General features: G+C 44.4%; 3 protein-coding genes across 4 annotated transcripts in view; 1 reads left to right on the forward strand and 2 right to left on the reverse strand.

The window, feature by feature from the left end:
- Window positions 1-327: 327 nt before the first annotated feature.
- Rbp4 (retinol binding protein 4) lies at window positions 328-8,177 on the forward strand. Its single transcript, XM_035441421.1, has 6 exons — window positions 328-435; window positions 755-883; window positions 975-1,111; window positions 1,263-1,369; window positions 6,434-6,646; window positions 8,140-8,177. The coding sequence occupies exons 2-6, from the start codon at window positions 773-775 to the stop codon at window positions 8,175-8,177; spliced, it is 606 nt and encodes a 201-aa protein (XP_035297312.1). The 5' UTR covers window positions 328-435; window positions 755-772.
- Window positions 8,178-11,029: 2,852 nt separating this feature from the next.
- On the reverse strand, window positions 11,030-29,168 carry Ffar4 (free fatty acid receptor 4). Its single transcript, XM_027407441.2, has 3 exons — window positions 28,602-29,168; window positions 17,921-18,049; window positions 11,030-11,419 (listed from the first exon to the last, which is right to left on the reverse strand). The coding sequence occupies exons 1-3, from the start codon at window positions 29,166-29,168 to the stop codon at window positions 11,030-11,032; spliced, it is 1,086 nt and encodes a 361-aa protein (XP_027263242.1).
- Window positions 29,169-54,200: 25,032 nt separating this feature from the next.
- The window catches only part of Cep55 (centrosomal protein 55), a 19,163-nt gene continuing 1,801 nt past the window's right edge, over window positions 54,201-71,562 (reverse strand). For both annotated transcript variants that reach the window (XM_027407443.2, XM_027407442.2), the window contains exons 2-9: window positions 71,304-71,498; window positions 69,156-69,431; window positions 67,041-67,109; window positions 61,248-61,398; window positions 59,602-59,912; window positions 58,425-58,496; window positions 56,623-56,748; window positions 54,201-55,323 (exon numbers count right to left, since the gene is read on the reverse strand). In XM_027407443.2, coding sequence (XP_027263244.1) covers window positions 55,123-55,323; window positions 56,623-56,748; window positions 58,425-58,496; window positions 59,602-59,912; window positions 61,248-61,398; window positions 67,041-67,109; window positions 69,156-69,431; window positions 71,304-71,486 — 1,389 coding nt within the window. In that variant the 5' untranslated portion in view covers window positions 71,487-71,498 and the 3' untranslated portion in view covers window positions 54,201-55,122. The remainder of the gene's footprint in view (window positions 55,324-56,622; window positions 56,749-58,424; window positions 58,497-59,601; window positions 59,913-61,247; window positions 61,399-67,040; window positions 67,110-69,155; window positions 69,432-71,303; window positions 71,499-71,562) is intronic.

Here is a 71,562-nt window from a genome sequence, read left to right on the forward strand (position 1 = left end):
ACCACAGCTCCTCAAAGAGTGAAACATGCTCCCTTTCAAAGAGGAAAAAAAAAATCTCAGCCAAAATATGCAAAACAAAAAACAACAACAACAACAACAACAAAAAACCCAACTCCGCACAACAGGTTCTCAAAAGAAACAGGGGCCCTTGGGGAAAGCCAGGGCCTGAACACAGGCTGCATCACAGGTTCCTTTCTAGTCCGATGAGGCCATCATCACCACACCATGGCCACATAGGCCTCCAGCCAGGGCACCAAAGTCTGGAGGCCACTCCAGATCGCAGCTGGCTGCCGCTTGGTCCCTGAGCCAGCTCTTGGCCCCGTGGATCGTCTGGGCTGGAGAGTTTGGCTCCACCGAGACCACCCTGCGCGGACCTGTGAGCAAAGGCGACACCGAGCGGTGAGGCTGGCGGAGGGGCTCAGAGTGCGTTCGGTGGTGAGTCAGGGAGCATTATGCAAGCCCGGCCACCCCCGGCCGCCGTCCCCCCCTCGCCCGCCCCCGGCACCTCCCCGCGGTCTTTCACCCCGCGTGGTTACGAAAGCGCGACCCCCTCCCCCCGGAGCTATAAAGCTGGGACAGCCGCTCGCCTCCCGGGCTCCTCGCGCGCGCGAACGCGGCGGCCAGGCTTGCACGTGGCTCCTGCTGGTGAGTGGTAGCGCGCTGCCCCGGGGGGCTGCGGGGCGGGGTGGGGCAGAATGGAGCAGCGGGCGGCGCGGTCCTCCTGCCCCGCGGTCACCCAGCGCTTGTCCCTCAGGGCGGACTCCTGTGCGAAATGGAGTGGGTGTGGGCGCTCGTGTTACTGGCAGTGCTGGGAGGCAGCAGCGCCGAGCGCGATTGCAGGGTGAGCAGCTTCCGAGTCAAGGAGAACTTCGACAAGGCTCGTGTAGGTATCAGTATCCCCCACCATCCCCGATTCTTGCGGGTCGGCGGTGAACCCCGAACTTCAGTCCCCGGCTCTCTCATTTCTTTCTCAGTTCTCTGGGATCTGGTACGCCATCGCCAAAAAAGACCCCGAGGGTCTCTTTTTGCAAGACAACATCATCGCCGAGTTTTCCGTGGACGAGAAGGGTCATATGAGCGCCACAGCTAAGGGCCGAGTCCGTATTCTGAGGTCAGTGGCCTCTAAGTGGGCTGTGTGTGCTTTCCAAGGTCCCTCCCGTCCCTGGCCGGGAGCCCAACCTTCGATGGAAAGGGAAAGGGGCACCTTGGATGGGGTAGGAGCCCTTTCCAGGCTTGGCTCAGGATTCTCTTGGCTTTTGCAGCAACTGGGAAGTATGCGCAGACATGGTGGGCACTTTCACAGACACTGAAGATCCTGCCAAGTTCAAGATGAAGTACTGGGGTGTAGCCTCCTTTCTCCAGCGAGGAAGTGAGTAGTGGGGCATGCATGGCCAAGTCAGTGCGTCTCTATTCTGTGGCACCATTGGGAAGGGCTGCAAGAGGCAGAACCCTCAGCCCTGTCTGAATTTAAGGGGCGTGGGATTACAAGTGGCTGGATTCCCAGCCTAAAATACCTGGTCCAACTTCAGAAGGACCTTTGGGCTTGTCGGGTGACATTTCACCGGTCACCCCACTGTAACCTGCTCCGTAATGCCTCCCCACATCACTACTCCACTGTATCTTTGGGTGGAGCCCCTGATTCCAATGTGGCAATCTGGGACATCAGGAGAGGTAGAGACCTATATCCAAAATGAAGGGGCAGTTGTGTATAGAATTGGGTCACAGCCCAGTGCCCTTCTTGTGGATTACTAGCCAGGCAGTGTTATGGATGCAATAGTGTCTCCTTTTCTGAAATACTAAAATGTATATGCAAGGCAGGATTTTGAGGAGTCCCAACAAGGCTCCCTAAAGCTTAGGGTACTTTGCAGAACACACAGTCTACATGTTCTTTAAAGCCCGCCCCACCTGTTTCACTGGGACTATAAATCTGAAAGCTACTTGATAACTAAGGAATGATTTGGGGCAGGAAGAAATACCGTGAGATCTCAGAGAGGGAGAATTAACCCTAGTGTAGCAGTTCTCCACCTGTGGGTCGAAACCTTTTGCGGGGTCAAATGACCTTTTCACAGGGGTCACCTGAGACCATTGGAAAACACGGGTATTTACATTATGATTCGTAACAATAGCAAAATTACAGTTATGAAGTAGCAACAAAAATAATTTTAAGGTTGGGTGTCCCCACAACATGAGGGACTGTAGTAAAGGGTTGCAGCATTAAGAGGGTTGAGAACCACTGCCCTAGGGGGAAGGTGGCTGTCCAGAATAAATTCCTCCTTAATTTGCCTTCCCAAAAAGAAGCTTTGCAGTGTAATGGTTAAGTGTGTCCCTCAGGGGTGGAGTTATAGTTCAGTGCTAGAGCAACTGATTAACACACACAAGGTTCTGGATTATACACACATTACACACACACACACACACACACACACACACACACACACACACTTGCTGAGTTCAAATCCTAATTAAGCTATCACTGGTGGAACCCAGAGTTGTAACTTAACTTTTCTGTGCCTCAGTTTCCCCCTGTGCAAAGTAGAAGAAATCACAGTACCTACATCATGGTGTTGTGAAATACAGTGTATGGGAATGCAGAAAGTACTTGGAAGAATGTCTGAGCGATAAATTCTATGTTTGATATTTTTGCTTCTTAGTTACCTTTTAAGCCAGGAAATCATAGCTTTATATTCGGGTCTGGAGTGGGAGAACCCACAGACACTTTCAAGTTCAAGTTCATTTTTTTACAAGTGAAGGAATAAGTGTTCCGGGGCACACACATACATTTAACTGCTGGGACCTAGTGAAACCTTCACTCCTGTTTTCTGAGTGTCTACAGACTCACTTGAAGTGTTCGCCTCTCACTGTCTTATGTGCTTCTCTGGGGACCTTCTTCACAAACTCAGTACTTATTCCTTGTGCTAATTTCCTTCTTCCTTGATCTTGCATTAAGCATGAATTTGAACAGATTTGAAGGCTTCTTAGAGAAGCCCAAATTCTGTTTTTTACCTTGTAAAATTCTACATCTTACCAAATGGATATATTTGTAACAAGGCAGACTAGTTGAAAATAATTCAAGGCAAATTCAATATAATAAACCTCTTAATTGCTGCTGGAGTTCCGGGAAAAATGGCTGCCATTCTGAATCCCCGTTGTAGATGAAAGAGCTAAAGGCACAGTGGCTTACGGTGAGTTTGTCAGCTGAATGAAATCAGGGGCAGACTCCTTGCTACTTTTCTGAGCCTGGGAATCAAACATGCTAGGCAAGAGCTCCGCTGCTGAGTTACATTCTTCAATGCAAGCAGACCAGTCTGGTCTGCTGCCCCTTCCCTTGGGCGTGCTCTGGATTGCTCTCTTTCTCTCCTCCTGGTTCTTCCAGCACAGAGTGAGACATCTCACGAGTGAAAGATGTTGGCATCATCTATATTGGCTGAATATAGACTAGATTCTCTAAAATTTTATTTCCTTTATGATCAAATTGAGTTAAGGAACAGTTCCTATTTAATAAGATTGTTAGCAGAACTACTCATGGTAATGCATGAAAGTGTTTAGATTGCTGCATAATAGGGGCTTATTAAATGTTAGCTATGATCCTTATTTTGTTGTGCCCTCCCAGAAAAACATGGATTAAGACTTCTTTCTTCCTTGTTCCAAATAAAGTTTGCTACTCTCTTGGCAAAGGGGTCCTTATAAATGTGAGGGACAACTCAGGCTTGAAGTCTACATCAGTGTTTCTCAAAGTCACTGTCCCCAGGCCAACTTTAGCTAAATCAGCTGCAGTATTTTTTTTTCTAAGTGTAGATTTCAGACTTACTAAATCAGAAACTCTTCCTGAGGAGAGGAGGGGAGCCTTGTATCTCTGTTTCCAAAAGGCTCCTTTAGTGAATTCCTTCTGCACAATGCAGTTTGAGAATCAGTGGACTAGATAACTCACACCATGGAGATCTCAGACACCATTCCCTTACCCAGACTGTTGGGTTGTTGGGATATTTAGTTGGAAATAGGCTAGACTCTGCCCCCCACACACACACACACTGGTTTAGTTGGATCCTTAGGCCTGAGAATCATGGGGAACTTCTTATGTGGGGGACACAGGACTAGGGAGCCAAGCCAACATTTTCTAGGGCCATGGCAGTGAGAGCAGTGAGTGGCAGGTCTTTAAAGAAAGCCAACCACCAAGACAGTTCCCTCTGTTAAGCATTTGAAACCAGGAAAGTCTAAGTTCTCAACTTATCTGTTCAGTACAGTGTAGACACAGCCATAGCGTGATGTTTATTCTGGGGTCTTGGAGGGAAGTCAGGGGCTGTCAGCCATAGTCTTTGCCTCAGGCACTCTCTCCACAGTCTAGATGATGTCTGGAAAGACAAGGGGTGTCTTTTTCTCAGAGAAACCCTACCCAGCTGCAGGAGAGAAGGCTGGAGGGCTGAGTCCATTCTTTCAAGCTGTGCCCTGGCATAGCCCTAGCAGATCCTCTTAGGAGGGAGTATCTGGCGAAGGCTTAGGATGCTTCATGACTGAACTATTCTGCTAAAAAGAACCTGGAGGTAAACCAAACCAACTCATGCCTTCTTCTAGTCAAAAGCAGCAGCCAAGGGCACTAAAGTCAGGCATTGAAAGTTATCTCTTATGTCATATTTTACATCCTGGCAACAATTTGGGGGTAAAATTATTAAGCTGCAGGTGTGCTGGGCTGCTAGCTGCCTGGACCATGAGTTGAGGTACTACTTGAAGCATGGGCGCCTTTGTGTCTGAGGCAGGCTCCAGATGCCCCTTCATGACACATTGATCCCATGACTTGATCCAGAGGTGGGAAGACTGCCAGGATTCTCAAGAGCCTGGGGAGAGTGGAGCCTGGGGAGGGTGGAGCCTGGGATGAGGGGGTGGCCCAGCAGCAGCCACGTGGCTTCTGTTCATGTCCCATCTACTGAGGAACTTCATGGTCACTGCCTAGCTGATCAGTTGTGGGCCAGGGACACTTCTGAGCTAGGGCTCTGAAAGCCTGGAAGATACAGGAGTGGCTCGTTCCTCTTCTGTCTGGTAGGGGGAGAGGAGAAGGAGGGCTCACCCTCTCCTGTGCAGTGCTCCTATGGGTCTGGGTTTGAGCTGAGCCAGATCCTAGGCTGGTATCTCAAGGGTTCCTAAAGAGGCACGGCCACTGGTGACGTATGATGGGGACTTGCGTGGCCTCACATCCTGTGATGTTTGGACATCTGGGCCTCTCTGCCTTCCTCCAACATGAAGCCAAACCTGGGCTGATGATGCCTTGCTTTAAGACCTGGGTGTGAGAGATAAAACGCCTGCTTGTCCTTGTCCCTTCTACCCCCAATTTACCTAGTGTCTGGTGGAGGTTAGGTGTGCAGACTCTGGCAATGTGCCCTGTGTCTGATCCTGCTGGAATTATTTCTATTTTTCTGTGCCTCTGTCTCCCCATCTGTAATATGGAGTAATGGTGTATAATTTTGGATAAATGCAAGAAATACCTCCCTGAATACGGAAATATCCATGAAGTAACTGGTTCTAGCCTTGGTTAAAAGTCAGAAAGACGGTTAAACTGAAATACAGCCCTCTTACCTGTACATAGGGTTTTTTGACAAACACATTTCTGTTCTTTCTCTGGGCCACTCACACATACATATTCTCCCTAACTGATTTCCCGTTCTGCCTTGGTTGATCTTTGTATCACTTGCTTCATGGTGCCTCTGCACTACTTAGACCCCAGCCTTGCAGAATGAATATGATCTGCATTTTTCAAGGGTTCTGCTCTGCCAGGCAAGTCATGAAAAGTAATTCCCCCACCCCCTTTGTGTGTCCACATGCACTGTATACACATGAGTCAGTGGGTGCATGAACCAGACTATATTTGAAACTGGATAGTGAGCATCCCCACTTGTCAACCTGGAGAAGCGAATAGGGCTCCTAAGTATGAATAAGGGTAGAACATGAAAGACCATTACCATCAGATTGGCATCCTCTTTCCCATTGAAGGGAGAGCACTGGGGCCAAGTGAGATGCTAGGAGGTAGATTCTGCAGGGCCCCGAAAAGCTCATGGCCTGTAGCTGGGGATGACATCAGTTGAGGGCCATCAGACACCAGACAGAGACACATGTTACCGGAGGGTAGGCAGTGAAGACGGCAGCTCATCTTCAGTGGTCCCTTAGAAAACGGTTGTACTACCTGTTACTAAGGAGTCGTTGACACGAACAAGGTGTCCTCCATACCAGGGCGAGATCTGTGTCTTCTCTTATCACTGACATGAATGAGGTGCCCTCTGTGCCAAGACTCATTTCTGTAAAGGAGAGAAAGATCCTTTCTCATCTGCCCAGTTGTACAAAAGCTGTCAGGAATCTCCGCTCACTGAGGAAAGGCAGCCGCTCCCACGGAGTCAGTGGTAACAAGTTGGCCGGGCCTCCGGGCCCTCTGTGGTTCTCTGACATACAGATGACGACCACTGGATCATCGATACGGACTACGACACCTTCGCTTTGCAGTACTCCTGTCGCCTGCAGAATCTGGACGGCACCTGTGCGGACAGCTACTCCTTCGTGTTCTCTCGTGACCCCAATGGCCTGACCCCAGAGACACGGCGGCTTGTGAGACAGCGGCAGGAGGAGCTGTGCCTAGAAAGGCAGTACCGCTGGATCGAGCACAATGGTGAGTAGCTCCTCCTGAGGGGCGTGGCTGGGCCGGGCCAATAGGAGGGCGCGACATCTGTGTAAGAGGGTGATCTGAGGAGCCGCCTTTGGGCCAAGTCTTCGCCATTCTTGACTAAATCTTTCCCAGAACTTTGTCACCAGCCACATGGAGAAGGGACCAAAGGGCTCTTTTCTCCAAACCCTGGCGCTTCCAATAAGCAAGGCCTCAGTCTGCTTTCTTCTCCTTATATTTTGCTACCGATGCCATAACCCTTAGAAACTGTTCTGCAGGAATTAGATGAAGTATCCCCAGTAAAGAACTGGATGGGACATACAGCCATTTTATACAAAACCATAAACAAAAGCATCAGTGTATCAAGTCCCGAAAAGACTGGTGCCTGCAATATTCTTTTTTTTTTTTTTTTTTTTTTCAAGAGAGGGTTTCTCTGTGTAGCTTTGGAGCCTATCCTGGCACTCACTCTGGAGACCAGGCTGGCCTCGAACTCACAGAGATCCCGCTGCCTCTGCCTCCCGAGTGCTGGGATTAAAGGCGTGCGCCACCAATGCCCGGCTGCCTGCAATATTCTTTATTCTTTACAAAAACCAAGCATCACTTGGCTCCACTTGAGTTTCTTGGGGAAAGCCTCTAGAATAATAGTAGGATAGTTTAGTAGCTACTGCCCTTAACTGATCGGAATTTAAAACAGAAGCGTGGTGAAGAAGTATGCTGTCTATTTTGAGCTGACATGCATTCACTTCTATGGAGAACTGGGCTTCAAAATCCAAAAAGGGTCACACTGAAGTGTAGAAAAAGAACATTTTTTTTCTTGGGCAATGCAATGCCCAAGTATACCAACAATGTGAGGTCAGATATACATAGATATAAGAGTGCCACCCTGGGGTACTGGGGAGTCTGAACATGGGGCTAGTGAAGGATCACATCACCTCCAGGCACCACATTGAGCCTTTCTCCTAAGTCACCTAAGTTAACCCTTAGACACACTTTATAAAGGAGGAGCATCAGCTATACATATTCTACCAGTGAGAAAAACAAAGGCTAAGAAAAGCTAAGTACATTGCCTAAGATCTCCAGTGGATAGCTCAGTTGGATACAAACTCAGATTTTTGTCACTCTCAAGTCCCTTGTGGTACCTCCTGGTGACACAGGACAGGGACATCATGAAGACAATGAATGTACAACAGCGATGCTGCTCTCAGCTGGCGTGCCTTCATGTCCCAAGGTAGGGGGATGGGCCTCAAGGCACTTGGTGACGTGGAGAGGTAGGGTTAAGTGGAAACAGATTCACATAGCAGCTCCTACGCCCCCAGTGCTGCTGTTCCCTGGAGAATTCAAGGAACTTTGATATCAACTGTGAGAGGATTTGTGAAGTACAATCACACAGAAGCATGTGAATGGCCGCTTGCTCTAAGGCCGCCTGGGTGTTCATTTATACACAGAAACACTGTCCATCCCTCAGTCATTCATTAGTGGTTCTATTTTCTGTATTTCAGGCTACTGTCAAAGCAGACCCTCAAGGAACAGTTTATAGCAACATCAAGGACGGGAAGTTTCACTTGACAACTTCTGATTAACTCTCATTCCATCTTCATCTCTATTTATCTTAGAAGTTTAGTTTCCCACCTCTCCTTACCATCTCCAGGTGGACATTAAACTGTCATGGGGAGGATAAAATATGCATGGGAATGACTGAATCTGTTCACACAAATGTATATCTTACTGAAGTTCCCAGTGAGACCATTTGAGGCTTGGGATTCTAAACTCAATTTATTAAACATATAGTAACCGTCTTCCTATGAGTTGAAGACTTATTTGTGTTCCAGTTGCACTTTTAGACCCCAAGACATTCTCTCTTCCCACTCTCTGTGACTTTTGACCTGACCTAGACATCCCTGATCTCCATATTAGAGATTGGTTCTTAACTTCCTGAGAAAGGTTTCCTTATTAATCCAGGAAGGCTTTAACAACAGCACTACCAAGAGACTGAAACCCAAAGAGGAAGTAAGTATGACCAGGCCATCAAACCCAAGACTGTCAGCCCAGGGCCCACAGGTGAGCAGGATAGAAGGCTCACCTCTATCCAGAGCTGGGTGGCTGAGAAACAAGGGTCAGAGTGAACTCTAGGAAGCCTGCTCTTCACTGCTTCTAGCAAGATTCACTTTGTGTTTCAGATGGGGGCAAAACTGAATAACAGACAGCCTTGGTAGCAAAGGATCTTGGTTTTAAGTCTAATCCAGTTCAGAGCTGTGAGATTTGGGGCTGATTATGTGGTTTCTCTCAGTAAACTTGGGGAAAACGTCAATCCCTGCCTTGTAGGATAGAGTAAGAGTCAATACAGTGTCTGTGAACATGCAGAGGACCTGTGACAGCTCTGTCCAGACTGGAGGACATCTGGGAAGTGTATTGAGGATGGGGGTGCTGATATTTCCAAGGACCATGAGGAGCTCACACCAAATGTCCATGTGCCTGTTCTCTAGCAAAGACAGAGGAAACAAATGACCATGCACGAGGAAAGCCCAGCTCTTTATTCCCGTAGAACAAGCTAACAGAGAGGCCCCTCAGCTTCAGTTTAATGCCACAGGCCTAACATACTCACATATCCCTTCAAAAGAGGCATCAATGTATCAAATCTACTGACCAAATAGGAACAAAGACATGTCCTTAATGTCATGGTCACCATAAATCTTATCTCAGATCTACATGTTGGCATATCCTGGGGCTCAGTCTTTGACTCTGGTTTCTTTCCTTTCTTCATCTTCTCAGAGACTATTTCAGAAAACCATGGGTCCCTAAACGCCGTCTGTATTTCCCAACAACATTGCATCAACAGGCCCCATTCTGTGTCTCTTCATCCTGTGGCCTCTTCTATGGCTGTCTCACTGGGATTTCAAGCATATGCTCTCAATGAAACTCCATTTGCTTCCCAGTCTTCCTCACTTTTGTTGCCTGCCCCACTGTCTAAGCAGTCCCAAGCTTAAAGTCCAGGAGGCACCTAGAATGCTGTCTTCCCTCATCTTCACTCTCCATAAGTAAACTGTTTGTCCCACCTTCCCAAGCATAGCCCAAGATAATTTCACACAATCATTCACAAATGTCACGTACCTTCAAGGTCCCACCAACTTTTTTTCTCCTTCAAGCAGCCACACACCCAGTCTCCACTTTTATTCTTGCTCCTTAAAGCCTGTGCCTTACAGAGTAGCCAGAATAAAAGTGCTCATTGTTCAGGTCTCCCATTACAAACCTCCAGTGCTGCCCACTGAACCCTGGGTGAACTTCTTATGCTGGCCTGCCAGGCCCTCCCTGTCCTAGCCCTGGAACCTCATTGGCATCCACTGATGGGCTCCGAGGGAGCACCTCTCTCTCTCCTAGCATCAAGTACAAAGAAGGCTCAGTCAACAGTTTGCAATTCTTGGACCACATGACTCCCCAGCCTCTCTCTTCCTGCAAAGGTCCTTCCTCTGGATCCACATGAGAGCTTCTTTCTTGCCTTTCAACTCAACTGTTATTTCTCGGTTACCCCATGTGAATAACCATCACCCCCACAATACCCTGTCCTACTTTTCCCATGGTGCTTATTCACTCTAGGGTGCTCCGTCACTCATTGACTTCTGTCTAGCATTTGTGGTCCCCCACCCCCATGAGAAGGTGAGCTCCCTGAGAATGGAGCCAGGGATATGGGCTTCACCACTGGGTGGATTCCTAGCACACACACAAAAAAATTGCACAGCGATAGCAGGTGTTTCAAAGGCCTCTTATGGATGGAGTGCAAAAGCAACCACTTCTGACCACCCTCTCCAGCGTCAGGGTCCATCCTCTTTGAGTCTGTGGTGTTGTTTACACTTTTGTTTCTTTTTAATATACCGGGGATTGAACCCAGGGCCACACGCTTGCTAGGCAAGCATACTACCTTTGAGTCATGTCTCCTGCCCAGTTTTAATACATGAAAAAAAAAAAAAAAAGGTCAGGTCTAATTGTTCCTTGGAAATTCCGTAAGCAGTCTCAACATGAATGAATAAATGAGCTCAAGACCTTATATGTGCCCAAGGTGGGAACTTACGGTGGCCATGACCTTTTACTGAGAAATCTGAGCCCTGAATCAGCTCCAAGGTTTGTGTCAGCAACCACAAAGCACAGCTTTATATGTAGGAACAGTTATAAATAAAAATTTATTAACTCAATCATATTACAAACACACACTAAAAAAGTTCATAAAAAAAGGAATCCATAGAAAGTTTTTTTTAAGGAAAAATATTTTTATACAGTGATCATTCCCTGTACATGTGTGCTGTTGGAAGTTGGAGCTTCTTAAAGCAGGGTGCCTGGTGATATTTCCAGAAGGTGACTCCCTTTCCATGCACACAGCAGTTTGCCTGGCTCCCCTAGTTAGCTGGAAATAACAGACAAGTCATTTCGTCTGACAGACGTGTCTGTAAAAATGGCTCCCTTCTCTGGGAAAAAGAAGCAGCAAAAAATCTTCCTCCACTCGTTCTTGAACAGTGACATGTTGTACAGAATGGGGTTTAGGGCGGAGTTGGCGAACGTGAAGGCCATCACCCAAAAGAAGAGGGACGGCCAGATGACCAGGTCCTGCCTGAAGTTCTGGATCAACAGCAGAAGGATGGTGACGATGATGGGGCTCCACATGATGAAGAAGGAGACCATGAGCAGAAAGAGCGTGCGGAAGAGCCGGAAGTCCTGCTGGGACACGCGCAGCTGGTGGCTCTCAGAGTACGCCAGGCTCAACGTGAGCCTCTTCCTCGAGGCTTTTGTAATCTGCAGGGAACACAGAGAACCGGAGCTACAGGGTCACTGTGGACGTCAGCAGGGGCCTCCTGTTGGCTGGTTTTTATTTTGTGGGACTGAGGATTGGAGCCCAGGTGGGTTGAGATGAGGCTAGAAATGATGGATTATGGTCTGGCCGGGCACCTCTAACCTGGAACGTGAAGGACACTGTGTCTATTGGCCTCGTATGCCAGTCTGTTTCCTCTGTCCTGAAGGAAGAGAGCCACCGGATATACGTCTTACCCATGTTAGTAGTCCTTACTAACTCCAGTTGCTGACGATGGCCCAGGCCCTGTCTCTCTTAGCCACTTTGCCAGTTCTGTATGGGGGTGGGATGGGATGTGGGGGCCTGTTCTCCTAAAATCCCTGTATCTTGAGAGAAGAAGTAATTTTAAAGTCATTAGCATCATTCACAATTTGGGCAAGTTTAACTCATCAAAATGCCTTAAAATGTTCTCCTAACAGTCCTTTAAATTCCCTAATTGAAGGATAGATGCTTAACTATGGCATGATTACATGATTGCTTCTCACTCTGCGGGGTGTTTGGAGCCACCTGTTTGCGAGTGAGACAAGGACAGCAGGTGCCCAGTGAACTCACTGGAACCCTCTCAACGTGCCTGACAACGAGAACACCAGGATGCGAGCAATCAGGACGGCTGCGCTTTCCTGTTGGCTCCCTGCCACAAGCTAGGCATTTATTTCATCAGTTGTCACCTTTAATCTTCACATATCCTCTGTGCGTTCACACCACTGTTGTTCTTGCAAATTGATTCGCAGGAAATGTACCTTACTGGCTGAAAGTCATCTATCTGCTACTAAATACTAACAGCCCCCACCTGTGAAAATGGAGATCCCTGGGGGTTCCCATACTACTCAGGGTCCAACCACTTTGCTGTGCAGGTGGGGGTGGCTCAGCAGACAATTGCAGCTCCGTGGGGCCCAGGGCTCTTGCAGGTGCCTGACAATGGCTGTGATAAACAAATCGGTTGACTCATAGCCAAGCATGTAAGAGATTTTTTTAAAAAAATAACAGCTGCTACTTTTCATCCTAATACCACAGTCCCCACAATTTGTACAATCAGGAAGAAAATGAGGCATTGTCATAAGTTGTGAGTCCTTCCTTGCGCTCCATCCCACATCAGACAGCCAGGCTAGCCAGCATCTAGCCAGGTTTTCAATTCTCTCTGGTTTTGGTGGAATGCCTCCTGTGCCCTTATGAAGTGCTCCCCTGCCTTCTGGGGATTAACTCTCACCCTCAAAGCAAGCCTGGGGGTTGAGGGAGAAGTCCTGAAGTTCTTCCACTTTGGGAGCCCCACACAGAGATGCCCACACTCTTCTTCACCCTGGCATATTGCCAGTTGGAAGGGAGCCAGTGCTCATGAGAATGTGTTCTGTGACCACTGGGAACTTGGTAAAACACAAAATGTCTGTGAACAGAAGTTCCTGGAAGGAACTACCCCTGATGCTAACTAACCCTGCTACAAGGCTGATAACCAGCTAGAATGGCAGTGATAGCAGAGAGATTGGGATGCTGCAGATCCAGAGCCCATTTATAATTTATCTTTGGCTGCTTTGAGCCATCTTAACAGCTATTCCCCACCTACCTCCGTGTCTGGCCTAACATCCTTGGGACCAACAGGTGCAACCATTTGTAACGTGTTTACTCAACAGACCAGTAGCTTCCACCAACCAGAAGGTTTAAGCATGCCACCAGGTGACATCTGAGGTCTACCCCAGAGGCGTTCCTTGTTCAGCTGTAACTCACCCGCCTGATGATCCCACCAATGTACTTGAAACCATCTTGATTTGTGACTTACTTTTTTTTTTCTGTCACCATAAAAAGAACTTCAGAAATAGTTACCACATTAGAACATGGAATTTGAGGTAGATTGAATCTGTGTTCCTGGGCCGTGGCCACTCATATTTGGCTCCAGAACAAATGGTGTCTTATTATCTGCTTGTTGAGCTGAGAGTTGTGTTTGTTACATGTCCTATGGGCCCCACTTTGAGACACTTGGATTCAGTGAGGAGATCCAGGGATGCACACTTCTCTTGAACTGTCAAGGTGACTTGGGCTCTCTAGGGCATAGGAACTGCTAATCCCACACAGCTGCTTGGCTTGGACATTTTCTCTCTTTAATAAAGACCTTTAATAAAGGCCATTTTTAAAACAGCCCTTTCATGACTCACTGGAGCCACATGAGCCTCTGAAGGCCGGGAGGGAACCCTATTTCCACCCAACACCCATGCCAGGCCACACCAGCTGGAGGCTGGCAGGAAGGGGATTCCCACTAACAGAAGCTGGGGCCTTGGGGGTTTGGCCTCCTTTGTGGAGATCACTAGCTAGTCAGGAGTGTCCTGATTAGGGCCATCAGACAGGAGGCCCACCTTCCTAGAGGTCTACCTGCAAAGAAACACGACTAGAGGAGGAGAGCAAGGACTGGGGAGAGTAGCATCAAGAGTAACATGTTAAAGAAGCCAGATGGCAGAGGACTGGAAATGCCTATCAACCCCAATGCAACAACAACTCATGTTCAAGAAAAGGCCTGCATGCCATATATATATGCAACCGAAGGAACAGCAAGTGCTATGTAAATTACCCACAAAGGGCTGTCACACTAGAGCCAGCTCAGTTTGTTTGTTTGTTTGTTTCTTTCTTTCTTTCTTTTAAAGTGGAAGCCTTCTTCCCCGACCCCGACCCCACGGCCCATTACATTGGGTCACTTCCATTCTCCGGAATGACTTTCTCTTAATAATCGATTCCTATTTCTATTATTAATTATGTGTCCCTGATGCAACCTGGAAACTTCAGCAGGTACCTTCAGAACTCAGGACCCAAATCTAAGCGTATAACATGACTACAGCCCCCAGTGGTAGACAGTGAGGGCCAGGCTTTGTGTTCTGTTGAAGTAGACTTTTTGTTTCTCAGCTAAACTCTACAATGGGCAGAGGGATTTCCATCTGCAGGCCATAGAACCACTGTTTCATTAAACAAATATTTACCAAACACATATTTGCCAAGACCCTGTTATATGCTAAGCTCTCTTAAAGAGGCCGGACCCAAGAGTAAGAAGCAAGGGAGTCCTGCCCTTGCTACTACACTCCCACACCCTATATATGTGGCCAGTGGGAGGGAGAACAAGAAACACAATTACAGTGGCAGAGACATCACAGCCTATCATCCTTATGGTTGCTGGATGAACTTGTAAACCTTGAAAGCTGTCAGCCTTGACAGCCTGATCCAAGGCACTGAGGAATTACTGAGAAGCTAGTCCCTTCGGAAAACTGTCAATAGGAACAGTAACACTGAAAATGTATGGCATGACTGAGTCACAAGGAAAGAGGAAGCAGAGAGGGCAGAGGGCAAAACAGTCCCCGCCCAGCACACCAAACAATTCCTGCAGGACTATTAGCAGGGGAAGAGGCAGTTAGATGCCCACTCTGAGCCATAGCCCAGCTCAGAAGAAGGAAAGGTTAGAACAGGATGAACTCCCATTGGGAGAGATGCTCTGTATGCAGAAACAGGTTCTGTGATCAGATTTAGCACTACCACCTGGTTAATTCCTGTGCTGGGGATGTCCAAAGTGTATTAGCACAAAAAGGCTCTCAAGTCCCACGGCAGAGAATTCCATGCAATGTCTTAGTTTTGTTTGCACGACTCTTTCTATACCTATCATCCCACAGGGCTCTGGAGAACAGCCTGGAAGATGCCGCTCTGCAGTTAAGGAATGCGGTAATATGAGAAAGAGTACCTTTCAAGCCCAGAGATGGAGCCCAAGTTAGAGGCGGCAGAGATGGAGAGGAGAGACTGGTGGGGAAGGGTGGGGGGATAGAGCTGCATCCAGTGAATGTGGCTAATTGAATATTGATGTTCAGTGGAGTCTACAGCCATGCTCCTGGCAGAAAGGGCTTGGGCAGGAGGGCCAGTTTAGTGTGCCTGGGCTGTGCACCTTCTTGGGGAGGAGATGCCAACTCTGAGGCCCTGTCCATCCTCTGACACACTTCCCAGCTTTAGCTTGGCATTTCACTTTCCCTTGTGCTGTGGCGTTCGTTGCTTTAGATCTCAGCATCACTGCCCAGCTGCCTCTTTATCAAAGGTCCTTCTAGGCAGATTATAGCTTGCACACTCCTGAACCACACCACTCCCTGCCAACATTCTGAACATAGTACTCTTAACAAACCTCTGTTGGACGGGACTCCGGGGCTGGTCTGCTTGGGTTTAAATACTGAAGCTGATACCTCTAAGCCCCGTGACCTTGTATAAATTGCACAACATCTCTGAATTGCCTCATCTGAAAGTCTTGTTAGGGTAAGATGAGTTAATGCTTGCTATATGTTAAACCCTACTGTGGTGATATATTGCTTATTATTTATTAAAGTTTGCCTGGGGGTACAGAAAGCAAAGCTAGGCACAAGCCACAGAGCCAGGCAGTGTTGATACACACCTTTAATCCCAGAAGCCATATAGCTAGCCATAGAGCCAGGCAGTGGTAGCATGCACCTTATAATCCCAGGACTCAGAAGGCAGGAAGATGGATCTCTGTTAGTTCAAGGCCATACTGAGCTATGCAAAATTGATCCAGTCCTAAAGAGAAACAGCTCACACAAAGGTGATCTCAGCACTTGGGATCACATGCATTTAATCCCAGCACTAGAGAGGTATAAAAAGAAGAAGCAAAGTCAGTAATAGGCAATTATTCTCCAGCCACACTGAGGAGAAGACAGCCCTTTCAGCCTGAGGTAGAGGTAAGAGCTAGTGGCTAACTGCTTTGCTTCTCTGATCTTCAGCTAGTTTCTTGGGAGGTAAAGACAGAAGGATCAATGCAAGTTCCAGGCCAGTCTAGTCCACTTAGGGAATTACAAGCTTGCCAGAACTATAGAGTAAGACCCTGCTTCAACAAAACCAAAACAATACAAACATTTAAAAATGTGTTCTATAGGGCTGGAGAGATGGCTCAGGGGTTAAGAGCATTGACTGTTTTTTCCAGAGGTCCTGAGTTCAATTCCCAGCAACCACATGGTGGCTCACAACCATCTGTAATGGGATCTGGTGCCCTCTTCTGGCCTGCACTGTATACATGATAAATAAATGTGTTTTTTTTTTTAAATGTATTCTATTTTAGTCTGTCCTCTTTCTTTTCTTTTATTGTGATTTTATGATACAAATTAATTCTTTTATAACATTAAAATATGGCAAGTCATCCATTGCAAGTGCTTTTCAGGGCTCCCCACCCTGGAATTTGCCTTACGTATTAGAATAAGCCTAAGCTTTGGAGAGTCATCTGGTGGGATGAGTCTGACCAGAGAGTTAAGCACCATCTCCCACAGACACAGAGACAGGCAACCTTAGGTGAGGTTGGCCTGGGGTGGGTTCTGTTTGTAAAAAGGCTACAAATCCACAGCCATAAAGAGTCATAAAAGTGGCCAGAAGGAGATCAGGGCCTTTTCAACACACCTATTTATCAGGACCCTCACAAAAGATGCTATAAAACCAAGATTTAACCACTGTACACCTCCAAGGGGGCTCAAAAGCTTTGAGATAAACCTTACAAGTGGGCATTAATATACATGCTTGTGTTTATTGGGTGGCATCTTCCATGCAAGTATGATCTCTTTAGAGCCAGGAAGCAGAGGCTGGCCCATGTTTTATATGTCTATGTACATACATTTACTTTTCTAGGAGACATCATTTATTTCCTGTGCCATACACACTTGAAGTAGACATTCCCAAGGATAAGATCACTGACCCACGGGGACAGGAAGGGCCAAGTTCTATTCTCCATCAGGAGCCACTTTATGAGAGTGTTCAATTTGTGAGCAGAATACGTAAGCTGGGTGTGATTTTATATTAGTATATGATACTTCCAATAAAACAAAATCTTACAAAGTAGACCTTGTCGATCACTGCTGTGTTTGTAGGAAAACAGTGGACACAACTCCAAAGTCCACCAAATGATTATATCATGCCTATATGACGAAGGCTGTGTAACTCTTAACCAACAACAAGATAAGATACAGGAACTGATATAGACCGATGTCCTGATACAGTGTTGAGTGGGGGGGGGGGGGAAAGGACGTTATCAAGCAGTAGCATCTCCCATCTGAAAAGAACAGTGAACAGTGCCAATAGCCATCTGACCATTTGAACCTACACTTCAGAGACACAGTAGGGTCATTAAGTTAAGAAGAGAATAGATTTTCAACTTCTGTGTTACACAGTTCTGCGCCTGTTTTCAACTGAATGTTTTTATAAACCAGTAGTATTTTAATGATGAAAAGATGTACAAGAACATAACTGATTTAGAAAATAAAAACCAAAATAAATATACAAACTCTTGTCCCTCACTGTTCCAGGGGGTAGCAGAGAATCTGCCCAGCAAATCAGGATTGGACTGTTAGAACCTCCAAGATACCTCTGACTCTGAAGTTCTAAGATTCTACTGGGAATGCCCAGAGGGAGTGAAATTCAGAACAGCAAAGAAACAAACATACCTGTAAAATTTTGGAGTAACTGATCACAATAACCAGTCCTGGCACCAGGAAGTTCAAAGTCACAAAAAACACATCCCATGAGATTTCTCCTATGCGGTTGGGCCAATCCAATGTACAAATCGGAATTTCCTGTTTTCAAAAGAAAAAAAAAAAAACAATATCACCTAAATGCTGGCTTCTTCCTTATCCTTTAACCCAGTCCTAGTTTGGGGCTGTGGTACACTGGTACTCTGTGTGTTACACCGCTGCTGTGACAGTGAGCCCTGGAATCCACTCCTCTTCTGCCCATGGCATTGCCTCTTATAATGCCCCAGGTGGGTAGGGTTACCTAATTATAATTTTCCTTCTCCAGGAAGGCACCTGAACCTCAGGGTCATAGGGAGGTAAGAGCTGGAGACATTTCCCAGGACTGGTCTTTCCACTTCTCCAGGCTGGCATGCCAAGGGTGTTTGAGCCTTCTCTTAGAAGCTTTGCTCTTTAAAGGTGAGAAACTTGACCTCAGAAAGTCCACATAGACTGGAAGTAACATGCCACACACAAGCGTTTGGAGACAGGATTGAGGGTCCAGTGCAGTGACACTTTGCTGAAGCAACAGGGACTGGGCTAAGGTATTGTTTTCTTGCCGGTGTTCAATTGCCTAAATGTGTTAAAGTCAGGTACACACATATAGTCCAGATATTCTGACCAAGGCAAGAAGATGGCAAGAAGCAAGCAGTTTGAGTCAAGCGCATGCAACATGAGACCCTGTCTCAAGTAATACACGTACATACATACATACACACACATACACACACACACACACACACACAGAGAGAGAGAGAGAGAGAGAGAGAGAGAGAGAGAGAGAGAGAGAGAGAGAGAGAGAGAGAGAATGGAGACTGAAGAGATGACTCCATGATTAAGAGAACTTGCCACTCTTGCAGAGGATCAGGGTTCAGTTCCTAGCACCCACATGGCAACTCACAATTATCATTAACTCCATTCTGGGGTATTCGATGCCCTCTTCTGGCCTCCACAAACATCAGGCATGCACTGGGTGCACAGACATACACGAAGGCCAAACACTCACATGTACATAAAATAAAGATTAACAAATCTTTAAAAAGCAGAAACATGAAACTCCAAAACAATAACAATAAACAACACAAACACACACACACACACACACACAAACCTACTGTGTCAGTCTGCCTCAAAGAATAGACCATCTCTCTTCAAGAAAATGTAGGGTTCCCAGATTTTGGGGCCCTATTCCTCCCTGGGAATAGGACAGAGCCCCAAGGCAAACAGCTGGAATGCTTGAAAGGCATGGAGGCTTATGGCTGTACTGTGTTGAACTCAGAAGTTTGATACTAACTACAAAGCCGAGGTGTGAGGGGCGTACTGAACATTAAGAAATCTATTACTGTAACAATTCTTTCTATTAAGTTAATATATCAGTAGAAATGGAGTATGAATATAAATGTATTTTCCCACACCTGAACTTCTTGTGCCTACTTGACCATAAGAACAAAGATATTTAGAAAACAAGTTACCCCAAACATCAGAACACATATTTAAGAGCATATACAATGTAAAAGGTCATATCAATAATTTTTGATATTATATCAAAACCACAGGCATTTGTTCATTAATTTCAGAAATTATTTATTTATGTATTTTTTTAAAGTATCAGTGCTCTGTCTGCATGTATGCCTACATGCCAGAAGAGGGTATCAGATCTCATTACAGATAGTTGTGAGCCACCTTGTGGTTGCTGGGAATTGAACTCAGGACCTCTGGATGAGCAGCCAGTGCTCTTAACCTCTGAGCCATCTCTCCAGCCCCCAATTTCAGCAATAATTATTGAATACTAAATACACAAGGGAAAAACAAATAATTTTAACATTTGCCAATGTGAATCATAATTGAGCAAACTCAAATGTTGTCAAACAGTTTCATACCCAGTATTAGCAGGAAACAGAAGCATTTCATATTTATTGAACATTTACCATGCATCAAGAACTGCTTCCTACCTTGTAATAACACGTAGGAATATTGTTGTACTTACAACAACCTTATTGAAATGCACATTATTAGTTTTCCTGTTTCACAGAAGAGGACACTAAAACTAGAAACGTCCTTCAAAAACAACAGCCTAAAACACTACCGGTTGTTTTCCCTGACAACAAATTGCTCCAAAAAGTATAGAGGTAAAGAAACATCAAGAGAGCTATCAATAAAACTTTCCAGGGCAGAAAAGTAAGGTAGAATGTTTTAGCCATGCCAGATGTGGCACTATGTGCCTGTCATCTCAGCCTTTACAAGGATGAAGTGTGACAACTGTCATCCTTGCCTACATTGTGAGACCCTGTCTCAAAACAACAAAATAAGAGGTTTTGGCAATATCCATTCATTGAAAGCGGAGGTGAGGATGTTGCTTCCCTTTCCAGCTTTGTTATAAATGGGCTGGATATTCTAAACTTGCTCCTACTCTCACCATCCCCAGCTAATGAGAGAGGGCTTGTTCAATTGCTCCTCACTTTAGTGAGTGAATAAAGACCTATGTCTACTGATAATCCTGAGTACTGGCAGCTGTGTTACCTCTGCTCCTGGAACAATCTATGCGGCCTCCAATTTGTAGTCATATCTCTCCACACTATGCCACCCTCATTTAGCACACTGACGACCACAGGTGTGGACAAGTGTGCTGAAACCCCAGTCAGGAAAAAGAGCTCCAGCCCTAAATGGGATTTGGTCTCTAATCCTTATATTTGTGAAAGAAAAAAAGTATCAAAGAGTAGGAAAACATGACTTCAGAACTATTTCTTAAAGTTCCTAAGATCTCTACCAGAAAGCCTCCTTCTGCGCAGGGGCCAATCCCTCCTGGCTTTATAAGATTTTATAAGAAAATGCGTATGATAGAGTAAGGTATTCTCCCTACATGAGTGGCCAAAACACAGGTCCTGAGGCCACACACCTGCCTGGTAGTTATGAGAACCATATGGAACTGTGTGTATCGATCCTAATATAAATAAAGGAATGAGTAAATAAGTCGAGACCGAAGATTTTGAAGAAAGGGATCCCGATCATAAAGATTCTACAAGAGCCACGACTACTCTGGGTAATCTTGGCTGTCTACTTGATCTGCCTGAGAAGATCAAAGGAGATTAGGAAATAGTAACATCTCTGGATGTATCTGGGAGAGGGTTTCCAGAGAGGATTAACAAGGGGAGAAAGACACCCTTCATCCAACCCCTCCCCCCATAGGCTGGGAGCCAAGATGGAATAGGAGGGAAAAATGCTCTTGGTAGAGGCACTTGGGAGAGCGTTATTCTCTCTGCTTTCTGGCTCTACGATGTGAGCAGCTCTGCTCTACCACCTGCTCCCCACCATGGCAGACTCAAACCTTTGAAGCTTTGAGCCAAATGAACCTTCCTTCCCTAAACTGTGACTTTTGGTCACAATGATACAAAGTAGCTAACTCTACCCAACCTTACACATTCACAAATAATTCAGGAAGGATATCAGCCTAGCAACCGTCTCTGTCCAGTCCCAGATACCCCTGTTGTGAACCCTTGTAGGCAAGGCTTATTATTTCAAAATAATTTACATACCCCTCATTTTACCTTTATAGCCCTCCCCTGACTCAATTACCTGATTTTCATTAATTCTGTTGGTTTATCTCATTCCCCTCCCTCCCTCCTCCCCTTCCTCTCCCATTCTCCCTCCTTCATTAATTCAGGGTCTCATGTAACCCATACTGGCCTATGCTATACAGTATTTGCTATAGAGTAAGAATGATCTTAAACTTCTGAGTCTTCTGCCTCTTTCTCCCAGGTGCTGGGATTACAGATCTACACAAGGACACCTGGTTTATGAAGGGCCAGGAGTTGAACTTGGGGCTTCAGGAATGTTAGGCAAATGCTCTACCAACTAAGCCACATCTCCAACCCCAGAATTTATCAGTACTTTTGGTTAACATACAAAGGAATGATTTCACTCTGACATTTCCATCTATCTTATTACTAGATTTTATTCTTTTTTTAAGATTTTATTTATTTATTTATTTATTATGTATACAGCTGTCTGCCTGCATGCCAACAGAAGGCACTAGATCTCATTCAAGGTGGTTGTGAGCCACCATGTGGTTGCCGGGAATTGAACTCAGGACCTCTAGAAAAACAGTCACTTCTCTTAATCACTGAGCCATCTCTCCAGCCCTAGATTTTATTCTTATTCATCTCTCCAGTGCCCTACTCCCCACCCACTCCTCCTTTTGCTGATCCTTTCCTTCCCCTGCAAATATGGCATATATTTCCTCTCCCATATTCCATTACCCTCTGTTGCTCCCCTTCCCTCTTCCTTTAGTTGGCTATATTTTCTAATTGTTGCTATGTGGCTTCCTTTTTTTTGTTGTTGTTGTTTTTCTAATGAGAGAAAAAGAGAGCTTGCTTTTAGGAGAAAGTGGTTATCAGATATCAGCTTCTCATCAGAGTTGAGTAAACATGACCATCGGAGACAATGTACTTATCCCAGGGAGTTTCCCAAATTCTACTCATGAAGATACCTTTTGACTTCTGATTTGTGGTTCTCACTACAGACAGAAGTGTGACAAGACAGTAAAGGAGGAACTGTTCACAGTCCTTCTGAGCTAGTGGGACTGGCCTAAGTGACAGATTTATATACACTTCAGAAGGCATTGTATAACACCGGTGATTAAGTATAATGTGTATGCTTATTTAAAACAACAGCTAGGCCAGTAAGATGGCTTGGTTTGGTGGGTGAAGGCATTTGCTGCCAAGCCTGACTTCCTGAGTTTGATCCCTTGGACTCTCATGATGAAAGGAGAGAACTAACTCCTGTAATTTGTCCTCTTACCTCCACACATGTTCTGTGGCTCATGCAAACACACACACACACACACACACACACACTCATTCGTTGTAAATAAATGTTTTAAATGTAAAGCTTAATTATTAAAACAACAACAACAACAAAGGTATCATAGCACCATCAGAGATCTGAGCTGGTGTCATAACTTTATTTCTATGGAAACTCCACCTGACAAGTCACATTGATTCCACTCTTCTCTGACAGACAGTGATTTATAGAGGAATTGGGCAGAGCCTGACACTAGAGAGTAGGCACACAGTGTTATCATAGCCTCTGAACTTTTTATGTACATCTGAAATATTTCCTGGTTTTATAAAAGAAATTTGGGAACCAAAACTGCTCAGCCTGACTGGTTTACTGAGATTTGAACTTGGAATTGGCAACAGCAACAACGGTGTTTCAATGCTATCTGTTCATTCATCACCAGACAGGGTTTGAGCCAGTGTGAGGCCACAGTCTGCCGAGCAAGGCCTCCCCCTGGCCCTGCCCTAGGAAGTTCAGGTGCTTACAAGAGCCAAAAGGGAGATGTATCTAGCTGTACCTGGAAGGGAATGGGGCCTGGTGCTCAGGTGTTGGGACCAGGCAGGATAAAGATGGAAGCTGAGTGTGGCCACCATCCCCACCCCCTCCCGTGTTCTGCTCCTTCCAATCTCCAGCTCTCCCTGGATGACTCTTCTATTTCCATAGCGTTTTATTTGTTTATTTTTAGTTCTAGGGATTAAACATACACTTAGCAGGCACTCCACCACCAATCTCTATCCTCAACCCTCCTAGTTACTTTTGTCAGATGATCCATTCCAGTTTTCTGCTCAGCGTTCTCCCCAACCCCAGTCTCACTCTCAAAGGACACCCTGCAGGAGGTTTCACAGACCTACACAGTTCTGAGCACCCCTCCCCCAAATGACTCTACCTCCTGCTTTACCACAATGGGACACGAAGCAGCCCTTCTCTGGGTGTCCAGAACCTTCATGCCTCCTGCTTCCCACCAGCTATGAGGCCATTCTGAGGTCCTAGCAGCTACCCCGGTCTACTCACTCTCATTCTCTCTGGCCTCCCTCTCCCAGATGTCCGTCTCACTTTCACCAGGACATCCCAGGCATCATAAGGGTGTCTCTGGCTCTCCTGCTCTCCCTGTCGGTGCAACTAGTCCCTCCTCTGCCCACTGCTACCCAGAAGAGCCCTTTTCAACATCCTTCTGAACTTGTGTAGTCGTCAGCTCACTTCCCATAGGGCCCCCACCAAAGCACGCTGCAATGGGGGAGAACCAAGCCCATCTTATTTGAGGCACATGACGCCTGACACACATTAGGGACTCAACACAAAATGCAGAGTGAAAGGTCTCCTGAGATCCTGTGGATGGGCACACCATCTACAGACTGCTCAAGTGCCGACCCTTCCTCACTTTGGGGATTTATTTAAGTGTTGTCAGAGTCTGGCTCTATATATCTCAATTTCTCCAAGGATTCTCACTGCATCACTCCAGAGAGCCCCAGGCAAACCATCTTCCCTGTCCCAGTGCTTCAACCAGAATGGAAGGTCCCAAAGGAGTGAGGACTCCCCACTGGTGATCTGCTCTTTTATCAACTTTATCTATTCATTCATTCATTCTTTTGAGATAGGCTCTTACATAGTTCAGGCTGGCCTCTAACTTACTATATAGGCAACGATGACCTTGAACTTCTGAACCTCTTTCATCCACTTCCCTAGTGCAGAATTCCAGGTGTGGATCATGGTGCCTGGTTTAAGTGGTTCTGGGGATGAAACCAGGGCCTTGTACATGCTAAGCAAGCATGACACCAATGGAGCTACACACACACACACACACACACACACACACACACACACACACACACACACACACCTCAGATCTTTTCTTGAGACAGAATCTCACTAAATTTCTCAGACTGTCCATGACTTTATGATCCCCCTGCCTCAGTGTCAGAGTACTGGAACTGTAGGAATGTGTTCTAACATGTGCTAACAAAGGAAAGCTAATTATGGTCTCCTCGGACAATCCACACTAAACAAAGAGACAGAATAGCTCACTGGCCTTGCATTATAACTGGGAAGGGTAGAGTGATGGGTCCATGGGGCTTTAAGACTCGTGAGTTCAGAGGCTCTGATACCCAGAGGAATCAGAGCTAGGCTAGGTTCTGGGACTATTTTTGTCTGACTTTGGTTATTTCTTCTTTCATAAAATAATAATGGGAACCCTACTTGTGGGGTTACTAAACCACAGTCCTCACCAGACTACAGACTTGGGCAGTATCTGGGCCCATGTGCACACTTAGTAAAAACACCTCCTGATGTGTGTTTTTGTGGCTTGTGGTGGAGTGGGCAGAGAAGGGTGCTCAGCAAATGTTTGTGGAATGAATGGACAGTGTATTCTAGCCAAAGTGGACAGTCTTCCCCACCCACAAGTGTGGGTCACCACCGGGCCAGGGCCACGGCACACACAGGCAGGCATCCCATTGGAGCAGACAGAGCTAACCTAGCTGACAAGTTAGTGTTGCTAAGAAGGGCCCACCTTCCTGAAATGGCAGCTGCTTAGAGCAATCAGAAGAATTATGCTGTTTGAAGGATGTTTAAATGCTGATGCCCCAAGATAAGGAAGCTTATAGTAGCTAGTAATTCTTGAGCACTTAACTATATATGCACCAGGTGTTGATCCATTTATCAAACACAAGTCCCCATGGCAATCTCATGTAGTTGATCCATGAGAACCATACTTCAAACAAGAACACTGTGGACAGAGGAGGAAAGGCTTGCCCTCTGTGGAGAAGGAAAACTGTTCCAGAATGTGGGCTTCAAAGTGCACACTCAAATACCAAATCGATTAGAATTACTAGCATGGCTATCGACCCCCCTGGATGGCAAAGCACTCCAAGGGTCTCATGACAGCAGAGACTCTGGGTAGGTGGGTGGGTGGGTCGGGGGAGCTGTCTGTGCTCTCGGTTAGAGAAAAGGAAATAATTCTTCATCCAAAAACCTCCATTTGTAGCATCCCACTGGGAAAGGCAAAACAAGAGCCACGAATAGGGAGCTGTCAATCTAAGGACTGGAAAAATAGACATATGTTATTTGTATTTATTTGCTTATTTATTCATGTATTTATTTAGAGACTCGGCTTCACTGTGTAGCCTTGTCAACCTCAAACTTAAGGCAGTCCTCCTACCTCAACCCTCTTAAGTGCTGTGATTACAGAGGTGAGTTTCTACTGCTGGATCTTCTAATTTTAAATGTGAAACTTGCCTCAGTCTAGACCAGATCCTTCTCTGCCATTTTCATTCTTAAATGGCTACACATCCTCGCTTTCCTTGTGCTCACCCTACCTCCTCCTATTCTTATTTTTTCAACTGCTGAGTTTATAAAAATGGAATGCTTCCCACAAAGCCAGGCCACAGTCTTTGAGGAACTGGGGCATTTTTCCATGTTGGAATCCTTTGGCATGGATACAGAAAATATGGAATGTACAGCTCCTCTTATTCTTAAGGGGGACATGTTCTAGAACACCCTAGAAGATATTGGAAACCACAGGTACACTGACCCCTGTATGCACTGTTTTTCTACACATACACCCTTAGGCTAAATTTTAAGTTATGAGTATGACACAGTAAGAGATTAGCCAGAAATCAACAAATTATAACCATAGACTGAAATAAAAGTTATTTAAAATTTAGGATTATTTTTCTGGAATTTCCACCTAATATTTTCTGATCTCAGTTGTCAATGGGTAACTGAAGCCACAGTAGCTAAAATGGTGGGAAATAAAGCCTCAAAGAAGTGGGGACAGCTCCATTCTATAAGAGAGGGGATAGTTAACTGGGCATGATGGCCCATGCTTTGAATCCCAGCACCCTGAGGCAAAGGCAGGAGGATCTCTGCCCATTCAAGGCCTACCTGGTCTACTTAGAAAGTTCCAGGGCAGTTAGAGATATACAACAGAGACAGTGTTTCCAAAATAAAATGAGGGAAAAAAGAGGAAAAAAAGAAAAGAGAAAAAATGAGAGTGAGAGAGGAAAGGAGGGAGAGAGAGGGAGGGAGGGAGAGAGGAAGAGAAAGAGTATAATTCAGAGAGAGAGAGAGAGAGAGAGAGAGAGAGAGAGAGAGAGAGAGATGGGAAGAGGGAGAGAGACAGTCAGGAAGAGGAGATGACAAGAAAGACAGGGAGCCAGAACACTGTCCCATTTTTTCTTTTTTTTCATTACAAGTTTCCCCATGCCAACCCTACTACTTTCAATAACTAGCCTCCTGTCACCTAGCCCCTAAAACAACAGCAGCTCATTCTACTCTAGTGGCTTTGCCCAAATGCCCCTCCAAAGACCCTTGAAATCCAACAGGTGCTTTTTCACTAAAACAAGAGGTTTCTAACCATGATCTCCACAGAAGAACCTGCAGTAATATTCTGGAAGTGCTGTAGGTGTCTCGGTCACACACATTCCCTCCCAGCAGGATGAATACACACTGAACAACACAAGCAAGGACCTCATGGCTCCAGCCCCAGTGACCACAGTAGTGCACAGTTTCAGCCTGGGGTTTGGCTGGGAGGAGATGAGACCTTCTCCTCCTCCTCTTTCTTCTTCGTGTTATTTGCCAGCTAAATAGGATTGCACCTGGATGAATTTTAAAAGGGACAGTGCATCTGAAAATTTGAGATATCTTATTTGGTCTTAATTCTTGAAACTGAAATCTTTCTGTGTTAAGAACAAGAAATCCTTTAAATTCTATGAAAAATAAAGCAATGTTGTTGTAATTCAGTGAACAAACAGCTTAAACAGATAACTGACGGCAGAGCCTTGCTCTTATTGGGGTGTCCAACATTTTGAGACTGTGGCACGGCATTGTCATCTGTGTCCAGTCATCTTCATAGCTATCTACATAATATTGACATGTGGTCTGTTGGATACAGGTTGGACATGCCTGTGACCTACCTGACCCTTTGATGTGGAGTTAGGCCTGAGTGTTCACTTATTCCAGAAGCATCTATGTGTAGTCTGCCCTGATGCCCAAGCCTATCTGGGCTGAGAACAACCCCGGGGTGAGATAGAGAACCTATGTCTCTTCCAGGCCAGCAGTATCATCAACTCAACTAACCCTATCTCCTGTACCCACCCTGGGAGACTTGGTCACAGGCTTGCATGTTCTTTAAGGAAGTGCCACAGACCTGATGAGTTCCTGCTCATTAGCCATTCAAAGTCATTGTCAAACAAACATCTCCCTCCACAGTTCTCCACACAAGAAACAAACTTCTAAGAACAGGGTTTCAAGGGTTCCGGTGGGGTCACACAGCCAATGTTTCTGGTCAGAGTAAGTTTAACTCTGCAGCAGGAACCCTTCCCCACTATAAGCCTTCTCTTTGGGACAGCACTTTTAAGTACTAGCCCAGGTCTAAGGGAGACAGACGGTGAGTGCCCCAGCTTCTGTAAAATACATGTGATAGTAACAGTAGCGTGGCATCTGAAAAGAAAGTAGCAACTCCACAAGGAGCCACCTTAGACCCTGCTGTCCCATCTGGGCGTAAGCTCACGTTGCTTAATTTGCCTTATAATAGTCGCTTCATTTTGCAAAAGTCCCGGAGAGTCCCTTTAACAGCATTCGGGAGGATTTACTTACCCACTTGGCACTAGACGGAAACTGATGAAATTAAACTTCAGCAAGTCTGCCAGAAAGGATTCAGTTCCACAAACGACCCATTACTGTTACTAATCACCATCATCCTAGCTCACCACTTCGGTCCGATCCCCCCACCCCCACCCTATCCCAGCCGCCCGGGACACCTGATGCGTTGCACGCAGCCAGGGCTCACCTGATCTCCTCCGGGAAGGCGCTGCGGAACCACGCGGAACAAGATGCAGAGGGGTAGTGCGGCGAGCGCTGAGTAACCCCAGATGAAAGCCAGCAGCGCTGCCTGCGCCCGCCGCCCCGGGCCGCTCAAGCCGCGCTGCAGGCGTACGATGCACACCATGCGCTCCAGGCTGACCGCCGCCAGCGTGAGGATCGTGACGCTGCCGCTCATGGTCATCACGTAGAAGAGCAGGTGGCAGACGATGGGGCCCAGCACCCAGGCCTCGGTCCAGCGTACGATGAGCACTAGAGGGATGGCGCTGGTGAAGAGCAAGTCCGCGCAGAAGAGGTTGAGCACCAGGCTGACTGTCACCCCGCGGCGCCGACGGCGCACCACGAGCACCAGGGCACACGCGTTGCCCAGCAGTGACACCACAAAGATGAGCCCCAGCACGATGGTCTCCACAACGCTCAGCACTAGCCGGTGGTCGCCCTTGACATCCGAGAAGAAAGGGAAATGGGTGCGATTGTCTCGTTCCAGGGTGCACGAGGGGCCAGTGCCCGTCCTCTGCACACACTCAAGGGACATGCCGGGCGCCCGGCCGCCCGCTGCAGTCTGCGAGAGCGCTCATCTGCGAGGTAGCTGAGTGCCAAGGCGGGGAGAGAGGGAGGGGAGGCGGTTACGACACCTCCCCTCTGGCCCCCTCCTGCCTGAGTTGCCCAGGCACTGGGCGTAGGAGCGGCGTCCAGGGCGCCCCGGAACGAGGAAGTGCCTGGCAACACTGGCCTGAGCACCGTGGGCAGGGATGTGGTCACCAAGGCAGAGGCCTCAGACTCTTGGGCAGTCTGAGAGTTCTTTAACCGGAAAACTAAAATAATCCCTGTCCCCTCTCCCCAGTACAGCCTTCTTCACCTTTCATGGACACATTATTGGAAGCTCTATCCATCCATCCACCTATTTAGCTAACCTCGATTGAAGAGTGTCGGGAGTTGAACTTTGGAAATCGTGGGGACCTGTGTAGTTCAGAATGCACTATAGCAACTTGTAATGTGGCACGGGATTTGTTTGACTTCAGAGTGAGTTAATCTCTTTGTACACTAGTTTGTTTGTTTGTTTTCATTTGTAAAGCAGGAATTACTTTACCTGAGAAGTTGCTTCCTTAGTAGAGCCATTACCCAGCACTTGGTTTGATATCCAGCGTGGTAATTCAGGGAGGGGGAAGGGAGAAGGGAAGTGGGAGGGGTGGGAAAGAGGTCCAGTGCACAATCAAGCTATAAACGTGCCTCCAGCACCGAGTGTGAGAAGCACAGGGCAGTCTGATACTGTCTCAGCAAGAATGACATGTTCAAGATGGCCTTTGGTGACTCATAAGATCCTGGCCCCTCAGCTTCCTCCTTGCCACCACACCACCTACCACTGCTTTCTAGTTTCCTTCTCTAGAAAAGGAGGTAATTAGAGAATTAAAAGTGTGTTTGGGGCTTGAGATCTAGACGCCACTTCTCCTCTAAGTTCTCCAGTTACCTATGACCTCATGCCCTCTCCCTTTGCCTCACACCCAGGCCTCTCCCTCTGCCCATTCTGCCTGGTGGTTGTCTCTGTGCGTTTATGAAGAACAGCATGTGCCAGTTTGCTGTGGTGTCTGCAAATGCATGCCTTTGTGCCTCTCTCTGCTTGTCACCCACTTGTGAGGACACAATGTGACTTCTAATATGAGGAGCAGATCCCTTGTCAGTAGGAGAGGCTCAGCTTGGGGTTTGACTAGCTTCAAGCTGCAAAGTAGAACTAGCTGGGCTTTGGACACAGTTGTAAAGGGCAAAAGGATTGAAATAAAGGAGCCTCAGAGATGGCATTTTGGGAACAGTCTGATTGGGGTCAAGAGATACCGGTTCTGTGCAGAGAGATGGGGAAGGGGAGAAAGATCAGAGGGGACAACCCAAAGGGACACACACACACACACACACACACACACACACACACACACACGTACTCTGCCTTGTAAAAAGGAATCGCCAGATGCACAGTTAATTGTTTGTTCTGAGTTAACTACCCCACCCCATCCCAGATGCCCCTGGAGGAGTTTCAGGTTGATACTAGCAGACACTGCATTCAGCATTTCACCAAGTGCCTGAGCCCAAACAGCCCCAGATTGAGGAAGGAGTGCAAGAGATAACAAGAAAAGCACAGACATCACAGATCTCAAGAATGTGGCTGACTGCCTGACCAGAGGGGCAAAACTGGGCTTTGTGCCCACCCATCCCCACCTCTTCCCGATACAATCTGCTGACCAGAGTTAGAATTTACATGGCACATTTCTAGGATGGTCCTCTGCTGTCTCCTCAGAGGGACAGCTTTAAAAGTTACTATTCCCACCCCTCTTTACTGCAATCTGCAAGTCTACTTAACCAACTAGAGTGATATGTTTGGCCTAGAAGGACTTTACCATCAAAGAACTCTGGAGTTCTGCCAGTGGTGAAGTGATGTGGGCAGGGACTTTCTCCATTTGTATCACCTTTGTGTGCCTCTAGACTAAAAGACCCACTTGATCGTAGACTGCCTGTCCTACTAGTGACAACTTCCTGGAATGGATGTGTCTTTGGAGCCCTGACCAGCTTTTTTCAAAATCAGGCATCAGGTTGGGCACCACCTGTCTCTTTTCTACTCCATAAAGATTTCTGTGCACCGCCTGCTCTTTATCACAGTTAACCCTGAACTTCCTGCTTCCTAAAGATGTTCCATTGTGACTCTAAGGGTGGTAACCTAGAGCGTCCCTGGAGAATAGAACATGTGGAGTAGCACTACTTCCCTTAGACTTCTGAGCACCAGTGATCACTAGTTAAGAACATGGGCTTTGGAACAAGTCTGCTGGGACCAAAATCCCAACCATACAGTTCGCTGTGTGATTTGGGGCTTCTTCGTTCTTCAGTGTTTCCACATATGAGAAAGGCATGATGACAGCAGTGAGACCATATAAGGTTTGGGAAGGTCAAATAAAGTTTGTATTTGTGATGGATTTTGCAAGATAGTCACACTGGGGACATTAGGTTCACCTCTTTGCTCAACACAGTGTATGGATTTATGAACTGATAAGCCCACCACTCTGCTAACAGTTTCAATTTCTGTAATTATTATTAAAAACCCTTTCACTCCCAATTTGCTCAGGTTTGGAGAATAAATTGCCCTGGTTTGTGGCCTAGTATGGTGATTTGAATGAGACTGGCTTCCATAGGCTCATATATTTGAATGTTTGGCTCTCAATTGCTGGAATATTTGGGAAGGATTAGGAGGTGTGGCCTTGTTGGAGGAAGTGTGTCACTGAGGGTGGGCTTTGAGAGTTCCAAACTCTCAAACATTGTCCAGTGTCTCTCTGTCTTGTGATTGTGTCTCAACATGTACAATCTCAGCTACTGCTCCAGTGCCATGGTCATGAGCTAACCCTCTGAAACTGTAAGCAAGACCTCCCAATAAAATCTTTCTTTTGGAAGTTGCCTTGGTCATGGTGTCTCTTCACAGCCATAGAAAAGTAAAACATTTAGCTATAAAAATCACCTTACCTTCATGCTTATTAGCACATTTGAGTTTCCTACAAGTTGAGGCACTGTGCTTGGAATCATGGCAATATGACTCCCAAAATCCTAGCTTTTATCTCCCTGGAGTGATGCTACCTAACTGGGTGTCAGTTCGTGTTCAATTGCTGTAGTGAAATACTGAGACTGGATGTTTAGCTCAGTTTTCCATACTGAAAGACCAAGGCCACGCAGTCCCATCTGTCCAGCCTCTGGTAAGGGCTTCGTGGTGGATGACACCAAGATGGCAGTATTGATTTCAGAAGATGTCACATGGCAAGGCCAGATGCCAGAGCCATTATGTAGTTGGGCTTGAACTTTTACAACTTACTCCCGCAGGAACAAACTGGAGGTCCCACAATTCCCCAAGGCAGTATCCCCAATGGCCTAGTCACTTTCTATTCTTAAAGGTTTCAAAAGCTCAGTATTGCCACATTAGGACCAAGGTCCCAACACATGAAACTTTGCAAACTATATCAAGACCATAGCACTGGGGCTGGAGAGATGACTCATCAGTTAAGAGCACTGACTGCTCTTCCTGAGGATCAGGGTTCAATTCCCAGCACCCACATGGCAGCTAACAGGTGTCTGTAACTCCAAGATCTGATACCTTCACACAGACATGCAGGAAAAACACCAATGCATATAAAATAAATAAATTATTAAAAAACAAAACCCATAACACCAGGATGTTTTCTGTTGTTACAACTGTGTGTATGTGGGAGGGGGGGTGAATTGAATTATTGGCTTCTAGGGAGATGGAAGCCAGTGATGCTACTGACTATCCTACAAGGCACAGGAAGGCCCCCACAACAAATAACTATCTACTCCCATGTGTGCTGGCACCTACCTGTAATCCCAGTTCCTGGGAGGCTGGAACAGTGTGTCTATTGAGTTCAAGGCCAGCCTGGGCTTCACAGTAAGCTACTACCTGCCTCTCTCCATGGAGAAGTGGTAATGCTGAGGTTGAAAAATCCTAGTCTCTTGAAACTTGACAAGATTACTTCCTGCTCTCTGCTCTGTGGTAGAATCACATTTAGTTGTGAAAGCCTAATGTGTTATCATTTTTGTCATAGAGGTTTCACTACCAGCTCTGGAAACCCTTAACCTACCAGCTGAGGCTTACTTTGTGCTATGACACCAGACATACACGCCATGAAGTCCCCTTCACTCACACAGTTATGTGGAGTCATTGGGACATCTACACCTTCAGCAGACACCCAACCAGGAAACCGTGGGCTGAAAGTCAACTGATTGCTCATGGCCATTAATTACTATTAGCATGCTCTTTTGCCTCTTCCACTCTCAGGAGGAACCATGGAAACAAGACAGGGACCCACCAAATGTAAACATGGACAGTAGGTTTCCCAGCTAAAGGGAAGTCCAGCATTGTGGATAATTTTGTTCCTCTTTACCTCACATTTTCAACCAAGCTGAGGGGTGCGGGCAGAGGGGACTTTTTCTTCACATAGTTTTATTTCTCTTCTTGCAAAAAAAAAATGTATTAAGTTTATGTGGAAATCTTCCTGATCTATCTGTTTCTCTTTCTTACCTCCCATGATTTTGTCAAGTGAGCTCTCCCTGTCTCCACCTTCACACCTTTTCCTGTGCTATTATCTGAGTTTGAATTCCACTCAGAGCCTTGTTCATCAGAGGCCTCTTAGGTTCCTTAAAGAAAGCACAGTGAGCATTGGAGAGGGGTACCTGGGGATGTATCCCAGGTGCTAGAGTGTTTGCCTGGGCGGCAGGAGGCCCTGGGTACAATCCCTAGCATGACTAAAACCAGATGTGGTGCACACACCTGTGTCTCAGCCTTTTGAGAGGGGAGGGCATGAGAACCAGAAGATCAGGGTTATCCATATACTACACAGTGAGTTCAAGGCCAGCCTGGACTGTAGATGAGACCCTGTCTCAAAACACAAAATCAAAGTAAACTTCCCACATGGAGGAGGCAGGAGGGGCCTTCCTCAGAGCACAAGATACACACACACACCCCAATCAGGGGCATGGGAGTCTATCTTGGAAAGATGGGGCAACGGGAAGGAGGGAAAGGAAAATGGTTTTCAGGGTGGGGGCACTCTGCCTTCTGCTCTACAATGGATCCCTGACTGCAAGGGGAAAGATGAAAGACTGCAGCGATGGGACCACCCAGGAAAGGAAGACACATAAGGTGATGCTCCCACATGCCTCAGGCCCATAAACTTATACCTAAAGCTAAAGGAAAGAAGTCCAGGTAGAAACCGAAACATGAAAGGGCTAAACCCAATGCAATGAGCTACCTCTTTCTGGATTGTTCACAGGTGAGAGGCCAGGGCAGGGATGGGAAGCACAGTGGCTGGGCCACAGCTGGCAAACCAGCCTTTCCAGAACCTGCTCTGAGCAGGCCTGTTAGGGGACAGCATCGCTTCTTCAGGGTTGACACAGCCAAGACTATGGGCTTGGCAAGCAGAGCGTAGCTGAGTTTAATCCTCTACAAACAGCCCTAGGTTGCTATTTTCTGCAAGGTACAGCCGACACACTGGAGAGAGGTGTCTCTGCCTTCTTGCTGATGGGCTTTGTCCAAATTCTCAAATTCATTCCACTCTGTCACACCTGGGTACCAGGTGGACAAGGGCCCTGTGTATGTCCCACTGTCCTGACCTGGGTGTTCCCTGGGGCTCATTGTTGTGAACATCTCGCTGATATTCAAGGTTCAACCCTTTAGCAACCATGAGGATTGAGATGCGCCCCCCACTGGACAGTCCTGCCTGCCCCCTGTCATGGAGTCCTGATATGACTCAACAGTACCTCCCCTGGGATATAAAGGGTTAAGACCAATCCAAAGAGGCTGCTGCTAGTCTCAGGAGGTCCCAAAAGGCAATAAAGGGGACAACCTCCATTTCTGAGGTGACTTTAGGGAGAGGGAACTGAGGAGCAGGCAAGGAAGGCAAATAAAACAGTAACCATAGTAACAAGAATAGTATGAATGGCAATCACCCCAGTGTGATGACCATGTCCCTGGCAGTCCTAAGCACTTGCTTGCATTAATTCATTGGGTGTTCACTAAGTCCTGCAAGTGTGGTGGTTATGGAGCACAGCTGTTCACTGGGAAGGAGAGGCAGACACAAAGTCCCAGTCAGTCCTAGCTGTGAAGCTGTTTGCAATTGAGACGGGATGGAGAAGGGAAAATCAGTTTTCTCTAATCCAAATCCAGAGTGTCACTGGGTGTATCAACCATACCCAAAGGTAGGTCCCATGCCCAGAGCAACAAAATAAAATGAACTCCATTTTTTTTTAGTGCTTTTTGTTTGGTTTTACTATCATTTTGTTTTGTTTTTTCCTTTTTTGGTTTGTCGAGAAAGGGTTTCTCTGTATAACAGCCCTAGCTGTTACTAGCTGGAACTTGCTCTATAGACTAGGCTGACCTGAGACACACAGAGATTCACCTGCATCTGCCTCCCAAGTGCTGGGATTAAAGACATTTTGTCTTATTGGGTTTTTGTTTGTTTGGTTGGTTTTTTATTGCTTTTTTTTTTTTTTTTAAGAGAAAGAGCATTGTTGGGTTGGTAGGATTTGGAAGGAGTTGGGGGAAGAGGAAGAATATGATTGAACTATATTATAAGAAAAGTTTAAATAAACTTTTTGCCAGGTGGTAGTGGCACACGCCTTTAATCCCAGCACTTGGGAGGCAGAGGCAGGCGGATCTCTATGAGTTCAAGACCAGCCTGGTCTACAAGAGCTAGTTCCAGGACAGCCTTCAAAGCCACAGAGAAACCCTGCCTCGAAAATCCTCTCCGCAAAAAAACATTTGAATAAATTTTTTGACAATGTTTTTATTTGAATTAGAAACAAGATTGTTTTACATGTCAATCCCAGTTCCCTCTCCCTCCCCTCCTCCCCTACCACCCCCCAACTAAAACCCTACCTATCACATACCCTTTCTGCTCCCCAGGGAGGGTGAGGCCTTCCATAGGGGGTCATCAGACTCTGTCATACCTTTGGGATAGGGCCTAGGCCCACCCCGTGTGTCTTGGCTCAGGGAGTATCCCTCTATGTGGAATGGGCTCCCAAAGTCCACACATGTGCTAGGGATAAATACTGATCTACTACAGGAGGTCCCATAGATTTCTGAGGTCTCCTCACTGACACCCACGTTCCTGGGGTCTGGATCAGTTCCAGTGCTGATTTCCCAGCTATCAGTCTGGGTAACCCAGTCACAAAAAGACAAACATGGCATGCACTCACTCATATGTGGATTTTAGAAATAAAGGATTACCAGCCTACAATCCACACTGCCAAAGAAGCTAGTAAACAAGGAGGACAAAGAGAGACATACATGGTCCCCTGGAGAAGGGGAAAGGGACAAGATCCCCTGAGAAAACTGGGAGCATTTGGTGGGGGAGGGAGCTAGGAGAATGAGAAGGGGAGAAGAGAAGGGGTGAGGAGGACATGAGGGAGCAGAAAGGTTGAGTGGGGGGGGGAAGAATAGAAGAAAACAAGAATGGAGATACCATAATAGAGGGAGACAGTTTAGGTTTACAGAGAAATCAGGCACTAGGGAAATGTCTGGAGATCTACAAAGATGACACCAGCTAACAATCTAAGCAACAGAGGAGAGGCTACCTTAAATGCCCTCCCCTGATAATGAGCTTGATGACTGACTTATATGCCATTCTATAGCCTTCATCCAACAGCTGGTGGAAGTAGAAGCCGACACCCACAACTGATCACTGAACTGAACTGGAATCCAGTTGCAGAGAAGGACAAGTGTTGAGCAAAGGGGTCCAGACCAGGCTGGTGAAACCCACAGAAACAGCTGACCTTAACTAAAAGATAAGCACAGCTGCTGAAAGTCAAGGCTTATTGACATCGCCAATGCTTGGAACTATGCCTGTCATTAAATATGGATATGGATATAGAGATAAAATTATTAATCATACAAATTAAAGGAACTGGGCCTTTGTATATGTGAGGATGTGTTGTGTGCATGTATGGTGTATGAGATGTGAGTATGCCAGGTGCACACTGTGCACGTGCTCACAGAAGCTAATGGAGAGCATGTGGTTTCCTCTTCCTCTACCTCTCTACCTTATTCCTTTCAGAGTCTCTCACTGAACTCAGAGTTAAGCCAGCATCCAGCAAACCCAGTAATCCTCCTGCCTGTCCACAGCACCGAGGTTGCAGGCTCATGCAACCACACCTGACTTTTTCCATGGGCACTAGGGATTTGAACTTAGATCTTTACATCTACATAGCAACTATTCTTACCCACTAAGCCATCTCTTCAGGCTATCTATTTATTTTGTAAGATTTTACGAGGTAGCCCAGGCTGGCCTTGAATCTGTTAACGATTGTCCTGTCTCAGCCTCCATACTCTGCAACCAGTGTTAAAATTACAAGCATGAGCTATGAGCCACCACCCCTAGGTGGGAATAGATTTACTGAAATAAGAAATCTGCCTTTGGGGGAAACAAAGTCTCTCGCTCTGTCACCTTGGAGAGTGGAGCCCACTCTCTGGCTTCTTGGGACTACTGTGAAAGTAGTTCATTTGGGAAAAACTGAGTCCTCCCGTCAACAATGCCAAACTTATTGGCCATGAGGACTGAGATGGCCCCGCTGGACACCATGCCTGACCACTGCCAGTGAAGTCCTCAAGTGACTGACTGATCTCTATCTCACCAGGGTTATAAAGGGTTAGGACCAGTCCAAAGAGGTTGCTGCTGCTGCTCTCAGGAGGTCCTGTGGGAAACAGATCCTCCAGCCTCAATGGAGCCTTCAGATGATCAACACCTGACTGAAGCTTGGAAGAAGTCTCAGTGTCCAGCTAAGCCATCCCAAGACACCTGCCCTCAGACATGGAGGTAACACATGTTTATTGTGGGTTTAAGATCTCAGACTTGGGGAGTGATTGTTGCATGGTGCATGTTGGTGATTTCATTATCCCCCTTTACAGATGTGGGGCTGAGGTCATGGGATTTGCCCCAGGTCCTGAGAAGCATGATTTTGAACTGGGTACCTTGGCTCCAAGGTTGTGTCAAGACTCAGAACTGTAAGACAGCAGGCTCTGTTCAGGAAGAAGGGCTCAGCCTGTAGCTGGCTGGCTGCTGGGTGTCTCGCCAGTCCCCTCGCCTGGGCTCTACAGTCTTCTTTTCCCAGCTGGGAACTCCCAGGAGGGTCTCCAGTGCACCTCTCTCCTGCTGGGACTGGCCAGAAACAAGCAACTGCTGTTGCTGGTCACCAAGAAACCAGATCAACAGAAAACTCAACTGCCTTCCATTTTCTCTTAATGAGGGTCAGCCCGTCCCAATGCAGGGGCCTCCATTATATTGCTCCTTCTACAGAAAGAGGCAAATCCCCAATACAAACATTTTTAACTCAGTAGGGGCAGTCCTTTTTCACTTAAATGGCAACTTTTCTCTGTGGGGTTCTCTTGGCTAAGAGTCACATGGCTCACCTAGTGGGAAAGAGGTTTATTCAGCACACACTGCTTAGGCACGTACTGTATGCCACCAGTGCCAGGACCACAGAGATGACAGGTCAGTGACGCCAGAGCCAGCCCAAAAGAGCAGGCTACAGTCCAAGACCCACTGGAACTGTGCATGTCCCAAGGAGTCCATGGGCCAAGGTCTTACACATCATTGCATGATTCCTCTGGCATTGCTTTTTTTCTTTTTCCCTTTTTGGCTTCTTTATTTATTCTGTTTCCAATTACAAAATATAAGAAGTTAACTCAGGAAAAAAAAAAGAGCTATCCATTCTTCTGTACAGAGATAACCTTGTGGGATCTTGCTGTAAAAGATGCAGTTATTTGTTTTATTCTACAGGGCTGTCTACATGGATAAGAGTCTTGTACACAATGGCGATCACGGTGTACACACCTTTATTATAATATGCCGCTGTGATTTTATCTAACCCTGAAAGGTCATATGTGAGATGAACTATTTTGCCCCACTTTCCTGGTTCTGTATGGGTGCTATTTGGATGTGGGGTGTTTAGGAAGTGGTTAAGATTGGGTGAAGTCTAAAGGTGGGCTCTCCGTGATGGCTGCAGTAGGTTTACAAGAAAAGAACATCCCAAAACATTTATGCTATCTCGCCAGACATCCTCCGCCATGTTGTGTTGTTATTCAGCCAAAAAAAAAAAAAAAAAAGTCCTCATCAAATGCTGGCACCCAGATGTGTAAACTATACAAACCTCTACTTTTTATAAATTACCTACACTCAAGTATTTTGGTACAGTAACAGAAACCATATGAAGACACATGTGACTGAATGTTTGCTTGTCCAGAATACCATTTTCTTTTCTGTCCTTTAGTTCCCTCAAGGCCTATAACTAACATGTTTAGCTTTCCTCCTAGGACACGGCTGCTAGGCAGGACACATCCTCCTGCAGTGACTCTCAGACACCAGTCACTGCTTGCCTCTGTTTCTGTGTCTAAAGTGAAAAGGAATTTCTTAAGACTAGGCAGTTTTTCCCTGGGCCACAAAACCATGACTACTTTTTTTTAGTGGAGCAATTATGTCCTGACTTTTTGTTAAAGATTGAGTGTTTGTGTTGGTCAGAGAAAAAGGGAGAGATGAGAAAAGGGAGAGAAAGAGAAAGAAATCTTATGATTAAAAAAAAAATGACAATCTTGTTTGAAATCCAAGATTTTATTTTGCACCTCATGTTGGCCTTGAATTTGTGACAATCTTCCTGCTTCAGCTTCCAAGTGCTGGGATGATGGGTGTGAGCCTGAGATTTATCATAGAAAAATATAACTCAGACCTGTGCAGTCCCAAAGATCAGGAGTGACAGCTTGATGCCGGCTTCAGGCCTCATCAGCCTTGAACTTGGTGGTAGGAATGAGTACTCTTACTTATACATGGAAAAACCTCAGAATTTAAAACCCTTTTCCTGGGGCTGGGGGTATGGCTCAGTAGTAGAGCACTTGTCCAGCAAGTGTGAAGTCTTAAGTTTGATCCTAGGCACCACAAAAAAATAATAAAAAAAAAACCTTTCCAATTTATGTTCTTATCTCTATCTCCTCCCGTGGGCAGCTCTCCAGGCAGGCAGGAAAGTTTCCCACTAAACAGATGAAGCAGTGACGGGCTCAGCATGCCTTGGGGAATTGCCCTAGCTGGCATGGCTTGGTTGGCTCAAAGCCAGCTGACTCACCACCAGGTTCCTGACTCAGCCCTGTTACCATGATGGGCTTCTTCTGTGAATCTAGAACTCTGTGGTGACGCTGGCCTCTCCAAAGTGTGCAGAGAGAGGATTGAAGCCAGGAAAACATTCTGGAATTTTATTCCAGGAGTCAGAAAGTTACAAGGCACGTCTGTGGCAGAAACCCATGTGGTGGGGGGTGGGGGAGGGCGTCTCTGCCTTCCGGCTCCTCCTTGTGGTTCTGTTCCTAACCGATGCTTTGTCTCTGGTGGAGGTACAGCTGTGTGGGGGACTGTCTGAACCACAAGCCCAACAAGGACCATCTTCAGATGTGCCCAGTCATGGACAGCCAGCCTCCTCCTTGTTCTCTCTGTGTCTGTAACTAAGTCACGGTGCTCCCTGGACAAGGGACACTGCTTTTCCAGACCTCTGGGGTTTTTGTTTGTTTGTTTGTTTGTTTGTTTGTTTGTTTTTGTTTTTTTCATCTGTAAGATGGAAATGACTCTGGTTCCCTCACCAGCTTGTGAAAAGATGGTAACACCAGACAATGACGCCCTTGGAAGAGGAAGGGTTAAAAAAGATTGTGGTTTTCTTCTTTTTTAAAAGTATTTAACACATTGTACATGCTTTAAATATTTTAACATTTTAAGTGTTTATTTGTTATTATTGTACATGCGTGCTGGGGGTAGGGCATTCTATAGTCAGTACGTAGGGGTCAGAGGATAACTTTGTGGAATTGGTTCTTTCCCTCAACTCTTACATGGGGTCTAAGGATTGAACTCATGCCACCACACTTGGGGTCGCTGACGCCTTTGCTAGCTGAGCTAACTTGCTGACTCAAAATATTTTTAAGTAGTTGAATAATTCAAAGAGTGAATGAAAAGAAAACCAGGTTCTGTGTTTCTTTGTCATAGCCATGGGGAGGCTGTGGTGAAGGTACACAGGGACAAAGGGGGGGGGCAGCCAACTCCATAGTACTGTTCCCATTTCCACCACCCTGGGAAAACACTGGAAGTTGAAAAGCAAGGCTGGGTGGAACAGTACACAGGGGAAGTCAGTCTGAGGAGACAGACAAGCACGGATGACAAGCAGAGATGAATTTGGAAGTGTCATCCTTCAGGATGTGGGCAGGTGCAGACCAATGCAGCATTTCACAATGTGAGAACCACTACAAGTGTCACCAATTAGCCAGCTGAAACTTCTGATAGACTCGGCCACTTTGGACTACGTTGCTTTATCCTGTGTCCCCGGCATCTCCCAGGGAGGAGTCCACTGCAGGCAAGTTATCCTCACTACCTTTCCCCAAAACTGGATTTCATCTAAGGTAAATCCAATCCCAGTTTTTAAAATTGCTTGTAGGAGCTGGAGAGATAGTCCAGCATTTAAGGCCATTCACTGCTTTTGCAGAAGACCCAAGTTCCTTTCCCGGCACTTGGTCAGACTGTCCACACACACCCCTTCTGGCCCATGTGGGTACCTGCACACACGAGTCATTCACTTAAAACCACACTCACATATGCATAAGAATGAAAAATTCTGGGTTTGACTGTTTGCTTTTTGTTTTGTTTTGGTTTTTTGAGACAGGGTTTCTTGGTGTGTGTTCCTGGCTATCCTGGAACTCACTCTGTAGGAATTCAGGCTGGCCTCAAACTCAGAGATCCACCTGCCTCTGCCTCCCGAGTACTAGAATTAAAGTCATGCACCACCACCATCCAGCAGAATCTTTTTAAAAATTGCTTCGTGTTTGTGGCTTATGCTTAACGTCCAATTTATCTTTGAGGGTACTTTGACAAGGGCTCTAAAGCCAGTGCTTTGGTGGCTTCTAATAGAGCCTCAGGGAAGCCAGACAAAAAAGGCGACCGGGGTTCTTGCTGTTGGTAGTGGCTTGAATGGTGGCCCTTGGATTTCTAAAATCCCAAGGGACCTAGGTAGGGGACCCAGACACAGGTTACATGCCTACTCCATGTATGCATGCATACATAATACAGATACTTGGCTGTGGGGTGTACATCATACTTAAAATGCCTCCTCAAGGTACAAGGTCAACACTAGCTTCTCCATCCCCTTACAGCATGGCCCCTTTCCTGAACTTCGCCCTCAGCCACATTGCAAGAGATGGACAGTTCAGGAGGATGAGGAAGTCAGATGTGTACAGATGCAAGGAATGGTATCACAGACACCATCGTGGGCTGCTGGCATCCAGAAATGCAACACAAGCAACAGGTAGGTGTGCATTAGATCAGCCCCAGCTTGTAGACACTGCCTCAGGCTGGGCTAGCTCCAGGCCAGTCCTCTAGTCCTCCCACTGGAGAGTCTAGGAACTACAGAATGCCCTTCTCTGTTAACACAGCCACAGTGTGTTCCTCTGCATGCGTGTGGCAGCTCACGTCCATTTCAGTCCTGTTGTGCTAACATCTGGCTGAGGTTCAGACAGAGCCTTTGAGAGGCTTGGCTTCATCATACTCTTGTCGCCCTGCTCAAACAACCCATCTTCACCGAGCAGGTCCCCAGTGCCGATACTGTGTCCTCTATTTCTACAGCCGATGCAAGGCAGAGGCTCTGAGGCCAGGCTAACTCTCCCCTAGATTACTTTCCTTCTCTCCAAACTGTATTGCAAAACCAACCGCTTAGGCACTGCCAACCACTGCAGCTCCCATCCTCCGTGCCCAATCCTCCTGCTGTTCTAAAAGACTGCTGATGTGGTGGCTCGGGTCCCCCCCCCCCCCCCCGACCCAGCACCACCTGGGATCCTGAGAGGGTGAGCGTGTGTGTTCATGCATGTATACACATGCACATGTGTGAGAAAGGTGGGGTTGGTGACTCCGAAGCCATAAACCCTGAACTCTCAGCTTGTTAGTGAACTCATTAACCTCCTTTCTCATGCTCGAGGCTCTGCTTTGCCTTTGCCTTTGCCTTTGCTTTTTCTTTTTTCTTTCTTTTTTTTTTTTTTAGAAAGGAACATTTTCCTGAATTCAGCTTTTCCTAAGTCCTTAGAAGTGATGGGCAGCATTTACTGACCGCTCAATACACAATAAGCTCCGCGCTTATCATGGTAATACTGACTCACAAAAGTGTCACAGCCTGTGCAGAAGTTGAATGTTGTTATCGCCCTCAGTCTAAAGAGAAAACTGAGGTTGCAAAATACATTTTTCAGGAAATACGGTGCTGTTGATAGCTAACAGGAATTCCACCCCAACAAAATCAAACCAGAGAAAAAGGGGGAGAAGCAAGAAGAATGGCAGGAAAGAAGGAAGGAAAAAGAAGTAAAGTTGTCTCAGAGACACAAGTGAGCACAAAGTCCAACGGGCAGATCTGCTCTAGGCACATCTGGGCTGAGCTATCCAAAGACTTGTCTGGGTACCACCCTGCTTCCTCCTCTGGGTTGGCTTTGTGTCGACACCAAGTCTTACAGGGGAAGCGAGGCCACAGCAGTTCTTGCCTGCCCCCTGCCCATGCCACAAACTCTTCTAACATTTCTGGCAGGATTCCAAGACAGGCTCTCAATGGCGGGGCTGGAGTCTCCCATGTCTGGAATCCGGACAGGGATCGGGGAGGACAGGTTTCCAGTGCTGACACCACCGCAGGGTGGAGTGATGGACTCCGGGTAGCAGGGAGTACAGCTGGCACATCTATGACGTGGCACAGAAAATGGATTCTCCAAATCCAAAAGCAAGCATGAGCTCGCAATCCACTGTGATAGCCTTTGAGAACCATGAATGGCCCTGGGGATCTGGCTGTCCCCAGTTGCCAGTAATTAGCCAGGTTAGCTTTGGAGATTTACAGAAATGACACTGTGGTCCAATCTTCTGGAGCTGTAGAAATCAAATTAGACCTGGCATTAAAACGCATTTGAAAGAGTCAGATGTAAGGGACTACACTGTCCCTATGCACACTTTGCATCTTGGTTGGTGAAATCAGCTTAAATGTGACATTTTGCAATAAATGAATAAACAAAAACTTCCACCAAAAGTTGATACCTGGGCCTAAGAGATGGCTCACTGGTGAAAAGTGCCTACCGCACAGATCTGAGGACCTGAATTTGATTCCAAGATCCCCAGAAAACTGACACCTGAAAGGTGTCCTCTGACCTCCGAATGTGTGCCCTGCAAGCATGAACCTGCACACTTGCACCTGCACACAAGTGTACATGAACAGACAGCACACACATACACAAACAATAACAACTGTAACGTCTGTTATGTGCAGAAAATACAAAGAAGGAAAAGAAAAAGGCGAAATGAATGAAGCACCACCCAGAATCCCCCATTCTAGATGAATAGTATTACTATTCTCCTTTGTGTGTGGGGGGGCTTATCTTCTGCATAGGATGGTAATGTGTGTGTGTTAATAAAAAGAGGGTATGGGGCTGGAGGGATGGCTCAGAGGCTCTTCCAGAAGACCCAGGTTCAACTCCCTGCAACCACATGGCAGCTCACAACTGTCCACAACTCCAGTTCCAAGGGTTCTGGCACCCTCACACCAATGCACATAAAATAAATTTAGTAGCTGGGTGGCGGTTGCACACACCTTTAATCCCAGCACTCGGGAGGCAGAAGCAGGTGGATCTCTGTGAGTTCGAGACCAGCCTGTTCTACAAGAGCTAGTTCCAGGACTGCCTCCTAAGCCACAGAGAAACCCTGCCTGTAAAACCAAAATAATAATAATAATAATAATAATAATAATAATAATAATAATAAATTACAAAAAAATTACAAAATAATTAAAAAGATAGTGATTCATTCTTTCAAATTTTTCCCTTTTCCCTATAAACAATGCTGCAATCATTTATGTGGAGCTAAATATTTTTCTGCAGCATCATTTGGAAAGAAGAGTATTCTGTCATGGTTTAACAAATGGTTTTTACTCAACATTTAATTTTTCTTCTTTGTCTTATTTGTTGTTTTGTTTTTGAGAGAGGGGCCCTCCCAAACATGACCAAGGTGGTCTCTGAATCACTAGGTAGCTGAGGCTGGCCTTGAACTCCTAATCTTCCTGCCTCTACTCCCCAGTGCTGAGACTACAGGAATGTACCACCATGCCAGACTTACTCAGATGCTTCATTATTTCTGATTTTTAACTTTAAATTTTAATTTTTATCTATAAACAGGGCCTGACTATAGAGCCATGGCTGGCCAGAAGCTTGTATGTAGACCTGACTGACCTTGAACTTAAAGGTATGTCCTAAATAAAGCCTTAGAGAGCACATAGCAATAGCTGAAGATTTCTGGGTAGTCATGTAAAGGATAGGTCCATATAAAAAAAATTTTCTTAGAAAATGTTCTGGATGTCAATCTCCCAACCAAACTCCACAGCTTTTAGTATCTATAGCAGGTCTGGAAGGTTGAGAAAATCATACCCTGGGAAGTGGTGGATGTGTGTCAGTTTCTCAGCATCTATTTGTCTGATCACACGTTGAACCACTTACCATTGTGCTGTCCTTTATGTTTTAAACGTTGGCTCCATAATCCCTTCCCCTTAATTACACCAAGCTGGTGGAGACTCTGTCTTCTCCCCTATTTCATCCAAAGTGCCCAAGAGTTCGGGACTTGGTGATTTAGAGAATTCTGTGAATTGCACTAATTCTGTGGAATCTGAACACCAAAGTTCCAGTCCTGTGTGGTGAGTGTGTATGAGTGTGTGATGTGTGATGTGATGTGATGTGTGTGTGTGTGTGTGTGTGTGTGTGTCATGTGGTATGGGTGTGTGTGGTGTGTGTAGTGTGTTGTGCTCTGTGTGCTGTGTGTGTAGTGTGTGATGTGGTATGGGTATAGAATGTGTGTGGGGTGTGTGTGTATGTGTGTGTGTGTGTGTGTGTGTGTGTGTGTGTGGTATGTGTGGTGTGCTGTGTGTGTGCTGTGTGTGTGTGAGTGTGTAATGTGTGTGTGCTGTGTGTGTGCTCTGTGGTGTGTGTGTGTGCTGTGTGTGTGCTCTGTGGTGTGTGTGTGTGTGTGTGTGTGTGGTATGCATGTATGTGTGTGTGGTGTGTGTGCAATGTGTGTGGTGTGTGGTGTGTGTATGTGTGTGTGTGTGTGTGTGTGTGATGTGGTATGGGTGTATGTGTGTGTGGTGTGTGTGTGGTGTGTGAGTGTGTGTGTGAGTCTGTAGTGTGTGTGTGTGTGTGTGTGTGTGTGTGTGTGTGTGTGTGCTGTGTTGTGTGTGTGTGTGTGTGTGTGTGTGTGTGTGTGTGTGCTGTGTTAGAGATCTACTTGACCTGCCTACCTCAAGGCTATGAAAGACTGTCCTGGAGGGATGGGAAAGTGCCAGAGGGTCTGTACATTTTGCTCACCTAGATTTGCCCACAGAACTGCCATTCTCTAAGACAGTTCCCAACAAAGGGTGGATCCTGGCCATTGTGCTCTTGTGTAGTCTTCTCCCCTGGAATCTAGCTTGGTCTTGTGGCCATTTCCAGGTAACAGAATGCAGAAGATGTGGCACTGAGTGGCATTCAAAGCTAGGCCACAGGATGATCCAACTTCAAGTAAATGAGAAGCTAAAATGGACCAACCAGCTGAGCCTGTCAAAACAGGAACACATGAGTGGAAAGAAAGAGACACAGTTGTTACAAGCCAGTGGATCTGGGCTAAGAGTCCCACCAATCTGTTTCCAGGACCACGAGCCTGTATCCAACTTGAGCTTGATGATTAAAATCTGTTGCTTTTGAAACTGGAAAGACAGCCTGGTTTTCATCTTCCTCACCATCACCTCAGAAACTAAATAATCCCCCTGTAGCCATCAGCAAAACAGGCACAGAAATGGGACCTGACGTGTGGCCGAGTTGGACCATTAGGTAGGGTACCCTGCAGAGTCAATCCTCCATACAGTTTGGCCACAATGGTGGTGACAAACCTTACTGGTAGTGTTCCTCACTTGCCAGAGTTCCTTAATTAAATTTCCTGGAAAGCATACATCAAGCTACCCTATGTGTTTTAACCTCTTTTTAAAATGATTTATTTTTAAAAATTGCATCATTTCCCTCCTTCCTTTCCTCCACCCACACACATATACCTCTCCTTACTTACTCTCTTTCAAATTCATGGTCTCTTTTTTCATTGACTGTTATTACATGCATGTATATGTATGTTTATGTACATATGTATTCCTTAGTACAACCTACTTGGTCTGTAGAATATTAATTGTATGTATGTTTTTAGGACTGATATTGGATAACCGATCGATGTGTTCTTCCCTAGGAAAGACTATTTCTTCTGCTCTCGTCATTTCTTAGCTGACTATAGTTCTTTGTGTAGGCTTGAGGCCTCATGGTCTTCCCGTCTACTTTGGCATGCCTATTGCTATTGTCCATGTTCAGCTCATGCTTGGCCAGTCATGTTAATGAGACTTTATAAGTGCAGCTTCTGGCGTTCCCAGGAGACACAATCTCACAGCAAACTCCCTGATCCTCCGGCCCTTACACACCCCCCCACAATGTTCTCTGTGCCTTTGGTGCTGGAGTTGTTTTGTAGATGCATCTACTGGGACTGGGCTCCACAGCTCTGTATTTTGATTGGTTGTGGTTTTCTGTCATGGTCTCCCTCTGTTACAAAGAGAAGTTTCCTTGTTGAGGGGTGAGAACCACACTTATCTGTGGGTCTGAGGATAAATGTTTAGACTACAGTTAGGGATTATGCTGGTTTAGTAAAGATTATCAGTTCTCCCCAGAGATCCATGTCTAGCGCTGGATAGGCTAGGTTTCCAGTACCAGGCATTGTTTCCCTCTTGTATCAGCCACCATTGCTGTGACCATGTTCTGGGGCACACAAGAAAACTTTAACACCAGCCTTGGAGAAGGGCTTTCAGTTGCAGTTCCAAAGCCAGGCATTTTAAGTCACCTTGAGTTTCCAAAAGTGAGTTCCTTTAAAGAACTGCTTTGCCCAGGTCATGTCATTGATCAAACATTGACTTTATTTATGGCCAAGTTTGTGAGGTATGCTTTACAGTCTCTTTTACAGCCATGTTTGCTTAATGACTGATTCATACCCTTGCTCTGCCATGATTCTACTGGAAATTCTGAAAACTAAAAGGCCGGGCATGTCTTAGACACAAATGGTTGACCTCATTATTGGTAAAGATGCCCATTTTTATTGGGGTTCCTAAAAATATATGTGGAGCCCATACCATGTGCCAGTCATGAAAGATGGGAGGGAAACACAGTCTCCTACCTCATAAAACTTACAGCTTTTGAGGGATGGGGGGGGTGACATGGCAAGTGACAGATGGCTGTGATACTGGGAGAAAAGGACTATGAAGAGAGGCACAAGAGAGACCATGGAAGCCCAGAGGAGACTCTTCTCTCTTTCCTTCTTTTCGTTCTTTCTTTCCTACTTTTCTTTCTTTCTTTATTTCCTTCCTTCTTTCCTTCCTTCCTTCCATCCCTCCCTTCCTCCCCCCTCCTTTCTTTTGGCTATATCCTTCACCAGGCTTCTGGTCTGGTGGCAGATCCATTCACCGGTCTCTTCTTCCCCAGCATCTCTGAGTGACTTTGTGTGGCATGGTGAGATGCGTTCACTACACTATCTCCCTTCCTGGGAGGATCCATCCTTCTAGGCACCGTTGCAGGAAGTGGAGCCATGGGACCAAGTTCTGCCTAATCAGAATGTGTCCCTTTCGGTCTAGAAGTTAGAACTAGTGTGCAACTTTCATCTTTCTCTCCCATGCTTGAAGGTCACATGTTCTAGATGTCATAACAGCAAGATGAAGGCAACTTCCCCAGAGCACAAAGATTGAGACACAAGTAAGGAATAAGCCCCACTGTGCCAAGATACTGTGATTTCAGGGCGTACAGAGTACCAAAGTCTAGCATGACCTTTGTTAATATACAACATTCGAGTCAATAGAACACAGAGGACATGCACCCTGGAGTTTCTGTATAGATCATTACTCCATGTAGCTATCTTCATGGTTTTAGATAAAAGTCATTAAACTGTGAAAGTAGGAGCTTCGACAGCCCAAATGTGAACATATGTGAGACTACATGGCTCCCAACATTAAGACACTAGGCTATGGGAAACACCCTCTACTGTATCAGAATCTGGGTCTATTGCCCTTCCCCTCAAACCTTGACATCAGAAAGTCACTAATATGACACAGGCCATGTTTTCTTTAACCTCTGCTTAGTGTTCTCTTGTAACAACAAACATGATTCTTACTTGAATAGCCTGTTTCCTTAACTAATAAATCGGCTATTGCCTGGTTTGGGAAGTCTATCATCTCTCAACCTTGGGGAGATGTCAGATGGGGCCCTCTGGCTTCCGCTACAGCTGTAGATGGTTAAACATCTGCTGGTCAAGTGATGAGGTCTGGGCTTGGTAGTCTTTGAAACAGGTAAGATTCTTCAGGAAATACATGTCAGCTTTTGATCACTAGAAAAAAATGGCTAAGTTCAACTCATGAAGGCAGTTTTATTCTGGGTGCTTCAGTCATGATTCTTGAGCCCTGTTTCTTTGGGGCCTGTGCACAGCTGAGAGCCCACAAACAAGTCAAGACCACAGTCCCACAATTCCCTTCAAGGAGATGCCCAGATCTCTGACAAAACTCAGTTCTTTGAAGGTTCTACACGCCCCCGCCCCCATAGTGACGCCCTGAGGATCAGTCCTTTAATGCATGCATCTTTCTGGCACATTTCGGACCCAAACTATGGCATAGGTGAGTGAGCCTGGAAGGTGGGAGAGTGAAGGCCAACTGCCAGATGCTTGGTTTGGGTGACACTACATGAGTTTGGTTCTTTGGGGTCTCCCACTTTTTCAGGACTATGGGACAATCTCAGAGCTTTGTCCTCTTAGCTCTATGAAAACCTTGCCCTTGGTTCTTGCCCTCCCAGCCTTGTTTGAGCATTAGACTTCTCTTGAATGCCAGCCTGATAATTCCCATTCAACCATCCAGAGCCAACATCACTAAAGTACAAAAGAGAAATGTGAACGAGGCCCACAAATGAGTAGATCAGACTTCGGAAAACAAAATACTGGGGATCTCCAACAGAATAACTTCCCTGGAATCATAACACACAAGGCCAGACAGCAGGACAGCTACTGCCTTGAAGAACCTTAGTTCTTCCCTCTTCTATGAACCTGCTATGTGACCTTGGGTGTGTGATGCCATCTCTGGTATCTGCTGTGGCACTAATTGGATTAGTTCCAATCAGGAATGCCCAGGATGCCCCAGAGAGCTTATTAAGTATACACTCTCCCAAATATTCAGATGGAGATCTGGAGGCCTGGGATCAGCATTTAGAAGAGGCTCGGAGGGCATTCCTGGACCCGAAGCCCTTATGTAGATGGTCTTGAAGCCAGTTCCTCCCACTGACCTTCCTTCTGTGTGGGCCTAGGGAAACAGAAAGTAATCAGGAAATGCTGGCTGCTAAGTCAGCTCTGTCCAGAAATGTAGCCATTAAGAGCTGCCAGATGGCAGGTGGCAGGGAAGGGTTAGGGAGGGAGTATTTGCCCTGTCCCTCAAACAGCACCTGTTGAACTCAAGTGGACACAAGGAAACCTCAGTGCTCACATGGCAGGCAAGAACCCTGAACTGTCCTTGGCTTCCTTCCCATCACAGGCAAGTCACTCTTTGAAAGTCACCAACTACAGGTTTTGTTTGTTGTTGTTGTTGTTTTGCAGGAGGTTTCATATTTTAAAATTTCAGGTTTTTCTCAGAAAAATCTAAAAGTTAAGCCATTGTGGTGGTTTCAATGAGAAACCACAGGCTCCAGTATTTGAATACTTGGCCCCTTGCTGGTGGCACTCTTAGGGGAGGTAGGAGAGGTAGATCCTTGCTGGAGGAAGTGGGCTTTGAGAGCTTATAGGATTGCTCCACTTCTGGTTTGCTCTCTCTTTGTGCTTGTGAATAAGAGGTGAACTGGCAACTTCCTGTCGCTGCCTCCACACTTCCTGTCATACCTGCCCCTTAATGCCATGCTTCCCAGCCACGATGGACTCATCCCTCTGGAACTCTAAGTGAAAATAAACTCTTCCTACTAGAAGTTGCCTTAGTCATGGTATTTTATTCTAGCACAGAAAGTAACTAATATGGCCATATCATATTCATTGTTCTTGGACAAACAGCTCTCCCATGAGACCATGCCCTTCCAGCCTCCACCGTAGCAGCTGCTCTGTCTCACTGCCCATCAGACCCCTGAGAAGCAGGTATTGCAGCTCTCCGCTTTAAAATGTGGCTGGGATAAGCCAGAACAGAGAGTTGGATACAGCTTGCCCCTGAGGATGGGGAGTTGCCTCTGGGCCTCAGGTTTTCACCTATGTAGAGACATTAAGAAATCAGTGGTGTATTTATAGCAAAGTTGTTGCAGAGGTCACTGACCATTGTGTACGTGGTTCTTCCCTGTGGAGGCTCATTAGAAAAAAAGAATTCCTTTAGTCACTGAAAAAATACTGTTGGATAGTTGTCAGTAAGGATAAATATCACCTATTGTGACCCATTGTAAATATTCCCCTAATAGAAATGAAAAGATAGACCCTCAAAAGTATTGGCATAAGAGGGTTAGGCTGTAACTCAGCAATAAAGTACATACACAGAGGCATAAGGAAGGCTCTGGGTCTGATTCCCACACCACCAAAACTAACAAACAAGCAAATACCCACAACACTTACATAAGATACAATGCAAATTGCTACCAAGAGAAGTACAAACACATACATTAATAAAAATAGTGTTTATAAAATAGAATGTTATTTGGCTATTTAAAAAACAAATTACATGTACATGAAAAAAGTGCATGGGTGCATGTGGGTGCATGTGTGTGCAGGTTGTCATGCAGGTCATCATGAGAAAGGAGGAAAATAGCTCCAGGGTTTCTCTGTGTAACAGTCCTAACTGTCCTGGAACTCGCTTTGTAGACCAGGCTGGCCTCAGATTCACAGAGATCCACCTGCCTCTGCCTCCCGAGTGCTGGGATCAAAGGTGTGCGCCATCACCATTCTTCAAATCTTAAGAATGAAAAGAGAGAATAATGCAACACATGCGAATGAAAGCAGAGGTCTGCAAGACCATCTGGAGGAAGGAAATAAATGATTAAAAAAGTAGCAAGACACATATGTATGAAGAACTATGATAGTTAGTACCCATTACTTGTATGCTAAACTATCATTTTTAAAGTAATGAAAATTTAAAAAATAAAAATATGAAAGAGTTTGGAAGCACTAATGAGTCAAAGAAGCAAGACCCAATATGTCATATATGTGAACTTCCAATTCATGGTAACAGACACAGATTGCCTCTATGAGGAAGGGATTCTGGACTGAAACTGGAACAAAGAAACTTTTAGGGGTGGTGCTGTGGTCTGTATGTCTGTTTGGCTGATGGTTACAAGGATGCATATGCCAAAACTCGTTAATTTGGTAAATGGGGAGATGGCTTTGTGGTTAAGAGCACTGGCTGCCTTTCAAAGGACCCAGGCTCAATTGCCCAACCACATGGCACAAGCCTCTGAAATTCCAGTCCCAGGGGATCTGATGCCCTCTTCTGGCCTCTGTGGGCATTGTAAGCATGCACAGATATCCATGCCAGCAAACACTCATAAATATAAGATAAAAACAAAATCTCAAATTTATTACTTTAAAAATCTCTTTAATTTGTATATATTATGCATAAAATGTTATCTGTGATACATTTTTTTTTTTGGTCTTTTGTTATTTGAATCAGTCTTGCTATGTAGTGACTGGCCTGGAACTCAAAGTCTCCTAAATCAGCATCCTGTGTGTTAGGATTACATGTGGCATAATGGACAGGGGGAGAATCCTGGAATGACAGCCACAGTGTGTATTTGCTGGAATTAACAATATAACGTAAGAGAGGGATGGGTTTTTCGGTAGGGACACTGCTTTCCCATAAGTTAGTGATGACCAGGGGTGTACTGCTTCATCTCTGAATGGTGCTGGTATCAGTACATCCTTCACAGATCTGCAAGGAGTAAGTATGAAACATCTAGCAGCTTCTGGTGCAGCATACTGTCCTGCAGAACCAACCCTGGCCTAAGCATAGGTGGCCATGTGCCATAAGAAAGTAGACAGTGACGACAAAGAACTGTGTTTGACTCTTCAAGGGTTTTCAGGTCTTAAGTGCTTGACTGAACCTTGCTTCTGTAATATGATCCAGGAAAAAAGGACTTTTCCTGTTCTAAACATCTACAGATGAAAATATGTAAAAGAGCTGAACATGGGGAACACTTCAGAACTGTTCCATTTTTTTTGACATCTTCCCAAAGTACAAATTACACTGGTGCCCTGATTGTGGTTGAAGCTCACAGGGGAAGCACCTAGCCCCAACTCTCCAGTGAACTACAGAAACGTACCCAGGAGTCAGATTCAGGGGATACCAGGTCAGAGGGACTGCTAGCCCTAACTTCTGCCCAAACAGGCAAAGACCAAAGGCCTGGTCTCTACTTTGGAATGGGCAAGCCATCACCCACTGTATGGACAAGCCATTTTCCATATCTATAATCTGTATCTATAAGGTAATGCCTGGCTTACAGAAAAGCCGTGAAGGGAAAATTGTTCTTATAGCATGCATTTAGAATTAAATACTGTAGCACTGTGGGTCAAAGTAAAGAGCTACCTAACTGAAAAGTATTCTGTATCTTTTGTCCAATTGTAGTTGAAGATACTAAGCATTTGTGATTACTAACTCCAAGACAAATTTTTATTTACATTGACAAATCTATACAATGTTTTTTGCCCCCCAAGTTCAAAAGCCAAAATCACATATACCTTCACAGGCTTGCTGCTTTGCCTTTGTAACCAACAACTCAGGAAAGTATTATTAAGAGTTATGACCTGTTCGGCAGAGGCACCTCCACTCTTTTTACCTCCCTCACAGCATAGCTCTGGTGTCTCTCAGTTCCTGTCACCTGTGTGTGTCAATCCTGAACCCCCAATACCGCTCTGTGACTAGAGATCTTAAGACTATACATGTACACACAAAGTAGACACGGTAAACTTATTAAATAATTTATTTCCTCCTTCATATTGCTAATAGTAGCCCAGGTTTAAGCATGTTAGAAAATTTGAAGAAATAAAACAACTTTTTGGTTTACATAAAGCATATATAAAAATATCTATTCAGAAAACAAATATCTGATAATTTCACTGATCACCCATCTTTGAGAGTGCCAAAAAACAAAAGCTCACCAAGATATAATAAAATACCTTCCAATTGAATGAGGAGGCAAGACAGTTTTGTTAAAGTTTTGTTCATTTGGCATTTTAGGGAACCAATCTGTGCTGATGAAATTTAAGTCAAAGTTATGGTCAGATAATGAGTGAAAATGTGCAGCTTCTTAAAGGCATTCTTCAAACAAAACCTGCATTGTGCTTAGAAGAGTTAACAGCAATAAAGTTATAAAACTCCCCAACTTTTCTAGTAACCGTTAGACAACAGGAAGAGATATCAAACTGGAAGTGTCATTATACTAAGCACTTACATGAAAAAATATCAGCACAGTAAGAGCCGTACTTAATCACCTTCCCATTCTCTTACCCCAAAGCATAAAATATCTGCTTGCTGGTCATAGTTTTAACCCATAATCAATAAGCCAAACAGCTCTTGTTCATCGGGTACTAAAACAGTATGAAGTAAGTGCTAGTTAGAAAAACAGTGTGAAGTGCTAGTAGTCTGGGTACCCACTGCTCACCACATTCTCTCACTGTAGCCTCATGATGAAGCAGCTCAGGGAGGTATTGCTACCAAGGAAAATGCAAAATGGCCAGAAAAATATAAGGCTGCCCTCATACACCATAGTGCCAAGGGCAGACAGGGAGTTTCTTGTGCAAGAGATGTGATCTGTGATTCAAAGTGCCCATAAACAAACAGGATACAGTGTGGACCTTTTCTGTACAAAGGCAAGAATGGTTCTGCTACTTCGTGCAGTATTCAACATGGACGAGCAGATCTCGATGTTCATTAGCTGGGTACTGTACACTGCAGTTGGGACATTCCACCAGGCTTTCGTTGAGTGCAGCAGTGGGACTTTTGGGTGAGGTAACTTTCACTCTGCTTTCAGGCTCTCTCTGGATTGGGAACGACTGCTCTGTGAAGGCAAAGCCATGTAGCTGCTTCTGCAGAACAAATTTCAAATGAACACGTTTGAACATAAGACAGAGTGTTCGGCAGCTTTAACTGCTATGTGCACCTCTTCATGCTTCAGCCCTACAGACAGCTTATTTTGGATTTCTGCTCATTATTATTCTAATGGTAACATTTGAGGCAGTCATGAATAAGATGGATAATGCATTAGTTACTCAGGAAAGTAGTGAGTTAGTGCTCATATAGATAGGCCTTGCTAAGAGGCATAGAGTCAAATGTAAAGGGAAGACTATCCCTCTTTAAAATTCAGAGTACAAAATGGGATTCCTCATGACATTTTCAAGAGTGTGCGTGTATTTGCCAGTTTTGTAAAACAGAGGTAACTTAAGGAATAAAGAAGTACAAAGTTCCCAGCACCCAGGAGGTTGAAGTGGAAGATGTTTACCGGGGAGTGTTTCACACCCTGGGGAGTGAAACCATAAAGCAAAAGGAGAGCAGCAACAAAACCCTACACAGAACAGCGAACAGCAGAGAATTTCAGTAGCTCAGATTGGTCATATACACAGATGACCAAAATGCTACATACCTTTAAGACTTTGCTATTTCATTTCTTTTAAAAAGAATTTAGAATAGCCAAGAAAGCTTAAACAGTCATATGTTACAGCTCATTATAAAGATATTTATTTATTGGTTTGGTTTGTTTTTTTGAGAAAGGATTTCTCTGTGTGCAGCTTTGGAGCCTGGCCTCAAATTCAGAGATCTGCCTGACTCTGCCTCCCGAGTGCTGGGATTAAAAGCATGCGCCAATACCACCCATAGAAGATACTTATTTTAGTAACATACAAGTTGTTACTTTAACAATTGCTTCCCCCCCTTAGAAACTAGGAGTTATATTTATAATATTTTCCCATTTCCAAATATTTTGCAGTTCTAGGACAATATATGTATGTGCACTAATGGGACATCTGGGCACATTCACAGACACATCAAAGAACCCAAATTCATTAGAAATATGAAAAAGAATGCCATGATGCTCTATTTTCTACTTTCTATGCAAGGTACTGTTGGGCATCTCTAGAATGGCAGCAGCCAGCTTGGGTAGGAGATGATCCCAGACCCCAGTAAAGTAACTATGAGCAAGAGTGTTGTAACGCCCCTCCTTCTAAAGTCCTGGATTGATGTTGTAAGGTTATGTACCACATACGGGGCAACTACTGATTTGAGATAAAGTTCATTTTAAGTTGTATTTCTGGTTTGGGGACTGAGCTGACACATCAATGGGGAGGTAGAAGAATGAATAATAAGTTTTATATTAGCCATTCAAAACTCACCAAGGATTCCAACTGTGTTATTTGACTTCTAGCTTTTCGGAGTTCTTTAAGAATCACATACAGTTGGTGCTGCATATTCTGGCGGTCAAGTTTTTCATTTTCAAAGTCTAGAGTACATGCCTGCATCTGGAATATATCAGGACAAGGCAGTTAGAGCTGGTAGATCCTACTTAGTTTTCTTCATTGAATGTTTGATGGGGGATGGCCTTCCGTATACTATGTGCTCTTACTGGCTGATGAATAAAATAGTTTGGCCAATAGATGCAGGAAGATAGGTGGGGTAAAGAGACAAGGGTTATTCTAGGAAAGAGAAGAACCAGAAAGGTCACCATGTATACCAGAAAGGAGTAACAGGTCCAGGCGTTCTCCAGTAAGCCAAGACCACGTGGAAATACATAGATTAATAGAAACAGATAAATAATTAAGATAGATAGCCAACAAGAAGCCCTAGCCATTGGCCAACAGTTTTATAACTAATATAGTATCTATGTGTTTATTTGGAGCTGAAAAGGGCGGCAGGACCTGGTGGGAAAAGAAAACTTCAGCAACAAATGTTTAGTCTTTATCAGCACAAGAGAATATTTGCTGGGTCTGCTTATCAAGAACTTATCTTAGCACAGCAAGATTATTAGTAAATGACCAAGTAGTGGTTGCACACACATTTAGTCTGAGTGCTGGGAGGTAGAGACAGGCAGATCAGTGAGTTTGAAGCCAGCTTGATCTACAGAGCTAGTTCCAGGACAGCTGGGGTTGTTGTACACAGAAATCCCATCTCAAAAACAAAACAAAAAATTATTAGTAAATGAAGTTTATGGCTAAAGAGCTGGTTTATGAACTAGCAAAGCCAAGACCTAAGGTACTGATGAGTGGGAGGCAGCTTAAGAAGTTACTGGTTGGAGTTATTCCTTCACATTCTTAGAATTTTTGGTGGGAAGTGGGAGATGGCTACTCCCTGGTTTGAAATACATTAAGAAATTCTACTATACATTTTAAGGATAAATGGTGTCTGATGGGGAATGTACTTGTGTGTATGTTTATCTTGATTGTTGAATAAAATACGGTTTGACCAATGGCAGCAAGTTAGGCAGGACTAGGAGTCAAAGAGGATTCTGGGAAATGTAGTAGAGAAGTGGTGTTCCAGGCAGGAAGTGACATAGCAAGGAGACTCATATTTAGCAAGGAAAACAGGAAGTGTCCCCTTTTCCCCTCCGCTCTTCCTCCAGCAGTGCAATGTGATCCACCAACAAGGAGGGACGCCAATAAGGCATCCGATAAGATAAATCTTATAAAATATATAGATTTATGATAATTGAGACTGAGCTAACAGATGGGAATCCTAGTCATTGGCCAAGCAGCTTTGAACCTAATACAAGTCTCTCTGTGCATTAATTTGGGCCCTAACTCGGGCTGGCAGCTGGCATAAAGCGCACACGTGGCAGTGGGGCTCAGGTGGCTTTTGGCGGAAAGATTTATCGTAACAGGTGTCCACTCTGCTTGAACTCACAGAGTGACCTAGTGAAAAACCCTGTAAGGCTAGAGTAGGAACTATAGTCATGGAAGAACAACATTTGCCAAAGCCAAGCTGTCAGGAAAGCTGCCACCACACCTCTAAGAATCTGGTTTAAGCTAAGAACAGATACAGAATATGTGAATGGTACAGAGTCTCTAAGAAAATGTGTGTTAGTCTTTTAAAACATTTTGGTTTACACCTTTCAAGTAGTTCTCCATAGAACAGTATAAATACCAGGGGACGTTCTGTTTTTTAGCAGCTCAACGAACTTTCGAGCATCCACAGTAAGTACCTGCTGCTCCAGCAGAGCTACCCTGGTCTGTTCCTCTTGGTGCTTTAACAGAGACTCGTAAAGAATGCGGACCTGGAGGACACAAAGAGAGCTGGCATTACTTCACCTGCCTCTCCTCACTAGACTTGTGATAGATGAGAAACCTATGTCACAATTCCCACCTCTAACCAGGACAACTCCTACTGAGCAATGACTCATTGCAGCTGGCTATCTGAGGCCTTCTACTTAAGCAGGATGAGCAGTGTCATCCTGACTAAGTTCCCTAAGCATACAGACTGAGTGATGGACACAGCTCTGTGTGGCCACACCCCCTTTCCTGGAGGCTCTGCTATCAGCCATCATTTCAGAGGATAACAAAGAGGGATGTGCCCTGTCTACACACAGAGCAAGAGCAAAATTTACTTATTTTTGTTTAACCTTTCCCAAATGTCACTACCCATACTTACAAGTCAAAGTTAGCAAAGTCAAGATGAAGGAAGAAAATATTAAGATTACTGACTCTTCCTCAGCTCTCAACTTCTGCAGGATGTTACAAATTACAATGACAATAACAATAATCTCCACTGGCATCTACTTAGTTTACAAAGAGCTTTATTATTACTCAGTTGCCCCATACAGCAGTCTTACGAGGCAAGTAGAGGCTATTATTCATTTGACTAGTGAAGGCTGTGAGTCAGAAGACAGGTCACGTACTCTGTCTAGAGCCCAAGTGTGAATTCCAAACACTGTTCTTTCTATGGGTTTCTATGTTCTTTCTAAGGTGCATTAGGAATTCATTTGAGCACAACATCAGCACACTCAACAGTACAGTCAAGGTATCAACTGGATAGCTCTCACTGCCTTTACTTCTCACATAATCACCTCTTCACTCATGTGATGTCCTCCACTGAAGGGGAATTCCCAGAGAATCACTATGCAGGATCCCGCCATCAAGTCTCTAAACACCATCACTTCTAGGAGACCACCAAGACCCTGTTTCTTCATCTCACATATTCTTCTTTTATTTTCCTTAGCTTATCCATTGACTTAGGTACTAACTTATGATCTACTTCCATGCTAAAATAGGAATGCCCAAAGGAGGCAGGGACTGTTCTGCTCCTTGCTGGCTGCCCAGTGTTCTGGGCTCCCTGACCCTTGGTTGAAGTGTGAAGAACAGAGAGCTCAGCGGCTGGCTCACCTGAGATAAGAGTTCTTCAGACTTTTTCCTCTCTTCTTCCAGTTTGCCCTTGAAGATGCTGCTCTCCTCCCTGAGTCTCTGGATCTTCTCTGTCTTGTGTCTGTCCTCTTCCAGGTGTTCTATGTCTGCCTTCCGCTGTGAACTCAAGAGTTGGTTTAAATCTTCAACCTCTTTCTGAGTTTCTTCATATTTTCTTCTAAATTCATCAAGTTCTGAACGCAACTGAGTTACGGTTTGTCGTTCAACTTCAAGATCTTTTTTGGCATTTTCTAAGAGATGATCATATTTTTTCTTTTCCTCTTGAAGATAACCTGTAACAAACAACATTAAGGCACAATAGATTTTGTAACAGCCCAAGAAATTAAAACTCCAAACATATTCCTACAAATGAGACCTCAACATTTCTTCAGCTTATAAAATGAAGAATCAGGAGGTGGGGGCTATGACTGGCATTTGAGATGTGTAGTGATATGTTATTTATGATTTATTAAAGTTTGACTGAAGAGTCAGAAAAGCAAAGTCAGCCTCAAGCTATAGAGATCAAGCAATGGTGACTCACACCTTTAATCCTAGGGCTCCCGATTAAGAGACAGATGGATCTCTGTGAGTCCAAGGCCACCTAGATCTACAAGAGCGAATCAGTCTAAAAGAGAATCACAACTTTAATCCCAACATTAGGGAAGTATATAAAACAGAAGCAAGGTCTCAGAAAGGTATTCCTTCTCCAGCCACAGTGAGGAGAAGCAGCAGTTTGAGAAATGGTGAAGGGCTCATGCATGGATCAACCCTTTCAGCCTGAGCTAGAGGTGAGAGCTAGTGGCTGGCTGCTTTGCTTTTCAAGATATTCCTCTTGAAACCTGAACCTCGTATCAATCAGTCTCTGGGTCTTTATTTTTCGTGTTACTTCTTTACCTGTTAAGTATGACCCTTCCCCGCCCACCTCCTAAGAGGTGTTGTCTAACACAGGGGAAATCAATGTAAGGAAAATTGTAGAACACTGGGCAGAGAGACAGCATCATGGGTAACTATTCAAGCTCCCAGCAAGGATTAAATGGTTGAGGCATCATCTACAAAGCCTATTCTTTCTCTTGGAGCTGATATAAAAGCCAAAGGCAAGCAAAATAAAATAACAGCTGATGTCCAGTGTAGGGGCACACTCCTATAATTCTAGCACTTAGGAGACTGAGACAAGAGGACTTCTCTGAATTGGAAGCTAGCCTAGGCTAAATTTTAAGTACCAGGCTAGCCAGAAGTATGTGGCAAACAAAACCTTATCTCAATTCATCACCCAGCCCGTCTACCACCACCCACCCCCACCTCTGCAAAGGAATCTGGTGCCTAGGTGAGCTCTGGAGGAACTAAGAACTTTGAAGACGGGGAAAGGTGTTCATATAGGGAAAATCACCATGACTTCAGAACTCTGTGATGGATGACTCTCTCACCTGTGGCCTATGGCCTCTTATATCCGAAAACAGGGGGAAAGGAAACAGACTCTCCAAATGCTATTTCTTAGTTCAAGATTAAAGGACATGATGTTATTTTACTTTCTAACACATATCTATAAAAAAAAAAATCTAAATTTGATGAATCACTCCTGTTGGAAAATGTCAGGCTTATCCCAAAAGAACACTTTTATAGCTCAGTACCTTCTGATTCAGTCTTTTTCATCTGCTGTGGGAGTAAAGTAGCGGCTGTTTCTTTTCTCTTCTCCAGCTCAAAGATCTTTGCTAAAAGTCCTTTAACATAGGCCTCTCGCTGCTGGTCATACACAAGCCACTGCTGATTTTTCTCCAGAGCCTTACAGTGAATGAAAAAATCAACAGTATAAGAAAAAAGTCCAGATCTTAAAATGTGTAAGGGCAGTCCCCATGACACTGTCTTTTCCAACACATACAAAATCTTATGGCTTATAAATTACTTACAGACAGCCACTGTATGTATTATCTCTTTAGAATACAAGACAGTTTCCAAAGGATTAAATTTGCCTGTATGCTACCTCCCATACGCAGCTCACTTTGTGTTTATGTACACATTATTGCCTATGAACTGGAATGTTCAAATCTTACTTCTAGAAAGAGCTTTGATTCTAAGTCCCTATCCTTTACTAGTTGACTCTTGGAAACTTAACCAAATCAAAACAAAAGGAGTCTGTCAGGCAGCCCAGCCATTCCTACAAAACATGTACCATTCCTTCTTGCTACCTTTCACCCCTTTTTGCCAGAGTTTTGCTACTGAAAATAGGGCAGGTTCAAGTGAATAGCTACAGGAGAGCCAGGCTGAAGCCTGTAACCCCAGCACCAGAGCGCCTAAGAGAAGACCCTGAGTTGGCTATGTGGTGCAACCTTATATCTAAGCAACTAAATAGCTGGGTGTGGTGGTGCATACCTTTAATCTCAGCACTGGGGTGTCAGAGGCAGGAGAATTTCTATGAGTTTGAGACAAGCCAGGGCTATATAGTGAGACATTGTATTAGCTAGAGAAGATTACAAACCTGCTTTTAATGGAAAGGGGACAAAGTCTAGACATTCTAATACAATGTGAACACACAATAACATTACAACTCCTCTCCAATATACTTGTTCAGTCTAATAGAACAGATTAATTGTTGCCCCTTGTTCTATGATCCTGAGAGGCTGGAAATAAGTCTAAACAAGTTTTTGTACAAAAGGTCATGCACATCCAAACTTGATACTATGTGCATGTTATATGTTCTGGGTGAAGGGTCCCAAGAGACATATCAGTGGTGATGTGTGCCTTAAAGCCTAATATTCCTTCGGATTGAGTCATCATAAGGACCTCTTCTAGCTCATGTTCAAATTTAGTCTAAAGAACACTTGTTACCAGGCCTACTGGTGCAGGCCTCCTCACTCGGGAGGCAGAGGCAGGTGAATCTCTGTGAGTTGGAGGCCAGCCTGGTCTACAGATCAAATTCCAGGACAGCCAGGGCTGTCACACAGAGAAACCGTGTCTTGAAAAACAAACAAAACAAAGAATACCATGTAACCAGAAGAGCACATGTGTATATCTAACTACCTATAAACTGCAATATTACACATTAAAGATATTTAATTTTCTATCAAACTTTATACTTGTCCATCGCTAAGAAGTAGCAGTATAGCTGGGCAGTGGTGGCGCATGCCTTTAATCCCAGCACTCGGGAGGCAGAGGCAGGTGGATCACTGTGAGTTCGAGACTAGCCTAGTCTACAAGAGCTAGTTCCAGGACAGCCTCCAAAGCCACAGGGAAACCCTGTCTCAAAAAGCAAACAAACAAACGAACAAAAAGTAGCAATACAAATAATTTAAATCTACATTAAATAGTCATCAATGTTTTTCAAATGAACTTTACTCAAGTACATGAACTAAAGATATATTTAAGATTTCAGTTACAGGAAATTAATGATTGTTGGCAAGGAACCAGTCTTTCCCAGGGATGAGCTCTCTAACTGGCTATCCAATACCAAGTGACGAACCCTAAAAACATATACATATGGGCAACATTAAATGAACTCCCCAGATTATACTTATATTATTTATATGTACTATATATGTAATAATAATTAAAGACAAAAATCTTTTTAAAGAAAAGATTTAAGAGGTAATACTCTTAAAAGCCACATGATGGCGATGTTACTTAACAAAGTAAGCTCTTCTCACCTTTAACCTCTGCCTGGCCTGGCCTGGCCTGGCCTTGAACACACTATTATAGCCCAGCCCAGGCGGGCCTTGAACTTGTGATCCTCCTGCCTCAGACCCTCAAGCCACTAATATTATAGGTTTATGTCACCATGTCCAGCTAAGCAAACATTGTTTTCCTCTCCAATTCTTTTATATGCATCTACCCTTTCTTCTCTAATACTATCAATGACCAGCTCAAAAGCTCTCAATGATACTGGGTTTGAATTTTTAGAGACATCACATTAGCTATTCCTTCTAGCTTTGTGTCATCTACACATACAGGAGGCATGCACTTAACATTTACCTTTAAAAAAGAAAGTGCATTCCTAGGGATCTGCTTAGTACTCTGTAGACAAAAATTTCAAAATAGATCAAAATGCAATCTGTACTGGAGGAATAAAATATGAGTTCATTGATAATCTGGATTAGGAATGGTAAAATAACTATAAGTATCATGTCCATGTTAAATTTCTAAGTTCTTGTGTAAGACGTAAGAAATGAATACATAGGTAAAGCTAAATAATTACAGATAAGTGCAGCTCACTCTTGAATGGCTCAGAAAATGAAATACTTAGGTGAAAGGTAAGAGAAAAAAAAACACAAAAACGGATTAAAATGTCATGAACAGCTGGGCATTGGTGCACACACCAGTCTACAAGAGCTAGTTCCAGGACAGCCTCCAAAGCCACAGAGAAACCCTGTCTCAAAAACACACACATACACAAAAAAGTCATGACCAGCCAGGCAATGGTGGCACACACCTTTAATCCCAGCACTGGAAGGCAGAGGCAGGTGGATCTCTGTGAGGTCAAAGACAATCTGGTCTACAGGGCTGTTACACAGAGAAACCCTGGGGAGTTGGGGGTGGGGGTGGGGGTGAGATTGTCACGAACAGTTAAATTTAGGTAGAGTATAAAAGTGATACAAGTTCTCATTTGTAGAACTTTTCTATTAATTTATATTTTCTAAAGCAATAAAAATTACATATCTTCTCTAAGTTGTTTGAAAATCCAATTTTGTAATGTTAAGACCTGGAAATGCCTACTACTTTGTGTTGTGCCAGGTTCTCGGAGCCCAGAGACTAACCCAAGGAGTCAACACTCTGATGCAAAAGCAAAAGGTTTTTTATTTCAAGCTGGCCAGCTAGGATCTCACTGAATGGCAGGCAAATGAAATGCCAACCAGCCCAAAAGAGAAGCTTTTAAAGGGGCAGACCACAAGTTAAAGGCCACAAATTACAGAGTTTCCATGGTTACCTCAGGACATACAAAGTACAGAGTAAAGCAAGAGCTATATATTTTAAGTGAGATACATTTGAGTGAGATAAGACAGGGCATGGACTTGCAGGGTTACAGGGTCACGGGTCTGTCAATTATCCCCTGGGCTGGGGGATCTTTACAACCAACAATTAGCAAAAGAATGTTAATAGGAGTGGTGGACAGTTACCTCCCTTTCTCTGAGAGCAGGGGATCAGGCTCCAGTCATGGCACTCCTGATTTAAGGAGTTAAATTTTCCTTTATCATTAGATGTTCCCTTTTCAGGGCCCAAGTTTTTAAACTTTTATTAATTTTAATTTTTGGTTCCTCACTTTCGGCTAGTTTTCTGGTAGTTTATACAAAAATGATAACAGTTTTGGCATTTGACAACATTTATGGCATTACTAATAGCTTCCTGAAGAAAGACTATACTTCCCAGCCAGTCAGGCAAGCCAACTCCAGAAGGGAAGGACTGTGGGGGAGGGGGGGAGAGATTTCCAACCCCTACCTTTTTCCACAGGCATTCTCTCATCATCAGCCCACATGCTGAAAGATGTATGGCACAACCATTTACATGCGTGAGTTCATGCCACTTCCAAAACATGCATGACACACAGTAAAACTCTGGGACAAGGTAATCTATTAATTAGACTTAACTTGGAGAAGCCCCAGTTAGGTGTGGTGATCCCCATATTGCTTTAAGATTCCAAGAGCTTTCCACTGGCTAAGATTGGCTGAGAACTCCTGGAATTCTCCACTGGCCAGTAGGTAAAAGCTCTGAGAACCTTTCACTGGCCCTACAGCCTCTTTGAATCTGAGATGATAAAAGAAGACATACCCCCTATTTTTATGGGACATGTGGCTCAACCACCCACGTGGGTGACATCATGCCTCCTGGCTATGTGTCCACCAATAAACACAGTCCTGCCTAAGGTCAGATGCATCGACCTTTCTGCATTTGTGTCTTTAAGATGCCTAAGAAATCTAACAATTATTACCAGGTAATTATTTCAAAATGTCTGACAGACCTAAATGGTGACTAAAAAATAAAAACATACACATGCATTCTAAAGCTTATTTTACTTAACAAGTATAATTCTTAGAAAGACAAGTCTCCTTATGCACATCTCTGGGAACTTTGAGATGGAATTAGTTTCCAAGCTCTACAATGTGATCATACCAGTGTAGAATGAGGAGTGAGTGAGATGAGATGTCTCTTCCCTGCTATCCAAGTCTCCCAACTACAATGTCCTCCTCAGAGATTTGCTGAGATCAAAAAACCAGAAGAGCTGAACTGCCTGGAGCTCTTCAGAAGTTAAAAATGATCCAATTGTGCTCCAGGAGCCAGCAGCTACAGCAAGCAGGAAATGCAGAATGGAAACCCCACCCCAGACCCATTAAACCCAAATCTACATTTCAAGAAAATTATCTAGATCCACAAAGCCTCAAGATCCACAGAGCTCAATTTGGATTTAGCTGGAAGGTGAACTGAGTTAGAATTTACTGCTCTGTAAGTCTTTCTCATGTAAACAGATAAACAGAGGGCCCAGCCAGAGAAATCAGAGGGCAACAAGGCTATTCCTTTCAAGGAGCGGCTGGAAATCCAGCAGGACAGAAATAAACAATGAGAAAATGAAAGGTGTATAAGGTAAATTACCTAAATATATGCATCTAATTGCTAGGTACTAATATAAACAGGGGGGCCAAAAATCACTGTAAAATATGACACTAAAATAAACCCTATTTAGTAATTTTTAAAATTATATTTATTTCAATTACCTCCAGGTAAAGTAAGGTACCATAACACCCTGTATACAAACTCAAAATATTTAAATTCTTCTTTTAGAAGTCAAATAGACTTCAAGGGATACCTGCTAGACTAAATAAAAAAGGAATCTTAAGAACACACTTATCAGTATCAGGGTAGACACACCTGTAGACACACAGGTAATCAGAATAGCTACCTAATGATCTAAAACTAAAATCAACAACTTTCTACTTCACATATTTAATCTGAAACTTGGGGAAAAAAATACAAATAGTCCTGTGCCCTCGGTTTTTTCATTTCCAGAAAAACTTACTTATCCATTTATAAGTTTGAAATAATAAAGCTTTCTGGTACAGCTAAAGTAATCTTGTGTAATTCTAGAGAACTACTGAGTATACACAAAACATTTCCTTTCCAAATATTCTCAGCGAAAGACTTGAAGATAATGAATACATACCAAATAGATAAATAAAAAGAAAATTAATTAAAATAAATTACATTATAATAAGCAATTATTTGGGCAAATTAGATTTAGGTGAAAAAGAATGCTAAGGTAGTTGGAAGCTTCTAGAACTTTCTAGTCTACAGATACTCGACAATGATCTCAAACACTCAGTTCTCCTGCCTCAAGAGATTTAAGTCATAACACTAATGTTTCTGATTTCTATGAAATTTAAGAACATATAAATTAGTCCTCTTTACTCACCCCCGCAAAAAAAACCACCAAAATAACTTACATCTTTCAGCTGCATTTCCTTTTCATGAATACTACTCATTGATGAGTTGAAGCAGTTTGCAGGCACGCTCTGTAAATAACCCAATATTAGTTAACATCATCCACTTAACAAGTTTCATTATATTAAGCTCCACAAAAATACAAAATATTTCTCAAAGCATCCCAAGCACACCTTTGTATTACTGGTGAACCACTAAGGCAGGTGAAAATTACCAAGGGACTAACTACTGCCAGAACTAAATTTGCTGGCAATATTCCTAAGCCAACAGTTTTCAACTTGTGGGTCTTGACCCATCTGGCAAACCTCTATCTCCAAAATATTTATATTATGATTCATAACAGCAGCAAAATTATCATTATGAAGTAGCAACAAAAATAATTTTATGGTTGTGGGGGTCTCCACAAGATGAGGAACCATGTTAAAGGGTTAAAGCATTAGGAAAGTTGAGAATCATTGTCCTAAGCGATCTGGAAGCCCTGAGACTTCAGATCTAATTTTACTGAGATTTTCTAGATACCACAACCTCCAGAACAATCTTTACTGCACATAATTAGCCCACTGAGTTTTCAACAAAAGGAATCAAATAACTACTCTATTTCAAAGAAATAAACCAAACTGTTAAATATAAAAAGTTTTAGTATAGGTTGAGTATTTCAAACTCTGTATGTGAAATTCATTTTTTTCTTTCTTTCTTTCCTTTTTTTTTTTAAAGACAGGGTTTCTCTGCCTTGACTGTCCTGGAACTCACTCTGTAGACCAGGCTGGCCTAGAATTCAGAGATCTGCTGGCCACCACTGCCAAGTCATTTTGTCTCATAGACGCATAATTTATGCAAAATTTCAGTGTGCCTGGATTCTGGCTGTGATGGTTACATAAGGTCAGGTGTGAAATTTTCCACTTGATAACTGTCAAAAAGTTTCAGATTTGGGAGACTATAATATTAATAAGTAACTCTTCAAATAAATTTCATGAAACTCAAAACAACTTCATAATAGCTCTCCTTTCTTTATTCTCCCATAGAGAAAAAGAGGAAAACCAAATGGCTATAATCCCAGACTAGCCAGCAAACTCTAAAAATCCTGCTTTTCAGGATTTGGGGGAATTCTGATGTTTTTCTAAGTATCTACAAGGAAGGGCCTGTGTGAACACTGGGGCTGTTTGGGAAGGCTGAAGAGCCTTTAGGGGTGGAGTCTTGCTGTAGGAGGCAGGTCACTAGGGTCAGTCTTGAAGCTTTATAGGCAGACCTCCACTTCTCCATCTGCTTCCATGCCTTCCCTGCCATGATGGAATGATCCCCTCAGACTATAAACCACAACAAACCTTCCTTCTTTAAACATAGAGAGAGGAAAAGTAACAGCATCACACCACTGAGAAATTACAATTCATACTTATTCTTATATGGATAGTATTACTAGTTGTCAGTAATAACCAAATGTCAAAAGAATCAAAGGTCTGGTCAATAAGTAAGCACTTAGTATATTCTAGGCTTTCTGCAAGGCACCTGTCAATCTTGTCATATGGAATCATCAGTGCTCTTAGCCCGGTTTTACTGATGTGAAATCAAGGCTTATAAAAGGAGACTGACCTGCTCTAGCACCCTCTCTCCTTCCAGAGAGGCTAAGGGAATCACTCAGAGTTACAGGCTATCAGCTGGCAAAACCAAACCAAGATTGAAACTCACATGATTTTTACACATCTTGTTCATTCTATGACACAGTTCCTCTCAAACAAGAGGGAAAGAAAATGTATGTGCACTTAGGGAAAACATATTTGGTATAACTCTTTATCTCAAATAGGAAAACTAACCAAAAACTTAAACCTAATGCTTACATAATACAAACTATGAAAATAAAATCTCAGCAAAATCTTTCTAGACTATTGTAGCTACAGCATGGACTGTCTTGTGAATATTCATCTGGGTGAAACAACAGTGTGGGAGTGAAGGGAACCACACTGCTTTTATTTATGGAAGAGGACTCAACTAAAAACCAAAAGGAAGCATCTGTAGGTGCACTAAGGTTTCGCATTACTTCACAAACATTAAAATACTCATTCTTCATAAGAACTATAAATTGTAACAGATAAGAAGAAACTGAGATTAAAGAAAGTCTGCACCTGTGACAGATTGAGTGTACAGGCTTTGCTTTCCAGTTCAGAAAGTCTTTTCGTCATGGCGGACAACTGCTTCTTCAGGACATCTGTCTCTTTGGATAAGGACTCCAACAACTGCTGCTTCTTCCCACACTCCTTTGTTTTCTCTTCCAGCTGCTCGAGCAAGGAGGAGGAGCTGTATCTTGCCTTTAGCTGGTCTTTGAGTCTCTGTATTTCTTTGTCTTTCTCTGTGAGGTAATAAACATTCTTCTCTCTCTCAGCTTCAAGAACTTGAATTTTCTAAATAGAAACTAAGAAGAATCTGAGAATTCAGCCAGCTCAAGCATCCAGCTAAACAATGCATTTCCATAAGCATTTATAAAGTATTTACTACATATCAAATTTGATTTTATGATATCAGGACCATAAAATGGAGCTCAGTGCTATGCTCAGTCCACAGGCATACAAAGTCCTTATATTAAGGCCAGCTGTGCTTAAGTTAGCATGTACACACACCTAAGAGGAGGCAGACAGAGAGGAAACCCATCTGGTGGTGGGAGGAGGCTAAATCAATGCTTGTCACATTGCTGCAGCAAACAAAGGAAAGAGCCAAGAGAAAGACGGTAAAAACAACTGTCAGAATGAGTAGGCTAACAGGGCAACCAATATGAATAATAAAATGGGTATCTAAACATTTACAAGGAACCCTGAACATTATTTAGTACTTTGAAGTGGATAAAGCACTCACGATATCTTAAATGCATAGATTTGTTTTAAAAATTTTGTGAACTAACCAAAAATAAAATAAAATCATGTAATATTTGAGAAAATATTTCTTCTTCAACTATAGTTAAAAAAAAAAAAAAAAAAAAGACATGAGAATGGCACAGTATCCTTCAAGTATCCCAAAAAGCATGGAAACAGAACATATATAATTCCAAGTTATATAGCCAATAAAAATTATAAATGGTAAGCCAGTGTGTTTTACAATCTTAAACACAGCATGCTATGTTTGAATATGATCCCTCAAATGTACTTAACCCTCAAAGCAACAATGTTAAAGGTGATGAGGTCATGAGGGCACAGACCTCATGAGTGGATTCATGTGGTTGTCATGGATCACTTATCAGTTAAAATGAATTCAGCTCTGGTCCACCATGTACCGCTTGCCTGGCCTTCTTTCATGTAACAACACAGCTTGATCCTTAACTGTATAACAAATTTTTATCAAGATATTAATATAATTAAGACAAATTATCAAAAGTTACATTCGGGTGGTGATAGCACATGCCTTTAATCCCAGCACTAGGGAGACAGAGACAGACAAATCTCTGTTGAGTTTGAGGCCAGCCTGATCTACAGAGCCAATTCCAGGACAGGCTCCAAAGCTACAGAGAAACCCTGGGGGGAGGTGGGTTAACATGATGAATGCCAGATTAGTTTATTAATTTGTTTGCAATACTTGAAAAAATATGTTAAGTGTAATGGCACATGACTATAATCATAGCACTTAAAGGTGGAGGCAGAGGAACCAGAAGTTTAAAGTCATTCTCAGTTAAATAGCTCAAGTTCCAGACCAACCTGGGTTACATGAGATCCTATCTGAAAAAGTGAAACAAAACAACAACAAAAAATATGAGGGTTTGGAGAGTTGGTTAAGTTAAGAGTACTGTTGCTTTTGCAGAGGAACCATATTTAGTCCTTTTAACAATCCAAACTCCAATTCCAGGGGATCCTATGCCTTCTTCTGACCTCTGCAGGCACCAGGCACACATATGATACACAGATATACATGCAGAGAAAACACTCATATACATAAAGCAAATCTTTTTACAGTGAGGGGAACAAATAGATCACAAGATCACAGCCATTATATTAAAAGTACAAAACTATTAATCATGATGTTTTATTTCTGAAACAACTTATTATCTGACAATCTCAAAACAAATACTCAATATTTTAAAGTAGAGAATTAATAATAAAGTATGTCTAAAGGTTGGTAAAATCAAAGTAGGAACTTAAGATTCCAAATTCAAGATCAACTTTCAAGAACTAAAAAGAACAGGTCAAACAAGAACAATGGAAAGAATAAGAATACAGCATCAGCAAGCCAAATGCACTGCTTTCTAGAATGTATTGCATATACCTCTAAAGGACTCTACAACCATTTACCTCCAAAAGTCTGCATTTGTCCCTATCAGTCACTTTTCCTTTCCCACTTGTGATTTCATCCAGGGACGTTTTAAAGGCTGCAATTTCTCCCTTAAATTTCTCTAATGCAGTGTCCGACTTGGAGCTGCTAGGCCTTGATCCCCACTTGCATTTAATTAAATCCTTGGGACTTCTGGAAGACATCCTTGAGATGATCTGTGAAAAATAGATAAACAAACTAATTAATTAATATTTTAAATTCAGCTGCATTTGAAATCTG

Source organism: Cricetulus griseus, chromosome 3, assembly GCF_003668045.3.
Source record: "Cricetulus griseus strain 17A/GY chromosome 3, alternate assembly CriGri-PICRH-1.0, whole genome shotgun sequence".
NCBI classification, from domain to species: domain Eukaryota; kingdom Metazoa; phylum Chordata; class Mammalia; order Rodentia; family Cricetidae; genus Cricetulus; species Cricetulus griseus.

Excerpts from the sequence above, each read along its gene's own strand:
- Rbp4 (XM_035441421.1), top strand. The coding sequence starts at position 773 with ATGGAGTGGGTGTGGGCGCTCGTGTTACTGGCAGTGCTGGGAGGCAGC. Across the intron at positions 884-974 it reads AGAACTTCGACAAGGCTCGT|TTCTCTGGGATCTGGTACGC; the intron begins GTAGGTATCAGT and ends TTTCTTTCTCAG. Across the intron at positions 1,370-6,433 it reads CTCCTTTCTCCAGCGAGGAA|ATGACGACCACTGGATCATC; the intron begins GTGAGTAGTGGG and ends TCTGACATACAG.
- Ffar4 (XM_027407441.2), bottom strand. The coding sequence starts at position 29,168 with ATGTCCCTTGAGTGTGTGCAGAGGACGGGCACTGGCCCCTCGTGCACC. Across the intron at positions 18,050-28,601 it reads GCCTTCCCGGAGGAGATCAG|GAAATTCCGATTTGTACATT; the intron begins GTGAGCCCTGGC and ends TTTTGAAAACAG. Across the intron at positions 11,420-17,920 it reads GTTACTCCAAAATTTTACAG|ATTACAAAAGCCTCGAGGAA; the intron begins GTATGTTTGTTT and ends TGTTCCCTGCAG.